Here is a 71,591-nt window from a genome sequence, read left to right on the forward strand (position 1 = left end):
GTCTAGGAGCCCGATTCCTGCAGCACTGTCTGCTGCCTTTGAGCACCTTTCTCTCCTCTTTTTCTGGGTACCTTCCGCAAACTTTTGACATGGGCTTCCTGTGGCTCAGCACTTCAGTCCCATGGAGTCCGGGTGAAACTGGGGAAGAGGCAGTCCTGGATGTCTGTGCTCCTGGGGAAGATACAGGCTTGGATTGCCTTCACTAATGACCTGTCTGCCTGAGAAGCTCTCAGCCAACTAAACCTTAGTGAAAGTAAGGTAAACAGGGATGGAGGGAGGCTGTCCCTGTAGCTGGGACATTCACTGTCTCACTGTCCTTTGCTACACTGATGCTGGGAGTCAGCAGGGAAGGAGAAAGGGAAGGGAGAGATTCTCTGATGCCTGGAAATATTTCTCATCAATAGGACAACATACTCCCACCAACATTTCCATGGGGTACTTCCCAATCCTCATCAAATGCTCCCTGAGTGTACTCACTTTGCTTTTTCTGCTAAGCACTCTTGTGTTTCCCAGGGCTGGATCAACAAGGACACCTCGTGACTAGTTGTCTGTCAGACTGGGATTTCTTTTACCTCCTAAAGACTTTCTTGTTAAATATCGGACGAAGTCTGTAGCAAAGAAAATAACAGCGTACTTTTAATTTTAACATCTCCATCCAAATAAATAAGCCTGATCCAACTTCAGCTCAACGTAACGGGGCCCCTTTCCGCTCACCAAATTGGTTGCAGATGCTGGGGTCTCAGAGCAGCTCAGCTGCTAATGCACAGCCTAACATTGCTGAACTCCACTCTGATGGCTTTTCACGAATTGATTACCAAGCACCCAGCAAGGAAAGCAGCAACAGGGCTGTGAAGGTCTGTGCTAGTAGTGCATCCCAGCACGGTCAGCCACATGCTGAGTTTGAGGACAGAAGGCATCCTGCTGCCATCAGTAAGACAATCCCCAGGGTTTAGCCCTCAGCAAGACAATTCCCAGGGTTTAGCCCCAGTCTGAAGGGGAATTTTGGACAGCAAGCATGTAATTGTAGCACTATACATCTGTGCAGTCTGAATATGCCCTCTGTACCCACACACTTCAGCGAGTAGCTCCACCAGTGTGAATCTCTCATCCACCAGTATAAATGTATTTAATTCTGGTACACAAGCACCTCCGCGAAGAGTGGGTCAGGCTCCACCAGAGGTTCTGTGCAAGGTGGCACCACCGTTGAGCTCCGGCTGTGTAGGAGCATCACCGACACAGCCCAGCTCTGCGTGCCTTATGGAAATGGGTCCAGCTCCTCGGCAATGGGGGGTTAAACTGGGCTTAAAGCACTTGTCCCCCTCTTACAGTCTCCTCTTTCCATCAGTATAATTTGGAGAAACCTGAATTTAGGTGCTTAATTTAAGCACCTTAACTCTGAGCTGAAGCCCAGCCTGGGAGTCAAAGGGCCAGTTTCATCCTGGCTGACTCTTTGGCCATAAGCTGGAAAGGGGCCAAGAAGCATTTTAATGTAAAGAGGGAAAGGAAGTTTCTGGTACTCTGGAAGTTTTTTTCGCTTTACTACAAATTCATGAATTCTTCAAGCTGACAGAAAAGGAGAAAATTACGACAACTAATTGTAAAGCCAGCAAAAACTTTAGAAAATTTTTAAGTCTTCTTACTCCAGAAAAAAAAAAAAAAGCAAGTTTTACATTCTGGTAAGTAGGAGGTGCATTTCTTCCCCTTAGAAGGAGTCAACCCTATCCTAAACCAAAATGTTTCATTATGGAGTGAAAGTAAAATATATTCAAAGGTTTGTTTAGATTTGTGTTTGTTTTCCAGGAAAAGAGATTGAAAAATATTTCTTTTTTTTTTTTTTTTTAAGTTTACCTGGAACAAACCCTTGGTTTGACAGCAGATGAGATACTGCCACATATTCATTCAGATCTACTTTAAATAAAGGGCTCTTGAGGTTTTCTAAGTGCTTAATTTAAAATGGGTGAATGAATAAGAGGTATAAGTGCTTTTGATGGAAATAACAGCAGCATGTTTCTTAGGGTGCAACAGCGAGAAAGGGTGATGAATGTGTCCAAGCCTGTTGCGTTCCCAAGAGTAGTGGTCAGGAATGAAAGAGGGAGTAAAACAAGAACTCTGCCTTCCAAGTAAAGTAAATATATAGGGAAAACTTGGAAATTAACTGGAGCAGAGACAGGGGCAGAGAGGATAACTCAATGCCAGGGCTCAGGGCTGAGCACAGGCTCCATTTGGTGCGTTCTACATCAAGCCCCAGTTCTTGTTCTTTGCTTTAGCTGGAGCGATTCAAGCACGCACTGCATAAACGACAGCTCTGGATGGGCTTCTTCTCTGGCTTTGGCACTGAGGTGGAGTTTTATTTCATGTCTTGCCCAGCAGATTTACAGGGTGGTGGTTTGAAGGAAGTAGAAGCATCATGAAAGGGACGTTAAAACAGGAATCAGACCAGGAATTGAAATGAGAAAGGAAAAGTGAGAGCTCTCCTGCCCAAAAAGTCTCCACAAAGCTGAATAAAGACAAGGATAAACATATGCTGGCTGGAAGCACAGTAGCTGTAAACATTCATTCCTTGGCAGCAAAGTACCTGGCTCTGCACATCAGCTGGCTCTTCTGGGGAAAGCTGGGAACCAAGAAGACGGCACGTGGACTCCAGACCTTCCAGACATCTACCCAGTTCTATATACCTCATGCAGGAAAAACAAAGGCAAGGTTGCGTGAAGGACACTCCGCCAGCAAAGCCAGTGGAGGGAAAGCAAGAAGGAGAAGAAAAAAGTTGGATCGTTGTGAAGAGGTACTCTGTACCAAGCCCTGAAGACACAAAGTGTATCAGTGTGGTACCAGCAGGAAGAGCTTCTTGAAGAAGAGAAATCCCATAGCCCACCGGAGGAAGGTCGAAAGTGGTCTGCAGGTTTGGAAGGAGAAGCACCAGGACCAAGCAGCATCCTTCATAAGGAGCAAGACAAGCAAGGCCAAGGAGATGCCATCCCCAGGGTAGACAGATCCATGCTGAAGACAAGCCTTATGAGACCTTCATTGTGAGCTACTAGGTGGTGCAGGTCCCCAGATAAAAGTGGGGATATAGCAGGCTAAAATACCCACTATGAAAGGTGGCCCAGTTGGCTCAGCCCTGTAAGAAGCTGTGCTTTCTCCTCTCCGTGGTCACAGTCTCTGAATGACTAAAGGGGGTTGGGGATAGCCAGAGCAAATGCAAATGTAAAGGTCATACACGATCCCTGCTTGCAGCTACTGTCCTGGGATGGTGAAAATCGTTGATGCTGATGGGACTCTGCTCCACTTCAGACCTTGAACCATGCATGCATGCAGCTTTCTTCATGTCTCACACCCCCACCACCTGTCAGAGAGAAAAGCTCTTTGAGTGGTGATGCAGGATATCTGACTAAGGTTTTTGCCCCTAAAACATAGAATCATAGAATGGTTTGGGTTGGAAGGGACCTTAAAGATCATCTAGTTCCAACTCCCCTGCCTTCCACTAGATCAGGTTGTTCAAAGCCTCATCCAACCCCTGTGCAGGACCTTGCACTTGGCCTTGTTGAACTTCATGAGGTTCACACGGGCCCACCTCTCCAGCCTGTCAAGGTGCCCCTGGATGGCATCCCTTCCCTCCAGTGTGTCGACCACACGACACATCTTGATGTCCTCAGCAAACTTGCTGAGAGTGCACTCAATCCCTTCCTAGATTTTACAGTCTCTTGGTCTTTGGTTTTACTAGCTTGACTGGGCTTTTATTTATGTTTTTCTTTTCCACATGACAGCTTACCACATTAAAAGTGGTTGGTTTGTTGTTTTTTCCTGTTGGCTTTGGCAATAACATCTGCCTTGGCTTCTTCTCAGGTTCAGCCTTCATGAAGGAAAACAGGCTTTCATCTAAAGAAGAGTAACTCAAACCAGCCCTGGCACTTTCCCATGGTCGCTGCCTCCCAGCAGCCCTGGAAGGCAGGGAAAGCTGGTGGAAATGGCTAGGAGGATGCTCAGCGATGCCTCTCTTAGTGAACACCTCCCAGGCCTCCACCTCTGAAGAACCGGGTGATGAAACAGCCAGCCGCAATGACGCTGGAGCTCTTGAAGCTAGAGAGTTTTCTCAGCCAGACTCAAGAGTAGCTGTACACTTGTGTAATTTGTGGGGACAGTTTTAAACACAAGAGCATTCTGGAGGCCCACCAGAAATCTCATAAAGAGGAGACAGAGGCTGAAGGCTGTGAGAAGGAGGGTGATGCTGACCGGGCTGGAGAGCTGCATGACCAAGAAGGCATCAGAGCTGGCCAGAGGGGAAGCCAATGGTGAAGGCCAGAGCAAGCACAGCACACAGAGTGATCCTGAGAGAAGGGAGAAGCCTCATGCCTGCATTGAGTGTGGGAAGACCTTCAAGATGAAGGTGGACATCTCCAAGCACCTCCGGACTCACACAGGTGAGCGATCATTTCCCTGCACTGACTTGCAGCAAGAGGTTCATCATCAAATCACAACTCAAGGGGCACCAGAGGGTCCACACAGGTGAGCAGCCATACAAGTGTCTGGACTGTGGGAAGAACTTCACCCAGAAGTTGCAGCTCATCGTGCACCACTGGATCCACACAAGTGAGAAGCCCTACCAGTGCAGCAGCTGCCAGAAGAGCTTCATGGACAAGTCGCAGTTGATGCCCACCACTGGATCCACATGGGTGACCATCCCTTCAAGTGCAGGGTGTGCAGCTGTGGCTTCCGCCAGAAGATCACCCCTGTCAAGCATCAGCTGGTCCACAGTGCCAAGGGGGCCCAGCAGGACATCGCTAGAGCCATCATGGCCGAATCTAGTCCAGTGGGGGAGAAAATCTTCCATTGTGGCACCTGTGGGAAGGACTTTAAGAAGTTAGTGCTGGTGACCCACTGGAGGACCTCCAGTACTACCGGGGGTGGGCAGCCCCCCACCACCCTTAATAGTACCCATGCCTGTGGGCAGTGTGGGAAGACATTCATCAAGAAGGGCAACCTGGCCAACCACCAGCGGGTTGATGCCGAGGACTGGGGTCACCTGCAGGAAGGGCTTCAGCAAGTGAGGGGAGCTGACCAAGCCTGAGCAGACCCACACTGGGGAGGAACCCTATGGGTGTGGGCAGTGCAGCAAGCACTTTGCCCAGTGCACCCAGCTGCTCACCCACCATTGTGGCCACAACAGTGAGCGGCCCTTTCCCTGCCCCACCTGCGGCAAGGGCTTCTGCCAGAAGATCGCCTTGGTCAAACATCACCGAGTCCATGAGCGTGGCAGGGACAAGGGAGGTGGTGAAGATATCAGTGCCAACACCAACGCCAACACTGACACCGATGCCAATGGCAATGCCAATGCCGACACCAATGCCAGTGTCAAGACCAACATCGATGCCAACATCAGCGTCAATGCCAATGCCAAGGTGGCTGGCAAAGATGGGGAGAACTTGGCTGTCCCCTGTCGGCAGCTCCCTATTGCTGAGTGGTCCTTCTCCTGCAGTGAGTGTGGGAAGACTTTCTTTGCCCAGAAGGCCCAGCTGGCAGTCCACCACTGCACCCACAGTGGTGAGCATCCCTTCCTCTGTGCTGCCTGCGGCCAGGCCTTCACCCAGAAGGTTGCCCTCACCACCCAACAGAGAGTCCACACATGGGAGCACCAGCCCCTGCCAGCCCCGGTTCCCCCTGCACCCCATGGTGAGGAGTGGCCCTTCACCCGCACCATCTGTGGGAGTTAGGTTTCCACAAGGAGATTGCCCTCATCACTTATGCTCAGGTCCACACCAAGTATGAGCCCAACTCCTGCGGTGAGTGTGGGCAGGTCTTCCCCGACAGCACCCAGCTCTGGCTCCACCTGCCATCCCATGCTGAGGACTGGCCATTCAAGTGTGCCATGTGTGGGAAAGATTTAAAGAGGAAGGAGATCTCAATTACCCACCAGCATGTCCACACAGGAGAGACACCCTCCCAGTGCAGCAAAAGCTTCTTACAGAAGGCAAACCTCATGAAGCATCAGGTCACTCACACCCGCCAGGGCTCGTTGATCTCCAACTGCGGGCAAAGCTACACCACCACTGGACATATCAAGAGGCACCAGAGGAACCATCACAAGAAGCAAAGCCCTCCTGGTGAGGGAGAGGAGCCCCCATAGGACCTGGCGACAGGCCATGTGCCACCAGAGCCAGTGGGTGGCCAGAGCAGCCCCATCATTGTGGTGAAGACAGAGGCTGATGCTGACGACTCTGAGGTCCTACAGGTTCCATGATGGCAAGGATCAAGCACTCAGGGAGGGAAGAGATGATGCCTGCTCGCTTGGGGATGGACATGCTGCGTCTGCCATCAAGGTCCACAGTCCTATGGGAGCTGCTCTCCTGGGACATCTTGCAGTATTTGATGGGAGCCAGGAGTGGAAAAGCTGGGAGGATCTGAACTTCACCACACAGCGATCTCTGAATCAAACCTCAGTCAAAACTGGCTGACATAATGTGAAATTTGGGGGCGAGGAAGGGATATAAATACATATTTTGGCTTCTTTTTTATATCTTATATAAAAGTCCTGATTTCAAGAGGGTTTTGTTTGGGTTTTTTTTGCTAACAGGAGGGCTGAGAAGCTCATTTTTTTAAAGTACGTATATGAAATCTGTGATTTCAGATATATTCACATGACTCCAACAGCTGGAGCTTTAAAAAAAAAAAAAGACCAAAAATCTCACTAAACGTGTGAGACTTGTCATCACCGACCTGGCAGGAGTCGGAGCAGACCATGGTTGGTCCCTAGCCTTCCAGCAGCTGACCCCAGCACTGGCCGTCCTGCAGACAGGTGGAGCTGTGCGGGGTCTGCTATTATGGAAAAACTGAGCCAGAAATAAGGGAGGGTGTCACGGCCAAAGGACTCGGGGATGGGGACCCTGCTGGCACCTGGGAAGGGCCACTGAGATCTGTAACACTCCTCATGGACAGCAAACACCCACCACACAGCCCAGTTTGCAGACCCTGAGTAAGAGCCCCGACTGGGAGCTACCGCAGGGTTCATATGAAGACACCGTTTTAACTAGTTCAGAATAACCTCACGCATGGGTTGATTGTGCAGGATAATCCCTGAGAGTATTTATTATGGAGTTGAGGGCATTTGTTGCACGGCCGTGGTTTCAGAGCAGCACTTGGGAGGTTGCCAGACCTGTTTCTCGCCCCACATGCTCGGTTTCAAGGCCAAGATGTGGCTCCTAAATCTGAAGACCCCTGGTCCATGCCGTGTACAGCTGCACTGAGGTAAGGAGAAACCCTCTACAACTGTCCTCTACATCACACATTTGCAGTCATGGCCATAGTGTGGCACAAGGAAAAGATGTGTTGAATTGCTCTGCCAAGAAAAGGAGGTGTTAGGTTGCTCCCAGCGCTCCCCCAACCCGGATGGAGTTGGGGGTCAGCAGAGGCTGTTCCCACCACGGGTGCGGATAAGTCTCCCCACATCTGATGTGCACACTCTGGCCCTACGGGCTGTGCTGTCCTATAGGACCCCTCTGACCCAGCTTAGTGACATGGAGGCCACCTCCGAGGTGCAGCTCCAAGGCCACCTAGCCAAGCCAACTTGCTGGTCAGAGTAGTTTTAGGGAAAGAGAAGGAAGGGCTTTGCTGAACCACCACTGAAAGTGCCACTTCAGGCTCACCTGGGGCATCCAGTTGCTTTTGCATCCTGGACATTACTGCCAGAGCTCACTTCAGCGACAGCAAGAAGGGGATTCACAACCCCCTCCCCAGAGCTGGCGGCTCCCTGTGCCCAGAGCAGCACCCTCCACCCTCCCGCTCCCTCCTCAGCAGCCAGGTTTTGCCTTCCAGGGTGCGGGAAGGCGGCGAGGCACAGCACCGTGTCCATACAATGACAGCTTTCAATAGCTGCATGAGCCTTTGGAGCTCCAGCAACTCCACCCCATTCAGACGACCAGGTGTGAAATGACCCCCATCCCTCTGCTCACTGCCGCTGGACTCGGCGTGCGCCCTGCACTCCATCCATGAAATTAATATCCCACCATTAACCACGGCAAAGAGCTCTGGTGCCACGAAGCAACAGCAGGAGCCGAAGGAAGGGTTGGTGCACCACTGTTAGCTTGCAAAAACTGGGCCAGCTTGTCTTCAAGCCCCACGTGGTCACTGGACAAGCCAAATGGATAGGCTCGATATCCAAATGGATACACAAAATTAAGGACCGTTTTCATTTTATTCTTTTTTTTTTTCCCCCCCAGTAGATCTGTTTGATTTTGAAGATTTCCTTCAGCATTTCTGTTGGTTTAATCAGCTTTTTTTTTTTTCCTGCATTTGTTTCATTGGTGGTAAATTCGTCAGCCCTAAATAGGTAGACTGATAACAGACCCTGATAATAGTACACGAAGCTATTACATGAAAATCAGGGAATTAAATCATTCACTGGAAAACAGGTCCGCTGCTTCCTGAAAGCTTCATATCCTTTTAAGCTTGCTTTTTTTTTTGGTGCAAGATGTTCTTGCCCCAGTGATCTTTGCACAGCTCTGCCCTGTTTCTGCGAGCTGAAGAGACCGCGAGCTGGCGCGTAGGCTCAGCCCTCGCTGACCACTTGCCCCCATCTTTTCCCTTGTTTGGGCATTTTCTCTCAGGAATTCAATGACAGCGAGGAATAAATTACCCAGCTCCCCTTTTCTAACTGATCCCCATTTCTTTAACTCACGTTATGTCTAATAATCCCACTGCACATAAGAACTCAAGCTGGGAATAGATGGGAAAGCTGCAACGTACAGTGCATGGCAAAACTTCTGACCTGATTAGGTGACTGCTTTTCCGACCAGAGGGATTATGAGTGATGAATAACAGACCATGTTACTGGAGCACGGACACAAGAAGAAAAGGCTTTGCCTAATCACAGAATCATAGAACGGTTTGGGTTGGAAGGGACCTCAATGATCATCTAGTTCCAACCCCCCTGCCACGGGAAGGGACACCCTCCACTACACCAGGTTGCTCAACGCCTCATCCAACCTGGCCTTGAACACTTCCAGGATGGGGCAGCCACAACTTCTCCGGGTAACCTGTTCCAGTACCTCACCACTCTCAGAGTCAGGAATTTCTTCCGTAGGTCTAATTGAAATCTCCCCTCTTTCAGTTTAATTTCCCCTATCTCAGGGGTTGTGGGCCCACCAAGCTCTTGGGCTGGCTTTATCTCACCTGAATTTGTGTCTCTACAGCACAGATGTAAAAATCCAAGCAGGTCATCCCCCATTTAAAACCAAAAGAGAGAAAGAGGGAGATGGAGAAAGTGATTTTTCTGCCCTATTTAGATGTCCACTTTGGGATGAGACTCCAGGACTTCATTGATGCTACTGGCCTCATCTCCACGGGCTGCAAAGGAGAGACAAGCTCAGAGGGAGACATCCCCATCGGATCATGGTACACTCAGCCCACGGCAGCCAGTCTGTTCGGGAAGAGAGCAAGGGCTGTAGGGACACGGGCTGCAATGGCCAGCAGTTATTAGACATAATTGGCACACGGAGTCAGCGCTGCAGATGCCTCGGACACAAAACCATCCCAGCCCTGAACAACGTGTTCGCTGCGCCGCACGGATGAAGCTCTGCCTGCAAACAGTCCTGGCTGCGCGGGGCTTCCCGAGGGAGTAGCCGGTGCAGACAGAGGCATGGAAAAGCCAATATAATCCACACAGAGGGAGATGATTATTTCCCAGGTACATTTTTTATGTCTTTGTTTTTATTTATTGGTAGGCAGAAGGGAGCTGTGCAGGGGACGGAGGAACTAGCAGGAGTTGCGGACACCCACTGAAATATTAATGTATGATCCAATGTTATTTGCTGTTCTCTACATTTCTTTTTACAAAGCAAAATAAACTACATTTTGCAGTTGTCCTTCTTTTTAACATCATGTATCAACACACTTTTGCTGCATAGGATGCTCCAGCTATGCGATTTACCTCTTTCCTCTAGATTTTTTCTGCATTTCCTCTGATTTGCAGATGGTTAGTCTCTATTTTTATAATAAAAAGCTGTACTGAACAAAGCTGTGCTTCAGTGCTGTTGGATTCCAGTCATCCCGAATGGGATGGAGGTGAGAGCTTGGGACAGAAGCCTCCACCTGGGACCAGGATACCAGCAGCTTAATCTCGGTTCAATCCTTCATCCCATTGCAGGTCTGAAAGGAGGATTGTGTGAGACTGAGATTTCACTATAGGAATCACTGAGAAAGGATTTAACTTTCCAGGTTTCTCCATAAACATTTGGAAAAGCACATGCAAAGTCCTTGCTCATCTTGATGTAAAGTCTGCAAAAATCAGTCATTAACAGAGGCAAAACATAGCTGAAAACTGTGACTGATGAGAAATCTTGTCTCCAAGCGTCTGGTGCATCCTGGTTGTCTCCTCCTGAGATCATTACAGTTTGCTGGTGATCACAGCTTTACAAACAGGAGCTCATCAAAGAGGAACGAGCAGTAGGACGGGAAACAAGAGCGAGGTCTGTCTTGTTCGCGTTCACACTTTGCATCGTGAGCATCCTAAAGCCACGCTTCCACGTGCCAGCCCAGTGCCGTGCTTCCTGGGAGACGAGAAGACCCTTTTATAAGAAGCGGGAAGTAGATGTGGTGCAAAAGACACAAACCACTTTTATTTAACAAAGAAAAGTGAAGATGCTGGTCCCCAAGCACTCCTGTTCCCTTCCCATGCTTTCCCCCAGACCTTAATTTTGCTTTGTGGTTTGTGATGGCACCTGGGCTACACATTTGAGGACCTCTCTGAGCCAGACGTGCGTCACAGGCCGTTCAGTGACACAACAGGATATTTCTTTCCAGTGTCCCTTAGCTGTTTTCCAAGCGATTCTCACCAACCAGGTGAATTGCCGGATCCTCCAGCCTCCATCAATCTTCATTTCTGTCTGCACCAAACAGGCCGCCGAGAGAGCAGACTTGCTCCTTCCCTCCTACACAGGATATTTGTTATTCAGAACAAAATATTATGTTGCCACGTTATTTAATCAAGTCAAAATTCATAGGCAGCATCTGTGCAGAAGATAAGAAAAGGACTAAACTGTCCCGAAACATTTTATCTGAGTGATTACAGTTATGTAAAGACTTTTCTTTCAAACATGGAGATGGAGTTTCATAAGCGAGGGACCAAAATAGTGCCAAGTAGCCAACCAGCTCCCCTTGATCACACTGGATTAGTACAATTAATCTGCAGGTATTAGTGACCAGCAGGGCTTTGCCTGGAGGATATAATATATATTTATTATTTCATATCTGATTTCCCCCACGAGGCAGAAAATTCAATCGTTGAGCTTTTCTCTCCATCGTTGTTTTTTTGCAAATGGGGTTGCGGGATTTGGAGAATTATGGAGGGGCTCCTGATCAGAAGGGGGGCAATTAGCAAAGGGAGGAATGAGACCTCTGCTCATTTTTTTATGCCTTCTGAGAACGATACCATTGGGAATTGGCTGCTGGGTGAGCGTGAACTGGCGTGGGACCTCAGCCTGGACCTGCTGGAGTTAGTGGGAGGCTAGCAAATACCCACCAGTATAACCAGCCCTAAAGGCGCTTTTCCAGACATTACTGCTATTCCTGCCTAATACTGGAGGAGACTAAAGCTCAGAAATATGGAATTATTTACCTGAGGAAGGATCAGGAATCCTTATTCTTGGGCTCCTGTTTAGCTGCTGTAACAACACGTCTCATGCAAACATCCCTTTCACCAACGTGAAGCCCTTGAAGAAAGAGCAGAGCTTTGCTCTCTTCCCCAACTGAAAACCAAAAAGGAAAGTTTACTTTGCTTTGGGTTTTGGGGAACAGATGCTGAGGGTTTCTGGCTGTCCTGGCTGCAGAGCAGCTGCATTTCTCATCAATTTATAAAGGAAGAGGCGGAGGCCTGGTCTGAAGCAGCACTGGTTTAACCCCATTACAGACCAATTGGCTTAACCGCTGCTCTTAGCACTGTGTCAGTTAAAGGTTGGCACAGATGGATTTATCCTGCGTGGGTTGATTTGTGTGCTGATCGCTGGGAAAACAACTGATTACGGCTCTGGTGCTTCCTATACCTCCCACTCTTCACGGACCAGACCACCGGAATACGCAAAGGAAAGAGAGGAAGAGCAGCACAAATACGCAATCATCTTCTCTCCAAGTGCCTATTTCAAAACCATCACCCACTGATTTTCTTGATTATCCACTCCTCCTTGTAGTAAAAGAGAAAACGAACCTTTCTTTTCTACTTCCCTCCTTCACAAGCTTCCTAAAAGTGGGGATAACCCTAAATACTGTCTAAATCCAGAGCTAGCATCCCGGCATTGCGAGCCGAGATATTACTTAGAAGAGACTGATGGGCTTTGCCAGTGCTTTTCATTTTTCCTAGCTTTATGAAATGAATGAGCAATGTTCTCCCATCCCTTTGCAGGGGAGATAGCTGCCGATTACGGCGGAGAGCGGAGCGTTACATGATCGGCTCAGATAGGAACATGGAAATGAGTGTGGGAGAGCGATGTGGAGTTAGATGGAGGTTCAGCAGCCCCCGCTTATAAATACTAAACTCTGCCTATCTGGAGCAGAAGGTGAATTGCAGGTCACGGCAACGATAGGAATCAAAAAGGTTTAAGCTGAATTTCCAAAGTACATCAGTCGGATGTGTCTTCGTTAGGGCAAGCCCGTCACCTTCAGCTTTTTATTTATCAGGGGGATTTTTGCAACAGGCAGGGGAGGCAAGGGGCACGCCGCTGCCTGGTGTTGGCTCTGCTCCCCTCCCCGGCGTCCCCCTCCATCAGCAAAGCAAAACTGGTGGGTTTGTGGTCCAGCTTAAGACTGAGGCTTAAGTACCCTGGACTCTGCTGATCACAGAGGCTGCCCAGGAGGCTACGACCATCCCTGCTGTAAATAATTAATTGTGTTTAATCAGATGGATCCCCCCAACTCCATAAGCTCATGGGAGGGGGATCCAAACTTCACTCTTACACCCCAGCCGTGTGCTCCCCTGAAGCTGAACTATCGATTACGTTTCTAAGACTTTCTTAGGATTGTCATCTCACTTGCGCTAAAATCCAGGCAGCATTTCCAGCCATCGAATTGACAAAGAGCATGAGAGCAACGCAGTGCTGGAGGCCCAGGGCTGCAGCACAAATGGAACACCCAGAAGAGTTAAAACAGACGGTTTCTGTGTCTGAATCTCGTCCTTGCTCTTGCTATTTTCTGCCTGACAGCACCCTCTTCTGGGAAGGGTGCACTCTGCTCAGCTCCATCAGCTCCTTAGTGCCCGAGCACCAGCCAGCAAAGGGCAGAGCCCTCCCGGGGTGAATTCAAGCAGAGTGGCATCAGACAGTCTCTCCTCAGCTATTTTTTGCAGTTCCCTTTGAAGGAGTTTGAAGATCGCTGCATGATCGAGCGCTGGTCAGAGCCGCAGCACCCGGTTATTCGGTACTCACTAGCTGACGGGTGCAGCTCCCAGCAGCCAGGAATCAGCAGAGACACCAGCAAAGCCTGGCAGATTGCTGCTTTGCATTGCTGGAGCAGCAGGTAGAATCTGCACCGTCCTAATTTTTAATTAAATATGTCCTCAGACACATCCTAGCTTTCTTATTTGTTTGCTTGAAACACAGGTGAGCAAGCACCTTTGTGCGTGTGAGTCAGGACAAGAACATGCGTGTTCCGCTGGCTACATCGCATCCAACACGGGCTGTGGGCTAAGGGGGAGATGAGCAGCTCTGCTGCCCAGGGGCGCTGGGCAGGGCTGGGACAGCCACTGTCAGCACTTGTCTGCCAAGGGCTCCAGGTTCCACCTCCTCCAAAATGGCCCTCATCCCTCGCCCTCTGCAATGGCAGGAGGGCCTCGCTTGTGGCTGGCACTGGTCAGGTCTCCATCTGAAGGGATTTCACATAGACTGGTGTGCGTTGGAAGGGACCTTAAAGATCACCTAATTCCAACCCCCCTGCCGTGGGCAGGGACACCTTCCACTACATCAGGTTGCTCAACGCCTCATCCAATCTGGCCTGGAACACTTCCAGGGATGGGGCATCCACAACTTCTCTAGGCAACCTGTTCCAGTGCCTCACCACTCTCATTGTAAAAAATTTCTTCCTTATATCTAATGCCCTCTTTCAGTTTAAAGCCATTGCCCTTTGTCCTATGACTACAAGGCTTCCTCTGGACCCACTCCAACAGCTCCATATCCTAATGCAGCTGGTTCCAGGGCTTGTCTGTATTTTGAATAACAAGGTTTTTAACCACAAACCACATGCAGGGCTTACCTGCGTCCTGGGCTAACACTGCCCTTTGAAGGTCGAGCAGTGAAGTTGAGACATAACTTGTTAATTAGTTCCCTGGTAACAGTTTCCCACTTGTGGCTGCAAACTTTTACCTGTTTTTACATTAAGGAAATAGTACTGCTGTGCTTGCTGGCAGTGTGGAGGTGTTTAATCACATTTTTCAAGCATGGAGAGCAGCAGGGAGATGGACAAAGAGGAGCTGACCTGAGTTTCCAGCTGCTGCACAAAAGGCAATGGCGAGCAGGAGGAGAAACCAGGTCTGACACCTGCTTGGAGGCAGGCAGGTCCCTCGATGCAGCCCAAACCCCAAGCCATTTCAGGGTTCTGCTCAGATCCTCCGAAACAGGGAGAGCCCACAGCTGGCTGGGTTTGTACAGCGCCTGGCACACGGGCACCTTGGCTCGTCTAGTCCATGTTTCACTCAAGTTAAGGACCAGGCTTCATTTATCACGAGCTCTGTGCACCTTGGAGCATTTACTGAAGATTATGACCCTCACTCACCTCAGCACAGGGGAAACAGAGATCAAGAAAGCCTCCTAGCAGGGATCCACAGGCACACATCTCCACGGCTTACATGTTGCAGGTACTTGGAGCAGCGCCAGGTCTAAGAAATACCCCCAATGTGTTTGCCCTGCTACAGGTCAGGCGCCTCTTTCCATTAGCCCCGTTCAGGCACAAACAAGGCAGACCCATAAAACTGCCAGTTTAACTCCAGGATGCAGTTTGGGAAGGGAAGGAGAAAAAGGACGATTGGAAGCGGTGCTGCTGTCACCAGCAGGATGAATTCATGCAACCAAGCCCAGCAAAAGTAAGCAGAATCAGCAGCCCAGCGGTTTATGGGCATGGTGAAACCATCACCCTGCCCGTCTGTGCCTGCCCCTCCCTCTCCAATGCCCCCAAGTCCATCTGCTTCTGCTGAAGTTTAGCTAAAAGTAAAGAAAAATCACGCAGAAACATTCACTAATTACTGTTTACCTGCCAATCCGGAAAAGGCATCAGCCGCTGGCGCAGAGAAAGTAGCTTCCCATCACAGGAATCAATCGGTGTTTTCAAGCATCCTCTCCTGCTTTCATTTTTTTTAAAGCTTTTCCTTGCTCCTGTCATCAGACCTGTTGACACAAGGCTCCAACGCAGCTAAAGCTTCTCTTGGAAAAGGTTTATGCACCTGCAGCTGACGATGCCAGCAGCAGATGCCTTATTTACACCGGGGCTGAAGAAAGGTGGGGATCAGTCCTCTGATGGAGTGAGTTATCAGGGCCGGATGGGTAAGGGCAGGCAGGTAAACTGCAGCCTCCAGCTGCACCGCTCCGGGTCTTCCCACCGAAACACCAACTTTGCTTCTCCTCACTGGGAATTTGGGCAATTTTTTAGGGCATCAGATCAGAGCCTCTCAAGAGCATTTGATTTATTTAATATCTAATACTCCCTGACTCAGAGGAATTTATTATTAGTTATTATTTCAGCTAAAACTCTCAGGTCATCATTTGATTTCACAGAGCAGCGTTCTCTGCAGTCAGGTTTTAAAGAGAGCTCTTGCAAACGTACAAAAAACTCGGCCAGCATGATTTCCAGCTTCCCCTGCAGCCACATGGTGGTGGCAGAAACAGAAAATGAGCCTTGTAGGAGCCACTCTCCTGGGAGGCAGCCACGGGAACACGGCAGCAAGAGGTCACAGCTGGAAGCTGTGCCTGCTGCCAGGGCTCCTCGAAGCTGCACGGTGCCTGGTCTGCCAGGACGTCACCTACCTCAGATCTCCAGTCAGCCACGTCCAGCCCAGTGCTGGAGTTCATGTTTTCTAATCTGTCTTTAAATGAGTGTTTTAAACCCAAGCAAAAGCTTGGAGGAGGATGCTTCCCTACGCTCGAAAGGAGAGGTTTCTAGCCCAGGGATAGAAATCTCTGTGATGGTCGTACCAGAGCCTTCTCCAAGAGCTGGAAGACATCTGAGCAGGCTGAGAAGAAAGGACAGAAAAGGAGACAAGACTTTGCCTCTCTGCTTCTCAGTGGGACAAGAGTCTGAAGCACAAGCAGGTGTGGGGCCTCTCTTAACTGGTCTGGGTCAGGCAGGGTTTAGCACTCCCCAAGCACAAAGGTGCCATTCCCACCTCCAGCTGTTTCAAGACACTGTCAGTACACAGGTTTGAACTTCTCTGGTGCCCAAGGAAGTCAAAGGGCACTTGGCTCTTTTCCCACTTGTTTAAGGCAATCTCTGGTTTCAGTCCTTGCTGCCAGAAGGACTTCATGAAAAAGCAACCCTGCCAGCGCTCCTACTCTCCGTGCTCCTAGCTGCTTGCTTCCTCAGCTAAGCAAACCAACCGTGCCACGCAAGAGCAAGAATTTGAATAAGATTTTCCACTCCTTCTCTGTTCTGCTGCGTGCAAATGCTCCTAATTCTGCAGACACAGGTATTAAACACCTGCAGCCAAAAGAAAGCACTGAACCATCTCTTAAGGTAGCTGCTTGAAGTACCGCGCAACGGTGGAAAGAAGACCGACAGCTTGATTGTCCCTTCATGAACACGAGGACAAGCAACTAGTATCGTCTTGCACAAGAATCCGAAGTGATCTGAACCAAGATGAAAGGGTGTATTGGTCCCTAACTTCTCGAGGGGCCAAAATAAACCTGTAAGACACACAGCCATAATCAGGGGGGTGGGAGGGAGGTGAAGAAAAAAAAAAAAAAAAAAACAACAAAAAACCATTTCTGAAGAAAGTACAAGGCTGCACAAACACAGAGAAGCAGGCATATATAATGGCGTTTTTATTCATAACACCTTTAACTTGAACTGCAATTATTTCAGTTTTTAAAGTTAAATTCAGGCAGCAATTGAGGAAAAAAAATAGTCCCTGTGTGCACAAACAATGCAGCTTTGAATAATACACGATAAGTTTATTTCCTATTAACATGAACAGTAAAAAGTGGACATTTGACAGGATTTTACTTCAGGCCCTTTTCTTTATTCCTCTATTGTGTCCTTTTTGCCAGTCTCTTGTCCCTCAAATTGTGGATACTTTGCCTCAACGTCAGCCCAAGTTAGATAACCGTTCGCCAGGTCACGAATGATGGCAGGAAGTTCAGAGATCTGCAGGTAAAGTCACAAAGACATGTGAAACAGAGAACATCAGAATCAAGTCACTCTGCTGGATACTTGGGGAACACGGGTAATTTTTATATCAGCAACAGAACAGGTGCAAGCTATCTTCCTGCAAGATCATTTTTGGGGAGAAAAACCATTAACTAGAAGGGCATCTAGACAGATGGGTGCCCTGAGGAGCTGGCACTGCCTGTTATGCTCAACCAAACCCACACCAGCTCAGCAGCCCCAAGCAGGACAGGTGCTTTTGTAGAGAGCAGAGCTAGAACAACTCACGCCTCGCAGATCAGCACTAAATCCTTCTGCTACAGGAGCCAAACTGTGCTCCTGGTGCGGGCCAGGGAGAGAAGGGCTCAACAGAGGTGTTGGGACTGCATGTCCACGGCTCTGAGTAGGTTTTGCTCACAGGTCAACGAGACCACCATGGGGAGGGGTTTGCTATTCCAGCCTCTGTATTAAGGTTGTTCTGGCAGATCGTGCTTAGGGCAAGTTGGCTTTTGGGCAGTGGTTCACCAGCTTCACTGGTGCTGCACAGGCAACATCAGCAAGAAGCAAGCTTTGAAGAGTTATGTCTGTGCTGTGCTCTGCCAACCAGCCTGTAGCAGGCAAAGATGATCTGCCTTTTGGTGCCTGTGGATTCAGAGGAGCCCTGCCTTTGAAAGCCAGTCACAACCCAGCAAACGCGTTTACTCAGCAGCCTTCACTCAGAAAGAGGCACTCTGAAGAGCAGTGCGATCAGCACAAGGCATGGCTCTGAAGGAAGATCAACACCTCTGCATCCCAGGAAAACAACAGCCTCTCCTCACTTTAGCAGCAGGGCTGGCATCTTCTGTTTGACCAGTTATCTCTTCCCTGGGGATTTCTCAGAATAGCTAAATTGCCTACAAGAGCTGGAGGCAGCTCCTGTCTAGACCAATCATTGTTGGATCAGAAAGAGCAGCTCATGCTCTCCCCCAGCCCCTCACAACAGAGCCCGACCCGTCTGCCTGCCCTTTACCTCGGCTCGGATCTGGCGCATCGAGTCGCGGTCCCGCAGGGTGGCCGTGTGAGGTGTCCGGTTAACGGTGTCAAAGTCGATCGTGATTCCGAAGGCCACGCCAATCTCATCAGTCCTGGCATAGCGCCGGCCAATGGATCCAGAGGAATCATCCACCTTGTGGGAGATGCCGTTCCTGGTGAGTGCTTCAGCTGCAAGAAGCAGAGATGAGGGAATTATGTGGACTTGTTACAACATGATCCTAGCAGTGGCCTCCCACACCCTCACAGCACTACCTGAAGTGAAGCACCACGCATCCTCGTTTCAAGCAGCATCAGACTTTCATTTTTATTTTGACAGAAGATCCAGGGTTCTATTCCCTGCCAAGACTACAAGCTCAAACCCACTCCACAGGTACACAGCTACTCTCACAGCTCTTCACATTCCATCACTTGACTCTCGCCCAAAGAGCAAAGCCACCGACTTCTTCAACCTGTCATTACAGTCCCACAACTCTGCTTTAGCTCAGAAACACACCAGGCTTACATGTGTGCAGGGCATGTTCAGCACGGGGAGGTGAGGTCCTGAGCAGAACTGATGTCGACAGCAAAAGGCACTGTCTGACATGCAGCCTGTGTTCCTATCCTTTATCTATTCACTTTTGGATGGTACCAGTGAGCATTTTGACAGAATGCTTGGAGGCCCAGCAGATCTGGGACCGATTCGACAAATGAGCTGGCCAACAAGAGTGGAAAAAAAAAAAAAAAGAACTTTACTTAAAAAAAAAAAATTAAAATAAAAGCAAAACCAAAAACTCACTGCTCCTCACGACTTCTCCTAAGCAGTGGGAAAGATTTCTTTTTGACACAGAAGGAAAAAAAGAAGCTTCTTTTACAGTGCAAACCAACACAGGGAAGGGTAGAGAGCTGGGTTTTTTGAGGCTAGACTGAAGAGTTTGATAGATACCCAAAGCTGGCTGATACCAACCAAATCAGCTGTCTTAGTTCCATGTCTCTCCCTCTGCACATGTGACAGCCACGTGATCCCAACGCTATTTTCACCCTACAGAACCGAGGCAGCAACCTCTCTTCCCAGTGCACGTCCCCACTGGAGCCACAGTGCTTAATACACTTACATAATTCCTTGACGAAAGGCATAAATTCCTGATTCTGGCTTAGAGGAAGAACGGAGCACTTGAACGGTGCTACTACAGCTGGGAAGCTGAAGAACTAAGGGAAAAAGAAAAAGCACAAGTAAATACAGGTTTAATGGTTAGGCCAGATTAGGAGGTGAGGATAAGCTCTGACTGGGGCTGGAGGCAGGGTGACTGTTCCAGGGGAGAGGCCGGCCTTCTGTAAGACATTAGCACCGAGGGCTCCAGCAGTAACACCTCACACCACTGAAGCAAGACTGATTTTCTCCAGCTGTTCTCCACTACCCCTTCCCTCCCGACAGCTAAACGTTACCTCCCACCAAAAGAAGTCTACCAAGGCCCTCCTTAAAGAAAGTGAAACTCATTTGAATTACAGAAAAATGAAGGGTAGAGGGGTCTTTCGAGGAGATTAGTCTTATGCACAGTCTAAACCAAACTCTCTGTTTGGTACCCACAGAGATTCCACACACGGAGCATATGCAGCTTAAAGGTTTTCAGAAACCTCCACAGACACTCTCAGAAAATAAAAACATGGCAAAACAAGGGAAAAAAAAATGTTTCCTGGCAATCAGCAAGGCCTGTAAGGGTACGAAGTAATGCAATTGAGATGTACCACAATACAGAGCAGCCCAGGCTACGTGGAAAGTAAATGGGTACTAGAAGGAAGGTAAGTTAAATATTTTAGACTTCATGAGCCGTTCGTGATTGAAAGTCAACTGTGTCCGAACTCTGGGCTCCCGAATCCCGTTTCACCCTCTCCTCATAACTGTATCACATCGTGTGGCAACCAGAGACACTAAGGAGCACTGTTAATTTTTCTTTTCTATAAACACAGTCTAGCAGCCAGAAACAATGAACAGGAACCCACATCAAGTTTACAGCCAGCTTCCCGTGGGCCACAAGCAATGGTCCAAAGCATCACGGTTTGGGCACCAGCTGGAACAGGCTAGTGCTCCGTATGTACACACACTTCCTTCTGGCCCCTGCTACAGCAAAGTTTCAGGCCAAGATTTTAGGGGTGCTCAGAATCAGAGAAGATTTAATGTCATGGGGGACTGAGGAAACAGTTAGTCTATTGTCCATCTTGCTGCACAGAACTATGATTCCAGGAAAATCAGCAGAGAGAGAGGAAATAAAAGACTGAAGAGATGTCTTTCTCTGAGCAATGGGACACTGCCAAGTGCGAATCCAGAAGGAGGAATTTCTCACCCCCTTGCCAGTAATACAGTGAGAGCCTCATGCACACACAGCCCCAGAATGCTCTCAGTGCACATGAAGCAGCAACACGTCCGCTGGCAAAAACAGCAATTCCACAGCCCGCCTGGGTTTTCCCATCTCTGCAGTGTATTGTGCAGCCTTGTTTTAGTCCTTCCCCTGGACGTTAAGGAAAGGCAGAAGCTCGCAGCTGGTTTTGAGCTGAGGCCCAGCCACAGGAAAGCTCACCGTTCTCTGCTCATCTCCTTCCCGGATCTGGAACGTGTGTTCGAACACTGTGTACATGATCCTCCCGATACCAAATGACGGTTCAATTACATTTGGGACGATTTCTTCCACTGGAACACAAAAGAACCAACGTCATTGTTCAAAAAGAATTTATACACAAAAAAAGATGCTTTTACTGAAGCTGCTTTTCTACTCACAAGTTCTGATTACATGTAGCTGAGCACATGGAAATAAAGGGTTAAACACTTCTGCTCTAAATACAAATAGCGGAAGCAGAGATTTGGATTTAGTCCACGTACAGAACGTACTTAGACCATAAATACCAATCTACCTATCTCATCACAGAATCTGTGATTCTGAATAATGAGTCAGAGCCCTTTCTCTGGCCCTGAGATCAAAGAGCACAGCACAACTTGTGTCCAGGCAGATAAAGCCTCTTCCACTTCACAACAGCAAAGCCTCACCCAAACTGTGCGCTGGGAACAGTCCCTGCTCCTCACCAAGCCACAAACTACATCCAGGCACTGTCTGGGAGAGCGCTACTTGGCACAGACCACAATTGTGCAAGGGAATACGCTAACAATTAAGCAGCCTGGACGATGGCAGGGTAACGCTCAATCCCTGGCCCACTTCGGTTTAATGCACAGACACAACCTCAGGATCCAGCAGTCCGAGCAGAGAAGCCTGGAGCTTCAGATCCAACTCAAATTCCAGCAAAGACTCCCTCCGTATTCTTGAGTTGTTCAGCTGCCTCCTTCAATGCTGCTACCCTCCCTATTGTCCATCCCCCTGCAATGTACCACAACAGTGGGAAAGAATGAGGATCAACCATTTAGGGTTTGCCAAAATTCTCAGAAGATGTGATGTGCTACGCTATTATGTACCCATCATTCTCTCCAGTTCTTGCCATGTGTCTGTCAAAGAGCCTTTTTCTTCCTCCTCCCCTCTGTGTATGAAAGGAGCTCAAGAGACAGCTGTCCTGTTCTGACAGTGCAGCTTTCTAGAAAAAGCTCAGACAGCTACTGGAGAAGAAACAACAGTTATAGGTATCAGCTGCTTTTGAAAATCAAGGGTAGAATCCAGCTGGCCAGCACTGCACCCTGACTTGCCTCCCACTCTACGTGCCTAGAGAGCCAATCCTCCTCAATTAAGCACCTAACTCGGGGTGAGACTTTACCTTCCAAAAGGATGGTCTTGTTTTATTTGTGCATTGACCAACCAGTCTTCAAGACAAGACAAGGGAAACCATAACAAGACAAGGGAAACCATAACAAGACAAGGGAAACCGTAAGCTTTGCCTCCTGCTTGCAGACAGCAGCCAAACTGTCAAATGTACAAATTTAAAGGAAAATCAGCAACTGGGGTGCTACTTGCTGGCCCCCAGCGAACACTACAGTCACTAACAGTTACAACTCTGATCCCTTCTGCAAAGTTGTGATGAAGCAAAGCCTGGTGCAGCAGCAGCACGTGCTGGCTGAAAGACACCTGGACATCTCAACAGCTCAGCAGCTGCAAGAACAAATATATTCTGCACGTCACAGGTTGCTCTACTCCTTCCTAGGAGCATTTATCATGTCCCCAACCTAGGGCAGGATGATCCTCTAGCGACAGTATGAAGTGGGGAAAAATCTACCTCAGTCTCCAGCTCTGTGAAAGACTTTCCAAATTACCTTGGGTGAGGCGCTTACACAGCTGGCTGGAAAGACAAGACTTCTTTGAGAAACTAAATCCATCCATTTTGGAAAGTTACTTTCTAGGCCCATTTCCCACATCAGGACAAAAGCTCTGTGGAGATGCAGCTACTGACCAAAGCTGATGTGATCCATTACCAGAGAACTGACTGGACTTGTCAGTTTAAAAAGCCTGGTAAGGATGGCAGCCTGGTGAGTTGGCAGATGCCGAAAGACTTGACTCCAGGCAGTGAAGTGACAACAAGAGCTCTGAGCAGAGAGATCTGCCCCATAGCCCTACCAACAGATTGCCACAACCCATCTGCTGCTCTGCAACGGACTTGAAGATGAAAGCTCTCAAAGCTGGTGCACGTTCCCCAGCTCCTCCATCAGAGAAGGAGGCAGACAGACCTGCATCCACGGTCACTGAAATCCCACTCTGTGTGAAAGCTTTCCAACTCTCTTAAATTGTTGAATTTCAAGGAAATAACATTTGGCGTCTTTCCTGTGCCACTGTACAATACTAACAGGTCAACAAAACTAATAAAGGTCACATTCAAAGTGTATCCTGATCTGCCTCTTATTTTTGATGATCAAATAACAAATTTACCATGTAATGTTTTCTGAAATCTCTTCACAGTAACCATGTCCTTTGTTAATTTAAAAGTTTTCCCTTCAGTTTCAACAGTGAATTCCCTGTAAAGGAAAAAAAAGTCACTTAAAAGCTACAGCAATAAATAAACAAGTTCTATTTCCTCAATTCTGTTAGTTGGTTGACTTTCAGAGTGAGACAATAGAAGTCAGGACACATCCCAGAGATCAAAGAAACATGTGGCATAGTCTTTAAAAGAAATTTTGGTTAACAGTAAAATGACCATATCTACATTAAAAGCAACCATTTTCATAACCACAGTGAACTCGGTTGTGGTTAACAGCCTGAAGCAAACTCAACCGGGAAATGAAAGAATCTCAGGATGAAGCAGATACACCACAAGTAAAAGAAGAGAGGCAGACAAAACAGGCACTTGCTGGAGACTGTATGTCTTGCTGAGTGCATGGACTTCTCACGAAAACTGAGCTGTGTCAGAAGGCACCGTCCATTTTCACAGACACCAAACAATGGGGAGGACACAGCACCGTTATTTTATTACTGATTTCTAAAGCTTTTGATATTATGGTCTTCTAACTACCTTCTCCTGCTCCTTGCTAACTTGCAGCCAGCACACACTCCTCGCTGAGGAGATTTTAGTCTGTACTGACCTATCCCACTCACAGGAAGAAAATGTTTTTATTATTTTGTGTTCTAACAGAAAATGGCTGCTGTGAACCTGAAGGCTTCGCATCATGGATTTATACAAACAAGGTCATATGAGAGGCTGGTCTCACACACTGACACTGCCAACACGTACTCAGCAGGGGTACCCCTCTTGCTGAAGCATTCAGAGCAGTGTAATACAAAAAAAAACATGCTTAAGAAAAGTGTGTGCTGATCACCTGCGTTTCGACCCAATACCAAATGGGCTGAAGTTTACAAAGGCTTCGGTGTGAATGCAGCTATGATCGAATGCTGAATTTAAACAGCAGGCATGATTTGCAGTCCACTATCAATTCAAACCCAGGATACTCCTTATAATCCAACTATTGAATCATTTCAGTGGCATTCTGGGTGAACTAAGTTCACTTTCTTCTGGTTTTGATGTGTCTACACATATCCTCCAATAGTTTCTCTCCCCATCTTGAGTGTTACTGTTTTTTCTACACTGTCACATTCATAGAAATGTAAAAGAAATTAATCTTAGCTCAGCCAAAAGAAAAGCAAAAAAAAGTAAATGTTACAATTCTAGAATGTATTCATTGATCCTACACCTTGAAACATTTTAAGCAGGAAACAAAGTTTATTTTTTATTATTGCACAATTAACCTTCTCATAACATGTACAGCTGTTGGTCTGCTTCACCCAAATTTGACAACTGTAAAGATCTCCTACATTTTCAATTCCTGCATGTGTTAGGAATACAAGCAGACAGGTTGAGGAAAAATATACAAATCGGTGTCCCAATAGCCAAAGGCTGTAACAAGTCCTAAAGGACATTACTAAACACTGGAGGACACTCACACAAGTTCTGGTTCTCATTTGACTAATTATTTTGTTCCACCACTCAGAACTATTTGATTAATTTTAAAGTTAAGTTCAAAACCATCTGCCAGTCCTGGTCGACTCTCAAACCAGAGTAGGGAAGCTGCTAAATGCTTCCCATTTCACGGAGGTGTCTCTTTATGGGATGATTCTACTAAAGCCAGAAGCTCATTCCCACACAAACAAAGAAATATTTGAATACCACGGTTACACAGTTAAGAGTGTATGTGAAGAGGTATGCTGATGGATGACTGGGAATGACTTGGTGGAAGGGACAGCACTCAAACATTTCAGATGATCCACTCAGCCTACAAGGAAGCTGGTTTCAGGTGGTTCAAACTAATCAAGCAGCACTTTGGGAATTCTAAAGAGAAGTGTCAGAGAAGGGTACCCCGCACACACAGCCAGCTCACCCTTTCTCATTGAGCAGCTGCTCCATCTCGGTGATGTAACACTCATCACACACAGAAAGGTATTCCATCACCACCTTTGCATCCTTCTTATAAGCTTTGCCAATGGCTCCCTTATTTGCCTCAAACTGAACAACGTTGACTGTTCTGTACAAGGCAGTTAAGGAGTCTGAGATGAGAGAAAACAGCCTGGTTCTTCTGCTGTGTCAAAGCTGATTGCTACACAACACAAAGAAATCTCCTTCACTACTGGATTAAGGAACTTCCCTCCAAGAAAGGAAAGGAGCAACAAAATATACCGAAGGGCAGAAGGTCACAAATTTTGAAAGAACGCAACTTTTTTTTCTTTACAAGTACAGCTGGCAGCAGAACCATGGAATGTCATGGAGTAACCTGGGACAGCAACCCCACAATCTTATTTAAACCATGCTTCGACAGTCAAAACAGAGCCCAGCATTAAGCTAGGAAAAAAACAACCACAAGAGTAAATCTCCTTTGCCCACCTGAGTAAAGTCACTCATATGCTCAATTCTTTCCAGGTTACTTCCCAAAGTCACGCTGGTCTGTAGCTCCAGGTTTCCCTGTTAAGTTTACAGATGTAACTTAAAACAGAGCTGCACAGCTCTCCAGGACATCTCCCTGTCAAACCACTTTTCATTTCAAGAGAATCTGGTTTATTCTGAAAGGATATAGGTTCTTTGAGAGGCTTCTCAGCTATAAGAGGAACTTTGGTGGCGCGGGCATGGCAGGAGAGGTCATAGCAGGAACGATCAGCACAGCCAACAATCTCAATCCAACCCTGAAAAAACAAAAGTGGAAGCTTTCATCAACTGACTTTTTTGTCCAATTAACCATCAAATATGTTTATTCGCCCTTAAGCCCTCCCTGCTCCCATAACTGTTTTTTCTACATAATTAGCTCTGTTACAATAAGCATCCCTCACCCACTAGTTGCTCCTTCATTTGGATGATTCCATTTGTTTCCAGAGGAAACGATCAGTTATCTAACCAGTGCCTGTGTTCAGGGCCAGGTTTTCCACATGGTTTGGCAGAACACAGCACTGTGCCAACAGCTTGGGGTTGGGGCCAGAGCACACAGCCCCATCGCTCACATGCTACAGGCACACAAAGACACCATGCCTTCAGGGCTCCACAACTGCTCCACAAGTATGGAACAGACAGCAGGCAACCAGCCGCATTAGAACGGCCAAAAGCCTGGCTTACAAGCTACTGAGACACAGATCATATGCAAGGAAGCATTTCTTCAACATTTCAGCATGTACAGCAAGGAGGAATCTCTAAACACCATTCACACACAGAGAACTGATTAAGCCTTCCAACACTTGCAGCAAATACAACCACCACCTGGATTTTCTAAAAGACAATCCCCTGTAAGAAAAGGCACATCGGCTGCTTTCCATTCACTCTGTCACATCAGCATGGATATACAGGCAGCCAGATGTTGTGTGGTTTTCCAGTCTGCAGTGATATAGCAGGGTGTCAGGAAAGGAATGTGAACAGAAGAAATCCCTGTGCTGGAAAAACCATTATGTTCCAGAACATGCTGGGGAATTTTTACACAAACCACCAGGGTAATATAGCTACTTCTCTGAAGTTTTATGTAATAACTTTATAGAAAAGTTTTCAAACCATACAGTGCAGTTAACTTCTTACTACTGAGCGCTGCAAGTTGGTGTAAACATTTTTGGTCACAGTTAAGTGACAAACCAAACCGTAAGTCTAGCTCACAAGGTGGTTTTGTCACACCCTTTGGATTGCTGCCTTCATCTCTGGGTTAGACTGTTGGACATGCTGCTCTGTGAGTGTTGTCCTGATCCAAGACAAGGCTTGCAAAGTTTATCAATCTTATTTACATGGTGTGACCCACACATGTCCAGCCTTGTTTGGACTAGCTGGGAAGAGAGGCTGTGAACTTATGGAAGTCAGCTATCTACATTCGGAGGAAGTCATTTCTTCAATCATTTCTACAGGTCTTTTCTACATGAAGACAAATCACTCATCTGAGTGGCAGGAATTTTTTTCTCACCTTAAGTATGGTGGAATTTTACTGGCTGCTATTGCTCTAACTAGCTGTAATGACATATCACTAGTGATAAGCCTGTTTCAGCTCCTTAAAAGAAAAGAAAAAAGATAGAAAAAAACAAAAAGCACTCTCATCCCCCCCAAACCCCCCCCCAAAAAAAAAAACACCCAAAACAAAACAAAAAAGAAGGAAAAAAACCCACCAAAAAACCCCACATGAATAAAACCACCAACCACACACAACCTCCTCAGCCCTAGGTGCAGGAGTCTCTCCCTGCCCATAAATAAGGCTGTCTGAACCATCTGAAGCCTTGACCCCATTCCTTGTGTGGAGACCTTTAGGCTGAGCATGCTACCAGTGTGGCTATCAAACTGGCCAGGATGATGGATAGGGTCTCCTCATATAAGGGTCATTGCAATGTCACAGACTAACCCCATAGACCTCAACAAAATCCCTTCAAACTTTCCATCCTTTATTGGAACTGGACCACACAGAGGTGTCTAGACATTTCCAGGAATCTGCACATGCCCTAGACTCCTTGGTAAGGCTAACCAGGCAGAAGAACATGTGCTTCACTACACACAGGGAAAAATAACAAAATAACTGTTCCTTTTTTTTTTTTTCAACTCAGATGCCACCTAAAAAGTAGATTCTATACCCTTAAAACCGGGAATGACTTCGTAATCGATCTATTTACTATGCCTTCTAATATATTTCTTTTGAAACTATCATTCCAACTTATATACTTGGCTGAGTCTTACTGAAGAGGCTGAAAGCTCTCCAAGAGAATCTAAAATGCGTCTACGAGCTTTTCCCCTACCTACTTACAGCTGGTTTTACCTGAAAGAAAAAAGAGTTTTAAAAATCCAGCCAGTAATGTAAGATAAAAATGAAGCACCCAAACAAGGCCTGAACTGAAAAGCTTTTAGTGACTCAGCAGGAAGGTAAAAAATCCTTGGGAATCTTTTCTCTCAGCACCAGCTGTCTAAACTGGCAGGAGTGAACTCTCATTTCTCACAGCTTGGAAGCGGGAAAGGAAGAGTAAGCATTCTAGCGGGAAGGAAACTGCCCTGGAACAATGCCTCCAGCAAAACAAATCCTTCCCCACTGCTGCTACAGGGGTTATAGACTTTGGAAAGCACTGGGACCTTTCCTTTAATTCCAGATGAAATTTGCTCAGCACAATGTCCACAGGCAATCTCAGGCTCCACCAAAGAGGTCTGAAACACGGACCTACAAACAAGCATGAACAATTCATAAACTATGTGTGAGCCCACAGCAGGGAGCTGACCCTTGGTCCTGGATTCAGAATACTTCCAGTGCAGTAAGTGTGCTCACACCAACGTGGGGCTGATCGGAGACTTCAGACTTATAGCCCTAGTTTTAAAAACTAAGAAATAAAACGCACTGTCAACGGATCTGACAGGGAGTGCCACTTGCTGTTTCACTTCGCCACTTACATATGATGTTTTGGACTCTGCATCCCAGCAGTCACAGGCATAATGAGCCATCTCATTCTCCATATGCTGTCGGAAGCGCAGCTTCTCTGGGGATACACCGACCTTTGTAAGGAAGAGGTAGATTCTGCCAATGAAGTAACCGAGAACGGAGTTATTGATCACACCCTGGAAAGGGAAAAAGCAGGAAGAAAAAAAATAAACCACGGACATTAATTCCTCAGGAAGTAAAGTAATGATTTGTTGTATTTCTGCAGACAACCTGACACGTTACAGACAGAACTTTTTGCAGCTGCCAGTGATAAAGTACTATGTCTCCCCTGAAACTATTACACCTTTTCAAATTCACCTAGTGCCACTGGCAGTATCTCCATCTGAACAAAACAGTAAGTTATTATTACTCAAGGACTCAGCACTGTCTGCCTCTGAAGATCACCTACTTGAAAATACCCTGCTGTATCCAACAGTGCAGCCACTGGTACTACAACAGCGCACAGGAATAGCAGTTATGGCTCAGGATCCCACAACAGCTATACCCTACAGCTCACAGTTGCAACACAACACGGGGGTGGTGTTCTTTTTTTTGTTTGATTTGTTTGGGGGATTTTTTGTTTGGGTTCTGGGGGGCGAGGGGGGATGTTTTGGTGTTTTATTTGGGGTTTTGGAGGGGTGGGGTGGAGGGGGTTGGTAAACCTACTGATTCATAACCTGCATGCATGGAGAAGTGAAATCCCAATGTATAAGCCAGGTACTGATGGGGGACAGCAGCTAAGTATTAGATTCCCAGTCACTGCTGAGGTTTTGGCAGATATTAGTATTCCTTACTGTTCCTCTCCCATTAGCCAAGTGTGGAGCTTACCCTCTAACCACTATCCCAGCATCGCCTGCAGCCTTTCATTACTGATAGCAAGGGCCAGGCTTGGATATCAGTCACGCTGGTTCACTGAAGAGAACCAACTCTTAAATCTGGGACCAAACCTCAGCTGGCACCAACACAACAGTTTGTAATTTAGGCTTGAGAACAATACACAAAAAAGCAACTTCCATGTACTTGGAAGAGGAACGTTACCTGTTGGACAGCATCTCCCAGCCGCATTACATGGGCGGATTGCCCGCTGACCTGGGCCTTGGAAGAGTACAGGAGGATGTTGAGATCTGCCACATTCTGAAACTTGGGGTGATTCTTCTCACTGGGATCCACAAAGTGCTCAATTTCTGCCATGGTGAATTCCCTAACGAAAACACAACCATGTGTATTAAATATTTTGTATATTAGCCATAGCCCCTCTAATAAGTTATTATGTTTTATCCTCTCACAAGCAAGTCGGTAGCTCAAAAAGTATGGAAACACAGAGCCAAGACAATGTACAGACCGAAACATAAACCAGTCTTACACTGGATTTACTTTCATCTTCAAATTCCTAATAAAATTTTCTACAAATTCATCTAGAGATCTCTAAATCACGGTCATCAACACTGTAATTCAGAGCAGAGAATACCACCTTTGGAATACTTCCAAAAGTTCTCTGGAGTTTTTCCAGACTGTTGTGATGCTCGTATTAGAAGGACACATTTCCTACAGCATCAACGAAGACTAATCCATTGATTAACTCAGCAGTCTTAATTCGTAAGAAAGGTGTTCAAAATAGCCAGGTGATAATTTCTTGAAGGTAACGATACTGCTACATTCCGCAGTGGTGCACGTTCTGTTTTAAGAACGTGTCTTTAAAACATCTACACTCATACATTGACTCTTACCTTTCTTCTTTGAAATCACTTCACATCGCATTAGCTTATTACGAAGAACCTTTAAAAAGCTCTAGGTAATCATTAACTTAAATCACGGGCATCAGGATGTAATTTGCCATGATAGCAGAATAACACAGCCTCCAATAAATGTGCCACAGCGTATAATTTATATTTCACTGAAAACGCTTTTCAATGAGAAAAGTTCTCATTTCCAGATGCACAAGAAAGAACAGGAGGACTGAGAAAATTCCAAAGTTCCCTTAGTGCTGTTGATGTCAACGCCTCTCAGTGACATTTATGGCACCACCATAACCAATTACCAAGTTTACAACACAAACTGCCTGTGTGTACGACGGAAACACACTGACTGTGCACGGGAGCTCTTGTTCCAAACTAGACGGACGAGACTTCTGTTCAGAATAGTTCAGCTAAAACGTAGAATCATAGAATAGAATCACAGAATGGTTCGGGTTGGAAGGGACCTCAAAGATCATCTAGTTCCAACCCCCCCGCAACGGGCAGGGACACCCTCTACTACACCAGGTTGCCCAAAGCCTCATCCAACTTGGCCTTGAACACTTCCAGGAATGGGGCAGCCACAACTTCTCTGGGCAACCTGTTCCAGTGCCTCACCACCCTCAGAGTGAAGAATTTTTTCCTTATATCTAATCTAAATCTGTCCTCTTTCAGTATAAAGCCATTGCCCCTTGTTCTATCACTACACACTCTTGTAAAAAGTCCCTCTCCAGCTTTCCTGCAGGCCCCCTTTAGGTACTGGAAGGCTGCTATAAGATCACCCCAGAGCCTTCTCTTCTCCAGGCTGAACAGCCCCAACTCTCTCAGCCTATAGATATTATCATGTATGAAATGCAATAATCACTTTTATCCTGAGACAGAAAGCTTTGAAAGTAATTCTCGATAACCCTAAGCTTTCCTGCTTGACTGACCTTGGGACACAAACACATATCCTGAGTCAGGTTATCTCCCAACTTCCTCTCTGTAGTAAGTTGCAGAACTGCAGACTGCAGAACTGGGACACGGAAATACTGCTGCAAGGTCAATCACATTTTGATTCCAGATTGTAAAGTAAATTGCATGAACATAGTTAAACAAGCAAAGCTGCATGTGCTGTAGAGAACGCAGCTACCTTTAATATGATTCATTTAGATTATGATGAAAGCCAAACTGTGTCAGTAAAACAGAGTTTAATCTAGGTGTTCCTAATGCAACAGCTATTTGAGATTCTACTTCTTGCCAGCCAGTCTTAGATAGAATTCTGTAGTTAAAACAGTAAGTTCTTTGCCAGTGAACCCTGAGATTCACTAGGCTCATTACTAGGAGTACTATGAAAGAAAGCACTAATGTGAAACAATCATGTACAAACACTGGAACAAAAGGGAGGTGCTACCCACCCGCAGGTACCCTTCTGTTGAAAGAGGAAATTTGCAGTACCTCACTCTGATAAGGCCGGAGCGGGGTGAGATTTCATTTCGGAAGGAATTTCCAATCTGGGCAGCAGCAAAAGGTAGTTTGCCTTGGTTAAACTCCAGAAGACGTTTGAAGTTGAGGAATATTCCCTGTGCAGTTTCTGGCCTCAGATAGCTGGAAGAAGACGAGGGAGAGGAAAAATCAGGAAGACAAAAGGGTGGGGAAAGCACTGAGAAAAGAAAAGCACAGTTACTACAAAATGTAAAGATGATACTTTTTCTCTTGAGTCTTTTAACTCCACACACAAAACAAGGAAGCAATAAATTGAGGGGGAAAAACAAACAAACATACATACATAAACTGAACCCAAAAGTAACACTCCATAGTTACTCTCAGAAGTGGATGACTTGGCTGCTTCTGAATGCAAGCGTGGAATGGAAAAAGGTGTTTGAATGAAATACAGTGGCCAGTGATGTCAAGGTCACAGGGAATGCATCTTCCTTGCCTTTCCTATGGGGGCCTGAGCTGAACCAGGCTTCTTACAAAGACGGATTTTGCAAGCAAACCACGACTGCGCCTCTGCTGTTACATGGACTGTGAAGTGGTTCAGTCTAAGGCCCCTACAACCCCTACAGTGACTTGAGACTTCCACAGAGAATACCACCTACACAGACTATTTCGTGTACTACGCTGGAGAACACATATGACATGTATCTTTGATTCCGTCCCAGAGCATGTGCTAGAATGGAGGTTTCAGTTTTAGTTTCGGAGATCCCAACTCAAGACAATAGCCTCTACATTATCAAACACCAACTACAAACACCTAGTAAACGAGGCTACCACTGGATCACCCTGCTAAGTAACTTCATCCTGAAACAGGTACACAAGAGGAAGGCCTCTATAGCCATGAAGTCACTGACAACTGGGGACCCAACGTTAACTGGTTTTACAGAAAAAACACCAACCAGCAAGGGCGTTGCTGCGATCCACACAGTCTGCCTGCTTCAAGTATTTTTGTGATTCTGCAATAGCTCTGTGTTTCTCCTAGCTTTCACACAGAATTCAAGGAATGCTAAGCTGCCAGAGAAGACTGGGACATAAAAGGCAGAGGAAGGCTACTCAAGAAGAAATTGCATATTTCAATCCTTTTGAGACTTCATTTTTATTCCAAGTGATGCAGAATGTGAACAAGAGAGAGTGTAAACAGAATGAGATTAGTACCTACCCAGGCATGTTTCCTCCAGGCCCAATGGAGGTCTTGAACATCAGATTGAAAGAAACAGGAGGGGACAGGTCATTCCCAGTGATAGGAGATTTCACATTGTAGTTCACAAAGAGATCTGCAAGTTCTTGTTGGCCATAATTGTCCAACTAATATGAAAACAGAAGAGAATTATTTTAATTACTAGTCAAGATAACAGGAATGAATTATGTACTCCTCATTTTTTACTGAGCACGATCCACATCTCAATCACCTGCCCAAAATATTCCCTTTTAACCTAAATTTTCAAGCAAGCTAAAGTTTGAACTGATGACAGAATAATAAACTGCACATCTGCAAACCTGTTTTAGTAATACAGGTCCACGGCTCAGTCATACCACAGAAAGTCTGAAGTCTAGATAGAAATGCAAGCAAGCACTGAGCCTAAGAGTGGGTGTAAAGCAGAAGAAAAGTCAGTGGGACAGTATCACCACCCACCAGTAGCTTCTTCTGAACAGTTTCAGCTAAAACATGGGGAGCAGTGTGTTAGGAAGGAAAAAAGAAATACAGCAATGAGAGAAAGAAAGGTAACATTTCTGCAGGGATTTGTCTGCGTTCATTTCTCTTCTGCTGCATGAAACGCAATATTGAAGCTATGCACTAGATGCTTTCTTTTAGAACTCTTCTGCATTTTAGTTAAATAAAGCAAATCTGCAGCACAAGGCTTCTGGGTGAAAAATTCTCCATTTGCTCTGAAAACAATTTGGTAATGACTGGACATTTTCACAAGTGGGATAATGCCGGTCCCTTCCAGGACTCCACCTTCCCTTCCTCTGGAAGATGGGAATCAAGCAGTAGTAGAGTCACAGATCTAACTGCAACCTAATCACACGAGAGCCACAATTTCTGGCATTGTTTTGTGCATTTATGCACAAGCCTTTTGCATATGTACATTTAAATGTAGTTTCTAGACTTAAGTACCATGAAGGATCTATACTGAACAGTACAGCAATGATTTAACACTCAAGTTCAAAATCTAATGAGCTGCTTCTAGCATTGCCATGATCCTTCATATATCAGAGAAAACTCAGGACAGGAGATAAAAAGAGTTTATTAAAAGAGAGATTCCCCTAGCATGGTTGAAGTTCAGTGTTGCTGTGTGGAAAACCTAATGACAGCTGCTCAGTGATGCAATACACTGAAAAAAAAAAAAGTTGTTCTTTCTGGAAGGAAACATTCATTCTACACATGGCTCTGGAAGCATTTACCCTAGAGGTCATGAGAACAAACATTAAAAACAAAGTAAGAAAAATAAATGAAAAAATAAAGGCAAATATCTGTACAGCTGCTCAGGAATGTCAGCCTGGAGCATCAACTATTCTCACGGTAAACAGGAAAAATCTGTGTGGGGTGCCAGAGGCAGAGGAACAAATCTGAAGTGCTCCAAAGCCAGGAGAACTTTAAAACATACCAATTCAGTGCTAAGGCGATTCAGAAAAACCCTTACAAGGCTTCTCATCCATCTCTGTTCCTTTGTATCGTAATTCCGCAGTGAGGGATTTACAAAGGTAAAGGGGGATTCAGAAGAAATAACACTTTGTGCCAGGGTGTGAAGTGGAACAGAGCAGACCAGCTCCAAGGACAGGGCTTCAGCCCTACCAATCCAGCATTCAAGAGACTAATAAAACAGCAGAAACACTCCAAAATAGCAGAAGGAGGGAGATGTACTTAACCAGCAAGTTTACAGTATTTGTTAACCAGGAAGTTTTCAGTATTTAGAAGCATGTACAGCCCAACATGTATCTCTGAGGTAAAGACTTCTGAGCATCTTCAGAGACACAGAAGGGACACTGTCTCTGGACTCGGTGCATCGCACATCCTCCATTACACACACATCCCTGAAGCACTCACCTCCCCATGCAGGCACCTACCTGCGTTAGAACATTTTCCATTTCTGCCTTTTTCTCCGCTGTGCACTTCTTGTCAGACATAAGCTTTTGCAGGTGAGCTGTAAGCAAGAAAAGTATGTTGTGAGTTTATACTGCAACCCCATCACTGACCCCAGTCTAAAACTAGACAAATCAGGCAGATCCTCCAGCATGAGTGTAAGTGTAGTCCAACAGTTGTCTTGCTAGTGTCTACCAGGGTAATTCCACTCATCTCATCAGGGCAACACTGATCTAAAGCTGAGGAGCTGCACCAGTTTGCTGTACCAGTGTGCCACAGGAAAAACAACAGGTTCTTATCTAGTTTCTTTCCATTACTCATTCTTCTAAACTCAAGCAATGGCTTTGTAGTCCCTTCCTCATTTTCTTTCTACACAGGCTGGAAATTAAAAGCAACGTCTGATCTCAAGCCAGCAAGGCTAATTTTATCCAAATGCACTCAGAGGCACGTACTGCCTCGGTACGGTAGAGTTAGACTGCATTCCACTTGGAAGCACAACTTCCTCTCTGAGATAAAGGCAGACAGCAATGCCAAGACTTCCCACCTTCATTTGCAAAAAAGCAGTCTGACTTTTTATTGGCAGTAGCAGCAGGTGGCTGTTCACCAGTGATGGGCTGCAGAAGAGACAAGGACACTCTTGTTTATGATGCTCTTCAGTGTGCAAAGTGGGTAAAGGTTAGACAGGCTTCTTTTGGGTGTTCTTAATAAACCAAAAATTGTACCTGAATACTATGAAAACAGCCTTAATGCTAATATAGATTGTTCTACATACTTAACTTCCAAGGAAAAGGCTAGAAAACTAGGGAGCGCAACCCACTTAAACCTAGAGCAGAACAATCCTTCCTTTCACAATGGAGCTGTACATTAAAAAGTTCTCAAATATGTTTCATATTTTTCTAAGATTCGTTCATGTGATTTTTTTTTTTAAAAAAAACACATTTTAGTCAATAATCAGAAAGAAGCATGAGGACTTTGCAAACCTAAGAAATGCCTGAAGTCTATTTAGCATTCCCAAAAGCCAGCTGTGTTCCAAGGTAAACGATAGTCAGCAGCTGCCATGTAATTGACCTTTGCATAGGGAAAGCATGCTCTGTCCCTCTGTATTGTCATAAAATCATTTCTCAGTTCTGAACAAAAAGCAACTGAAACTCAAGAAAACTAAGACCAGAACACAGTAGAGAACAGGAATCTTGTTATATAGGGAGTCCTCAGCTTGGACAACACGGTAATCTTTTATGGCCTGGTAACACAGGATTTCACAAAAAGAGACTCAACTGTGTTTTTACTGGAGATCCTGTACCTCATTTAAGACACTAACACAACATTTGGGTGGAACTGAGAACTTACAGGATCTTTGGTATGGTATGATTAAAGAACTACAAACACAGGTACGAAAGAGTGGCTACAGTAAGTGGCCTTCCTTGAGAAAGATACTCTTCTCCCATGTTTGTACCACTGCAAGAAATTCCCAAGCCCATCCAGCCTTGCAACAAAACCAAACCTTTTAACAGATGATCAGCACGAAAACATTCCCCATTTTTCACATCTTTCACCATGAAGTCAGCAAACTTGTCTACATGGCCGGAAGTTCTAGAAAAGATGACACAAAAAAGGAACATGAAAGCTGTCACCAGAGAGCCCCAGGCACTGTGTGATCCCAGTGCACAGATCATTATCAAAGAGAAGTCCTTCAAACTATGCACCCAAAACTGCAGTCTCGCTCTTCAGACTACAGATTTACATTAAGCAACACCATCGCACAGAAAATCTGATCTGTGAGAAAGTATCAACACACCTAAATCTTAAAATTTTTCACCAAGATGATATTTAGTGCCTTTAGGAACTGCATCGTGATCCAAGCAAGACATAGATGTAGTTGTGAGGGGTAACCAGTAGTTCCAGAGGACAGCTTCCCACTATTTTACACCAGTGATCCATGGAAGTTTCTGCCCGTTATGCCATGACCCATACAAAGTAACGCAGTGGACTCAGCGCAGGCTCTCATTCCAAAAGCTCCTGACATACTTAGCAAACCTGTCGGTAGTCTTAGCGGAGATACTTGGAGGTGAAAGTGTCCAGAGTCTGAACTATGCTCTCACCGCGGAAGATGGTCCCTCTACTTGGTCTATGGATAAAAAGAGGGCTTCAATCCTCAGAGCTACAGAAGCATCATTTGCATTCAGAGCTCAATTAACACATTGCATATTGCCATCCCTCCACGGAGAAGGGAACCTAGACACTGTCTTGAACTATGACCCAGCTGTCTCAGATTTAGACAAGTCACCTAATCCTTCTTCCTGTCTTCTTGATATTTTATAAAAAGGGATAATGGCTATTTCTTACCTAATGGGACTGCTAGGAGACATTAAGACATTAGACTCTCAGACACGAATCTCTCTGCTCTCCCTGATTTATGGAACAGCTTCTCACACTGACCTATGCACTAATATCTAATTATTTTGCACTACAACAACGTATGAAATTGGGTGACCCAATCTCAAGATCCCTGTGGGTAATTTTACAGAAGACTGTAAAAAGCAACTATGACCAGAAATGGCATGCTGCAGAAAAAAAGACCCATATTTACTTCAGAACTGGCTCTGGCGTGAGCATAGTACAATCAATCTCCAGGATTTGCTCTTCCTGAATAAAGTGCTGTCTCCATGCCTGGATGATGTTGTTCTTCAAAGCACACCCAACAGGCCCAAAGTCATACAGACCACTGACACCTGCAAAGAGAAAAAGGTAAAAAGTGTGGTCGGTAAGAGATTGTATGAACCTGCGCTGTTTGGAAGAAATGTCCTCCCTTCTCACTGTTTCCATCAGCTGGTTGAAGTCTGAGCTCATTTTCTGAGTATGAAGCATCACCTTCTCTGTGCTAAACGGAATATGGAACGTGGCTCACTGTAAAGAGCTTTTTACATAAAGACCCATAACATAAAGGCTGAGAGTAAACTCTTGGAAGCGTCTAAACAGACACTGCCCTACACTAACCAGCACAGTTCAGTTGCAGAGTGCACTGGGGCAACAGGTAGTGGCAGAAACTGAAACTGATAAATACCTGCAGTCAACAACTCTAAAAGCCACACTTCCTCCACCAATGGACTGCATTTCGTGGGAAGTTTTGTGGGAGCAATCTATCTGAAGGAGGAATCTGAATACAGAAGAAGTGATAATGCATGTGCCAAAGCAATATGTTACTGCCAGCAATACAGCATACCTCCTAATCACTAGTTTAGGCACAAAGACGAAAAAAGAAAAAGCCAATTAAACAACCCAGAGTATTTATTTTAGTATCTTGGCTGAAATAGCACACTCCCTTGCCCCGAGCTGCCTCAAATCAGCCATCTGAAGAGGTTGAACAGCCGCATTTGTTCACGTGATCAATAAAGTTCACTGACAAGGTTCAGTAAGGTAACAGGTTCCAAAGTTCACAGTAGTTTTGAGCATTATCTTGCCAAGAAAAGCTCAGAGAGATATCAATGATTATGAGGAAATAAGCTGATCACTCCCTTAAACACTGAAACACCCTACCCCTCTGCAAAGAAACCATCTTCTACATGTAACGGTCAGAACTCGCATCCTAAAGTCCACTCATTTGCATTCAGAAAGAAAAAGACTAATTTTGAGCTCCCTCCCCACCCAAAGACTTTAGGAAGTGGGAAACTTTTGAAAGGCCTACAGACTGAAGCAGGGCAGTGTAAAGCCAACTTTAAAAAAAATTATTTTATGTTGCATTAATAGAACATCACCAAGAGTACAGCATTCCACACAGCTAGAAAGACCAGAACATTAGGGATTAAAATGTAATTTTCTTCAAATCCACACCTCCATAAATAGAAAAGGCTTGATCGTAGAAAAACCTCCTTTTCAGGGTGTCTTCCATTTTAACTCTGTCCACAATGTCATCTTTGGGCTGTAAGGCCAGCTCCTGCAACCCAAGCAAACCGAAAACAGTTAATAGCTCCAGTTTCTGGCAGGAGGACAAACCCTCTCCATTCAGCGCTATGAGTCAAAAGTCTGTAAAGACCATTTTGAAACAAAGGTATCCTGCCAACATGCTCATTTTCCAAAGGGGAATGGTCACACTGAGATTCAAGCACTCAATTATGAACGTGATTGTCTGAATGCATCATTTTAGACTCTCGAGGTAGACTCATCTGCCCTAACTTTCAGACGACTAAGTCTGAGCTGGTTATCCTCAGCTTTCTTTACACTCAGTGGAGAATAGCAATTTCTAAAGTAATTCTTCTGACCTTTTTCCCTCTCCTGACTGTAAAAAGAGCTTAAAGCAACTATCTCGGACTACAAATATCTAACTCTCAGTGTACACGAAGCTTTCAACGAAGTGTTCCTCACTTGATGTTTGCAGTTTTCATACTCAAATTCTGATGGCTGAAATTCACGAAAATTCATCATTTTTGTGCTGTGCCAAAGGTGTGTATTTGGCTACTTGTACAAAGAATATCTATTTGCAAAATGAAGGCTTTCACAAATATGGCCTCGTGCACTCAGAAAATTTAGTTACAGTGGTGTCTAAATGGCCTGACTAGGTTCTGTGAAAATGTTTTACAGCAGACTCACCATTTTATCTAAAAACCTGTGATTTTTGCAACCAACTCCACTAGCAAAGTCAACAGGCTTGAAACTTTTCCCTCAACAAAAAGACATTCTGATGATTAGAGTTAAGACAAGAAGTTCAATAAATGAATTCAGATCCTCCAAAGTGGCTAACATTATCATTTTGAACAGCCTTTCGGTAACAAAATGTATCGTATGCCAAATAATTTCAAACTTTTCTTTTTTTAGCATCTATAAAGACAAATAAACGTGGTCTAGTTTTAAAAGCACTGTACCTCCGTTGCTCCCACGAATTAGCATAAGCCAAGGAGTAACTTTGCTCAAGAGACAAAGAGAGTCAAAAGACAGACAGAGAGCACCAGATCAGTACTTTTAAAGCATAGAAACTGAATTCATTTGGCATTCTCTGCCTAAAAATACAGGATCACATTTCATAATGACCAGTTTCTTAAGATAAAGGATGGCTTCTGCCCAGAGATGGACAGAAGGAGAGCAACAGTGACACAGCCCAATTCTGAACTGGCAAGGAGAAACAGCCAACAGCACAGGAGGAACTGGAGTAGGTACAGAATTCTGTAGAGCCCCTCTCCTACCACCTAAGGAGAACAGTTAATGCACTGCTGCAGATGTCAGAGAAAGAGTCTCTTCTACCCAGCACACATTCGTAAACACAAATGTATTCATAAACAGAAGGGAGGAAAGTGTCTGTGTTAGTCTTCAAGAGGAAGAAAGACCCTGTATAGGAGCGGAATCATCTACTGACTTAAGATATGATTTGAGGACCTAAAGCCAAGCAATTTTGAAACTCTCAACTGCTCTGCCCTGTTCAAAGCTTCAAATTCAGAGCCACTCTGCTATCTTTAAGTAGGAATCACAGGGCTTGAAAACGGTACCAGCAGCTGCTAAAGCTAACAAGCATTCACACGGCTGCTTTCTGCAAAAGCTGCAAGCGACGTGTCAAGAGAGAAAGCCGGGATCGGAGTGTGGCACTCACACGGGTAGATGCTGCATTTTCAAGGTCACTCTTGCACTGACAGGGATACAGCCCACGCAAATCGTGTGACTGGCAAGCACGCCTCTACACTGCATCCTACAGGCACTCCTTCAACAGAAAGGTGGAGCTCACAGGGATACCAAGACTCCTAACCTGCCTTTCTACACCTCTCTAAGTCAAGGTTCCATCGGCTGGGAAACAGAACTGGGCAAACATTTAGAAACTATTTACTCCAGGATGACTTAGCTATCAACCCAGGTCCCACCCAATGCTTTCAAAGCACGGTTCTATGCTGAATGTCAGCGACATGGACAGTGGGATCGAGTGCACCCTCAGCACGTTTGCTGATGACTCCAAGCTGTGTGGTGTTGTGGACGCGCTGGAGGGAAGGGATGCCATCCAGAGGGACCTTGACAGGCTGGAGAGGTGGGCCTGTGAGAACCTCATGAAGTTTAACAAGGCCAAGTGCAAGGTCCTGCACGTGGGTCAGGGCAATCCCAAGCACAAGTACAGGCTGGGCAGAGAATGGACTGAGAGCAGCCCTGAGGAAAAGGACTTGGGGGTGTTGGTTGATGAGAAGCTCAACATGAGCCGGCAATGTGCACTTGCAGCCCAGAAAGCCAACAGTATCCTGGGCTGCATCCAAAGAAGCGTGGCCAGCAGGTCGAGGGAAGTGATTCTGCCCCTCTACTCAGCTCTCGTGAGACCCCACCTGGAATACTGTGTTCAGCTCTGGAGCCCCCAAAACAAGAAGGACATGGAGCTGCTGGAGCGGGTCCAGAGAAGGGCCACAAAAACAATCCAAGGGCTGGAGCACCTCTCCTATGAAGACAGGCTGAGGGAGTTGAGATTGTTCAGCCTGGAGAAGAGAAGGCTCTGGTAAGACCTCAGAGCAGCCTTCCAGAATGTAAAGGGGGCCTACAGGAAAGCTGGAGAGGGACTTTTTGCAAGGGCGTGTAGTGATAGGACAAGGGGTAATGGATTTAAACTGAAAGAGGGGAGATTTTGGTTAGATTTAAGGAAGAAATTCTTTACAATGATGATAGTAAAGCACTGGAATAGGTTGCCCAGGGGAGTTGTGGATGCCCCATCCCTGGAAGTGTTCAAGGCCAGGTTGGATGAGGCTTTGAGCAACCTGGTGTAGTGGAAGGTGTCCCTGCCCATGGCAGGGGGGTTGGAACTAGATGATCTTTGAGGTCCCTTCCAACCCAAACACTTCTATGATTCTAATACTAAATAAAAGTGAAATATTTTTACTCAGTTTAAATGCATGCAAACAGGTAGCCGTAACACCTGACCTGACAGAAAGCACTAACTGTTCACCTCCCATGACTCTGTAGGACAAACAGGGTCAACTGGTTTCGATTCAGGTATACTCACATTCTCCCAGTAACATAGTTGCAATCAGGGGCTTGTTTATTTATTTACTTATTTATTTATTCATTTATTTTTACAAGTATCACCAAAGCACAACTACAATCGTTTTTATATGAAATACAAATTAGAAATAATCCCATAGTTTCCCGGGTGAATCTGCACACCTGACTGTTTTCGTGCTTCAGGAGTTTCTTTTTGGTCGTTTCAGTCTGAGGGTGGGGAGAAGGGGAGGGAAGCTTGCAGGATAAGGAACTGTATTTTTACTTGTTTATTTATCTAGAGACAAAACAAAGTACCATCATTTCATTTGCAGAGGGACTTTTCAGAGCACAATCGTATTCAAAAAAAGGGGCACAATTTCCATACGTCCCTCTCTTTAAGGCTGAGGAAAACCATAGGCTATTTGAAACGTCTCCAAAAGCTCTGTGTAAACCGTGGCAAAGAAAATGGTTTCTAAAGAAACATGTTCTATGCCAGCCTGTGAATTCAAACGCTGTACAAAGAATCTGAAGATGAAACTTACTACACTGAACAGCGTGTCCTCTCGCTGTGCGCAAAAAAAGATCTATACAGTAAACAAGGAATAGCGACATATACATTGAATTTCAGATTTGACTGAAATTATTCCCTCACGTGCTCTGATTTAATGCCAACAGATACTAGCATAACAGATAAAGAATGCCATTGCCACTAGTTGGAAACTTGCAAACTATTTCAGAAGTGATTCAAACAGCCTGCCCTGCTATGACTGTTTAGCCCAAATCAGTATCATAAAACAAAAAAACATTAAGTAGAGATTTCAAGGCTTTTCAGACAAAACTGTGGAACTCAAATTTAATTTCCAGACCTACCTTCGCCTCTAGGACCCTCTTCCGAGCTTTGAGCTCTGCTACAGCTTTGTCTATATCCACCTGGGGAGCTTTCTCTTCCTTCAACTTCCTTACCAGTTCTCCCTAGAAGAAGGAGATAAAATACAAGACAGATTATTTCTTTGAATGCCACAGGTGACAACTCTCCTTCTTTCAGCTCCCCTGGCAATCCAAAAAGAAGGTTTTGTCCTGCCTCCTCGCAGGTCTCAGGAGGCTGCTTCAATTGGTAGAAGGGAGAAACACACATTTGCAAGTTAGCAGAACTAGACATCATTAAGAAACTCAGCCCCTCCATATGCTGTTGTTAAATCCCAGAGCTGTTATTAAATCTCAGTGTGCAAATATACCCCTGTATGTATCGCTTCAAAGCGGATTTCTAAAAATCCTAGTTCTCTGTGTTCGAGGATGCACTAAGTGGATTCTCAGATGATTAATATAGGCTTGGTGCTCTCTTGCTTGGTAATAAGGCTTCTCTTTCTTCTACTCCTTCCCTTTTCTTTAAACTTTATGACCATTTTAGACTTCTCTTCCTCTGTCATATCTGTTCAAAACTGGCCAGTAAGTACACAATTTTTAGAAGAAAGTCCCACAGAAGACACACATTTTACCTTAATGTGTAAACAAAGAAGGCATTGCGTTAGCTGTAAAAACTGTTATTGTTTTTAAAACTCATCCAGTAACTTTAGGAAACAATGGAGTAAAAAAATAGAATAATAAAAAAAACCCAAAGCCTAAATATTTCAGACCAGCAAAACCCTGCCATGGGCTTACACTGAGGTCTTGATCTGAGTCAAGCCACCATCACCTTGTTGCAGTTCCACAAGGTCTCTTTTGCCCTGTAGGGACGATTTCTCCCCTTTCATCCCAAGGGAAGCGCTCAACCCCTAAACACCTAACAGCATGCTTTTCTGAATATGATCCTCAGAAGTCACACCCAGCTTGCTCGTGGAGATAAATCAATTTAAAAGTCTTCCTTTCAGTCCACTCTTTTTCAGGCAAAACCAAGTTCTACCTTGAATTACTGAGCACGAGAAAGGAGCTAACCCAGGAGGAAAAAGCGCAGAGATATGAATGGCTTCTCAGGTGGGATGTTCTAAGAATGAGATGCTCCAAGTTCAGCATTTTTCTTGCATCTTGCACTTCTCCATTAAACAAAAAGAAAAAAAAAACAATCCAAAGATATTACAGCTGTTCCCCAATACCAGCTTTTTAATAAATTCTGAGCTTTTCTGATGTTAATATTACAGGCAACTGAGAAATCAAAGAGAAGAGAATACATAGATTGCCATTCAGTAATCAGATTAGAAAAGCTAAAAGTGTTTCAGAGACTAAGGGGTTCAAGGGCTAATTTTATTAATAAAAGGAGGAAGACTCAAAGCCTGTATTAAAATAAACACACACAAAGAAAAGAAAGAAAAATAAGAATCCTGTCAGACTCCCTAACCCCATCGGCTACAGGAACAGAACAAATCTGCTGTTTCCTTCCTGTTAACTAGTTACACCAAAACATGAAAGTTTCACTCTAGGGCTGAGGACTTCAACTGCCATTCCTGGGTAACGTGGCAGAGGGAGGGATCGGATTTTTTTTTTTTTCTTTTAAAGTAGTAAGTCCAAATTGCCTTTGTCGACCGAGGGGGTCAGCAGTGGAAAAACATCAAGGCAGCAGCAAAGCAGCGACTGCTGACTCAACAGAGCTATCACCCTGCTCGCTGCTGAGCATCTAAAAGCAGCATACAGCAACTCTTTGTCCTGATCTGTAAGTAAAAGAGCACTTAGACATATGCAAGGAGAAAAAAAAACAACACAACCGACGCAACTAATTATGTTTGCTGACAGGACTCAATCTAATTAAAGCTACGATCTTGAGCCCAACCCAGAGGAGGAGTGCACAGCAGCACTCGATGTGGCAAATTTTGCTGCAGCTTCGTCCCACAGACCAGTAAAGCAGAGAGGGATCCACCCCTAGATCACAGCAGCTTATTGCATCAGGCACTGCTGCAGGAAAATACGCTGCTCGCTTTCCTCTCCATAAGCTGACAGTCCCTTAGGTTTAATTAAATCGCTTCTCCACGAGCTGATACACAGGGTCCCTGGCATCATAAGGTATCAACTACCCCAATAATCTTTGCTGCTGCCTCCCTGTCCCCTTGTGCAAACATCTCAGGGAATTACTACCGTCAGCTGCATGACACAATATCCATGGTCCTTAGCTCCACAAATTTACTCACAAACCTTTCCTTGGCACCCTACGCTCCTGTTTCAATCCCATGGGCAGTCAGAAAGAAGGGGTGTTGATACTTCAAAGGTAAACAACAATACCCAAGCTACAGGATTTTAAAATCAATAAATTGGCTAGTTCTAGAGATCATAATTTTATTTACAAGGAGCTCTCTTGCCAAGGCATTATGCTGTACAGTGATTCATAATAAAAACTCACTGAAGTGCTGGTATAATTAGAGGGCCATAAATCCACTCATTTATTGGGAAAACACATGCACAAATCTACAAATACATGGGACACACACACAGCTATGCGTGCAGCTAAGCAGAAGACTATGGATTCAGCCACTTAAAGGAGGCTTGTGGGGAACTTGCACACCTTGGTCTTGCTGCTAAGGGAGGGAGGAAGGAGAAGTTCCATGTGGCTGTGAACAGGCTCCACTGCAATTAACACACACGACAAGGGTACCAAGATTCACTCAGGAAATAAAAAGACGACCAAATCCTTCTCAGGTAAGAACAAAGCTAAAGATAATAGCTCCACCTGTGAGGGAGACGGAAAAAGAATGCGACGCACTCCCAGCTAACAGGAGACAGCTATGCACCTAGACAAATAAGAATGATGAAATGGAAAACGTGCAAAGAAATTAACATCCCTTACTGCATCAGCCCAATACTCAGCTCTAAAGGCAAGTCATCGTGTGATCCTACGGGATGAGGAAACCAAGGCAGGCTGCTTCATAAAGAAAATGGGAAGAGTCAGCTGCAGGGCCCTAGAAGCATGGCAAAAGTCAGCCTTATCTTGGGCACAGAAGACACATCCAGCCCAGGAGAGCAGAGCCAGGCAGCCTGACACACGGACCCGGTTCTTCCAGACAGCCCTGACACACGCGATCGCCACGGGCAGGGAAGGGGCAGCCTGCGGGAAACCGGCACGGGCGGCCAGCCACGCACCGCCCGCAGCCCCTCCTCGGGGGGCACGGCGAGACCGCCGGGGGACACCCGCACCCCCGGGAACCGGCGCTGCCCAGAAGCGCCGCGCAAACCCGCAGGGACCCTCCGCCGCGGGCTCACCGCTGGAGCCCGCCGGTACCGCAGAGCCCCACAGCGCGGAACCGGCGGGTCGCCAGCCGGGCCCGGTGGGGCTGAGGGGAAGGGCTGCATCCGCTCCGCGGGGCAGCGGGGGCAAACCCCGCCGGAGCACAGCAGCTCTCCCCGCACACCCGAGCCGAGGCACCGTCCGGCCGCCGCGGGCCCTGAGCGGGCGGGTCTGTCACACACCCGACCCCCGCACCCCAGCGGGGACCCCTCCTCAGGCGGGTCCGCCCCGGCGGGCGTCCCCTCTCAGGTGCCACCCGCTGAAAACCCCCTCAGCCGGGGGGTCCCCCTCCCTCCGCCGGGCCGAGGCGCGTTACCTGGTGCCGCACCGCCTGCCGGAGGGGCGCGAGCAGCGCCTCGGCTTGCGGACCGTCCATGGGGGTGGCGGCCGGGGCGGGCCGGGAGCGGAGCGGGCGCGGCGGGCGGGCAGGCGAGGCGGCGCAGCAGCACGGGCAGGGCGCTACGGAGAGACCAGCGGCATGGAGAGGCGCGGCGCACCGCCCTACCCCCCCACCCCGCATGATGAAATCCGCCCGGCGTAAAGCCGGCCCGCGCCCGCCGCCGCACTTTCCGCACGGGCAGCGGCCGCCGCGGGCCCCGCCCCGCCGCAGATTCGGCACGGCGCGGGGCGGGGCGGGGGCGGCGGCGGGCCGGCAGGGGGCGCGCGGGAGCGCCCGCGCCGCACGCGCGCACACACGCGCAGCACGCCACCACCTCGCCGCGCTCCCGGGCCGGGCTGCGCATGCGCAGGCGGCAAGACACACCCCCCCCCCCGGAAGTGCGCATGCGCCGGCGAGGCTCTGCCCCCCCCCCCCCCCCCCCCCCCCCCCCCCCAGCGGGTGTGCGTGGGGCAGGAGCGGGATGTTCCCCCCGCCCCCCGCGGGACACCCCCCTCCCTGTGTCACCTCAGAATTGTAAATGTCCTCCGGCGGGGCACACCCATTGTCCCTGAGCACCCCATCGCAGCCTGGGACACAGCCACAGTAACAGAATCCCAGAATGTCAGTGATTGGAAGGGACCTCAAAGGATCATCTAGTCCAATCCCCCTGCCAGAGCAGGACCACCTAGGTCAGATCCACAAGAACGCGTCCAGGCGGGTTTGGAACATCTCCAGAGAAGGAGACTCCACAACCTCTCTGGGCAGCCTGTTCCAGTGTTCTGTCACCCTTACTGGGAAGAAGTTCTTCCTCAGGTTTAAGCGGAACATCCTATGTTCCAGCTTATATCCATTTCCCCTTGTCCTACCATTGGATGCCACTGAGAAGAGCCTGGCTCCATCCTCATGGCAGTCACCCTTTACATATTTATAAACATTAATGAGGTCCCCCCTCAGTCTCCTCTTCTCCAAGCTAAAGAGACCCAGCTCCCTCAGCCTTTCCTCAGAAGGGAGATGCTGCTCCCCCCACCCGGCTCTGCCCCACCGGTACCCACCGCGGCGGTGTCCCCGCGTCCCGGAGCCGCGTCCCCCGCACGCACCCCCCGCCACGGCGCCGGGAAGCGCTGGGGCTGAGGGGGATCTCTGTGTGTTTTTCTTTCAATCAGCTGCAGCGTTTGAGCTGCAAAAGCTTTGTAGCCTTTGGGCCCGGCGATGGTTTGCTTTTCGCTGATCCGTGGTCGTCCCTCCGCTGTCGGGGGGCTGCGCCGGGCCCCCCGGGCTGGGCTTAGGGCAGCAGGCAGGGGGCCAAATCCTGCTTTCCCCTGCAGATGCGAGTGTGGTGGGTCTTGCCTGGAAGGAAGAACAAGCCCATGTTCCAAAGAGGAGCCATGACGAGCACCGGTGGCACGGGTGAACTTCCCATCCCTGGGAATTAAAACCCTCCATGAAGGAGGATCCAAACACCAGCTACGTAAAAACAAATTTAAGACCAACTGAAAAAAAAATAGTCTTCCCACGCGCACTTTCCCCATTGCCCCCAAAGAATCATAGAATAATAGAATGGTTTGGGTTGGAAAGGACCTTAAAGATCATCTAGTTCCAACCCCCTGCCACGGGCAGGGACACCAGCCACTAGACTGGGTTACTTAAAGCCTCATCCAACCTGGCCTTGAACACCTCCAGGGATGGGGCATCCACAACTCCCCTGGGCAACCTATTCCAGTGCTTTACCATCCTCATTGTAAAGAATTTCTTCCTTAAATCTAACCAAAATCTCCCCTCTTTCAGTTTAAATCCATTACCCCTTGTCCTATCACTACACGCCCTTGCAAAAAGTCCCTCTCCAGCTTTCCTGTAGGCCCCCTTTACATTCTGGAAGGCTGCTCTGAGGTCTTCCCAGAGCCTTCTCTTCTCCAGGCTGAACAATCTCAACTCCCTCAGCCTGTCTTCATAGGAGAGGTGCTCCAGCCCTTGGATTGTTTTTGTGGCCCTTCTCTGGACTTGCTCCAACAGCTCCATGTCCTTCTTATGTTGGGGGCTCCAGAGCTGAACACAGGGTTGTAGGTGGGGTCTCATGTCCCATCTCCCCTTCGCCCCCTCCTGCCACCTGGGACCGGGAGCATCGGCGCTGATGCCGTGTTGGTGTAATCACAGTATCCAGACAGCTATTTTGTACCTGTCTGTTTATTTGAAAGACAGCTTCAACCTCGTTATGAACGCATCTGAATATTTATCTGCTTGTTCGGAATGGTATATTTGTATTTCAAATGCTTAATTGTTATTTTTATTTAGCTGCAAATTGCTGTTTTTATTTCGCTGGCATACCTACTTGGAAACCGCTCTGGCACGAGGTTAATGCTGAGCTTTTCTCTATTCCCAAGTATTTTTTTTTTTAATTAATTGAATGCTGATAAAAGCATAAGGATGCTCCAGCCCCCTTCTAGCTTGTCACAGCAATCTAAGATGTGAAGATGGTGGAATCAGCCCCAGAAGAAACTGGCTCATGTGGAGGAATCAGGAGAGAGCAAACTGGCCAGGACTACAGAAGAAACATGGGCAGGACCTGGAGAGATGAGAAACACCAGGGACCGGGAGCAGCTCCGTTCTCCTGTGCTGAACCTGGAGGACCAGGTAGAAGTGCTTCTCCAAAATGCCTTTTTTTTCCACCTCTTAGAAGATTTCCTTCCTTTCTCCGCAGCAGAGCGCGCTTGGTCCCCAGGGCAGCACCGTGCAGCTGCAGCTGAGGATGGAGACAGGCCAGGCTGGTGCCTCCAGCCTTTTTCCTTCGATAAAATCCTGCCTTGCACATGCTGCTGCCCCAGCAACATCTCTCCTTGCAGATGAAACAAGCCTGGGACTGGTTTGTAGCGCCAGGGCCAGCTGGTACAGGACAACCTCAGTACAAGGGCCAAACAGACCTTCTCTCTGCCCCTTCCCATCTAGCTGGGGGTGCAGCTCTTCTCCCAAAGGACTTTAAAAAGCATCTGGCTGAGAGCACCCATGGAGCAAGAAGAAGCTGTAAGACCTGGCCTGGTGAACAAATCCTTCGTGACACATTTGATTGCCCATGCTCTGGGCTCACCTGAGGGGTTGACTGTAGTCAACTTGAACTTTTAGAGTTGTGTTGAGTTTTTAGATAAAGGAACAAAGCAATAAAAGAAGAAAAAAAGGAAAGAAAAAGGAGGGTGGACGTGTTTCCTGAGCAAGGTTAGAGGAGGGTGGGTAGAGAGCACACAAGGAAACCCTTGATCATCCCTTTTGCAATGGTACTGCTGAAGACTGACTGTGATTTAGGGTCCTGGGCTCCAAGGGACAATACTGGATTCCTGCTAGGTTGTGCAGGAAGGGAGCAAAACTGGGCAGCGTTTTGCACCAAACCATAGCCACAAAGAAGAGACTGTGAGCAAGCTGGACCCCAGCTTGAAGCCAATTTCACTGAAAAGGCAGACATATTACTGGAAATTATCAAGAAGCTAATATCCGAGCTAAAAAAGCTTTGTATCAATACAGAGCTGCATGGAAGGGCTTCATGCATCCACTGCCAACAGAAGGTCTGTGGACCAGGGCACAGCCCCAGTATGTGCCTGTACCATCTGCCCCATCCCCTTGGGTCTCGAGGTGCTGCCAAACCCCTCAGACCCTCTCCAGCGCAGAGGATCTCCATTGATCCAACGCTGCAGAGGGCCCTGTGCCTTGTTACAGTTTGCAAGCAGGACTCTGCGCTGGCTTCATTTTCAGCATCCCTGTGGGTGGGTGAACCACCAGCGCTGCTGGGCACACCGTTGCCACCGGTTAACATCTCACGATTGTCCAGAGTCCAGCTTTTCCCCTCCTTTTAAATCTGATTCCAGCTCTGTGCCTCTTTGCATTCAATAAGCACCTCGGGGGGGCAGTTTGAGGATGCCCATGTTGGGTCTCTGCTCTGCATCCCCCACAAAAGGACCCTTCGAGGCTGTGGGGCAGGATGGGATCGTAGGGAGCACGTTACTCCATCCTCTTCTGGGCTGGCCTTTGAAAAGCCATCTCCATTTCTTTCCCTGGGTATGAAGCTATGCTGTGAGGATAAGATGGGACATGTCACCCCCCAGCACAACGCGGAGGGGGGGATTTATTGCATGAGGGAATTTGCAGGAAAAGGCAAAGGAAAAGAGGGTTCAGGCATCCTCCCTCCGCCTTCAGCTTGCAAACTTTTGCCTGCAGAAGCAGAGAGGTATCAGCACCCTTTGAAAGGTCGGGGGATGTTAGGGAGATATGGGATCACCGAAGGGAGAACAGAAACGTGCCTCCATCCCCCCTTGCTCCTCCCCTCTGGGTCAGCAGCAGGGCCAGCAGCAGGATGGGGGCAACCAGGCCACAAAATGGGAGGCAGGAGGACAGCTGCGGGAGACAGAAAGGGATGGAGAGAAGGGGAGAGCCCTGCTCCAACCGCGGGGGATTTCTTTTGCGGGAGGGAAAAGAGAAAAAATCCTCCGCAGAGGCAAAAGGAGGGGAAAGGAGCTGTGCAAGAGGGGAGAAAAAAACCCACCAACCACACATGCAGGAGTACATGGCTTCTTGGTTCGGCCTGGCTCCTCACTTTGCAAATACATTTACGCTCCACTGCACTTACGTCTGGGTGCGTTTTCCTGGCGGACGCACAAGACCCCGCTGGCAGAAACCCCCCCGAAACCCCCCAAAACAGAAACCGATCCCGTGCCTGCGGAGGGATGGGGGGAGAAGAAGAGTGTCGGAGGGGATCGAGCTTTGCTTTGGGGTGTTTTTCTCCGCCGCGGCGGCGGGGGTGGGCTCCCCGGGCCCGGTGCCGCTAGATGGCAGCCGGCCCCGCGCCCGCCGCTCCGCGCCCCGCAGCCCCGAACGCTCATGCCGGCCCCGCTACGGGGCCTCCCGGTTTTCCAGCATTCCCGCTGGGTTGGGTTTGTTGGGTTTTTTTTTGGTTGTGTGGTTTGTTTTTTTTTTTTTGGGAGGCGCAGCGTGGGCCAGAGTTTCCGTGCCGGGATGGTTTGCAAAACCGAGGGGCACCCCAGCCCGAGCAAAAGGGGCTTTCGCAATGCGGGGTGATGGCGAGGACGGGCCTCCGAGGCTCCGACGCCTCCGAGCTGCTTTTCCTCGAGACAAAATCCTCCCTTTTCCTGCCCTCCCGCCTCCGCTTTTGGTTTCTTTCTTTTCTGTTTGGTTTTTTTTTTTCCTCTCCCCTACTCTCCCTCCCCAAAAGCCTGCCTGCTTTTCCCTAGCCCATTTCCAGCATCAAGGTAGCAAAATCAGACAGATTCATCCCTCCGAACGCAAGCTGAGCCGCAGCAATGTGCGTACAAGGTTCAAGATGATTTCCCAGCACGATGAATTTTTAGACTTCATTTTTAGTTCACTAAGCAAGGCCTGAAGCACGCACATAAATGGCTTACCCTGGCTTTCGTCTGTAGGGCTACAGGGTTTTTTTAGCCTCCAAAACAGGAGGGCTTCATCCAGCCTGCTTCTAGGGTACAGTCCCCAGCTCCTGGTTTCCCCTAAGCCAGGTTTGGGGGCTGTCTGGGGAGACAAATAGCCGGCCCCATCCAAACCTATGGCACAGAGCATGCAAATAACTATCGGATAAATCTGTCCCCAGGCCATGTTTGGGAGCTGTCTGGGGAGACAAATAGCTGGTCCCATCCAAACCCATGGTTCAGAGCATGCAAAATAACCATGGAATAAATCTGTCCCCAGGCCCTGTTTTCATCTCTGGATGTAAAGTCAGCTGCAACAACCACCTCTGCTCCTTTTTGTGCATCCCTCCTCCTATGAATTGTTCGAAGCGTGATGCTGCACTGGCCCTGGGCCCTGGGATGCTGAATGCAGGGAAGGATGCTCTGAGGGTGAATCTGCATTGTGGGGCTTCCATGTGCTTTATTTTCGTCACCCCCATTCTGGATACAAAGAACTGGGCTATCTGCAGGGGAGAGGGGGGCGGACACTTTGGATGTTACTGAAACTCACTCCCTCCTGGGACAGGGCTTTTTTTATACTGAAATAGGAAGCACAAACCTCACCCTAAGCTTCCTCTAGGGTTTGGTTCTTCCTAGAGGTTTCTCCATGCCGGAAATTTGTTTTCTGCACCCTTGGCCCTGATCCAGCCAAAAGCTTAAGTACACGCTTAGCTTCAAACTCCCTATCCCCCTGCACTTCCACAAGTGCCTTCTCAGATGGATCCCCTTGTCCCATCTTACCTTGGGAAAGCTCATGCCTCTCCATGCTTCTGCTGTGAGACAATGAGTCTGCTCCTTTTGCTGACAGCAGTGGGAGGAAGGAGTATTAGCTTCCTTTGCTGTGCACTGGCCGCAAAACTAGCTCCATACCTACATAGGGAGAGAGTTATCAAACCTATGGCATGTGCTCTGAGGGCATGTGAATGCTGCACGTGAAGATCTGAGGTCCCCAAGCATGAGCATCTGCAGCCCTGAGAGCCAACATCTACGGCTCAGCCCATCCTCATCCTCACCACTCGTCTCACTGGAGGATGGTCAAGTAATGCTTAAATTGCCAAAAGTGCCTGTGAATATTTGACACTGGCTGAGCTGGCCAAGCAAAATGCTGGTTGCCGTCACTGACAGGCACTCCAAGACCTGCCCCCATGTCAGTGATGTGTCCCAACACCCATTCTCTGGGGACCGAGATCATTAGTTCTTTTTGGCGCAGGCCACCAAAAAAGTCTGGTCCATTTGGTCCCACCCGCTCGACAGCTTGGACCCAGGCAATCTCCCAGGTTTGGAGGTGCAAGAGCTCTGACAGAAATTCGGATTGGTTTCCTGACCCTAGCACTACTGTGAATTTAAATTCTGCAAACCCTAATGTGGGGAATTGAAATGCCTATTGATTAAAGGCTTTTTATGGGTGCCTTGCAGAGCATCGTAAAAATAATTTAAATCTTACATTTCTTCCATTCCATTAAAATGGTGGCACCTCAGTGCTGGTGATGCTCTTACATCCCACTTCTGACAGCACCGGTGCATATATATGAGCTGAGCAAACCTGAGCTGTTGCCAGGTTGAACACCTCATGCCTCCTTAGTCATGCTTTCTTCTGCCTCTACATCTGATCACAGGTGGCTTGTTCCTAGCCTTGAAGTTCAAGTCTGAAAGGGCACCTTGGGCTTGAAAACATCACCCAGAGAGATTGTGGCCTTTTGTAGAAGGAGCAGCAAGAGATAGCACCTTGGGGCTGCCAGGATGAGTATGGCCCAGCTTGGTGGTGATAGCAGCTTATTTAATATTTGCTGGCTCCATGGTGGCTGACACAGGAGATAGGGGTCTGTGTTGTGGTTTAGCATAGAAGAACAAGGTCTTTCATGTTATGGAGACTTATTTCAGTGCTATCCTCCTGCTCCATGACTGGACCCTTCAGCACAGCATGGGTTTATCTTTGTATTCCCTTTGCTTCCAAGGAGAGATCAGCCCACAGTAAGTTCAAGGACCCAGATGGGTATGTTGGATCCGGTGCTCAGCCCACCAGGGTCAATGCCTACATGGGAGGCTTGAGCCCTGACAGTCCTTGTTCTCACTGTTTTGTGAACAGAGACAACTGCATCTGTGAATCCGCTTCTGCTCCTGAGCTCTTAAAGGAAATCAATATTTTCCATCCAGTCTCTGGTGGGACAGGCTATTGAATGTCAATCAGTGCCTCCACCCCCGTGCATGGGCCCGGAGCTGGGGGTGCTTTGAGACCACGGGGATTTCCAGGCTGTCTCCCGCCATGTGGCGTCAGTGCAGGATAGAAGAGCCCTACCGTGCATCGGAGAGGACCCCTGACCACAAGAGCTAAAGATTAGTGACTAGCCGTGACCTGTTATGGTTCTGGTTTAAAAAAACCTTACTCCATCTGCTGGTTACCTGCTAAATGATCATTTGATTTTTTACAACTACACATAAAACGTGAACCAGCTGGAATACGAAGTGCTTCTCTACACCACAAGTGGCTTTCCTGTAGGTTTCATCAAAGCCACCAGTCACCGGACACTTCCTCAGGGACAGTTGTCCGTCCAGAACATCACACATACAGTACAGCAGCACTATGTACATCCTGAGAGGAGTCACGGCCACCAACGTAATTCGGGTGGTGAATAATCATTACCTCATAGAAGGAAATAAAGAAAAAATATTTTGCTATGTGCTGCAATTATTTTTCTTTTCAGAGCCATAAATATTGTTTTGATCCTTCTCTGTTTTTAGCTTTCTGGTGACTTCTTGTCCCATCTATCACAAAGAAAGCTCCTCATATCAACCCAAAATTTCTTGACAACAGCTGGGATGAGCCCCCACCTTCCCTGTCCTGCTCCTCACAGGGACTCTCCTGAGGTGATGCAAACCCTTTGCTCCCTAAATGGACCCAACTTCAAGCTCCTTATGGGGCAGCAGGGAACCCCTAAATTTGAAGATTAGCTCCAAATCTATTTAGGCTGAATCTGCTAGAAATAAGCACAGATTTAATTTCATATCCAAAGAGGGTCCATTGCTCCTTTCCTCCCAAGTGGTAAAAGTACTGCTCCATATCCATATGTGCCATTGTGGCGTTTTACAGGGCAATTGAGTCAGGCTGTGTTTCCAAGGCTTTTTTTTGTTGTTGTTTTTACTTGTGAGTCACACAGTAATGGGCTTGACTCTCTGAGTCAAAAGCTTGACTTGAAACCACGGGGTTCATCAGACAGCGAAGCAAGTGTTTACCCCTGTGATGTCAAGGAGTTAAAAATCATGAGCTAGAGCTCCAAAACCTAAGCTAAGGTAGCCTCCAGACCCAGTGTCTACATATTGGCCTAATTCTGTCAGATTTTCAACCAACAGTAAGAGCTATAAACTCCGAGGATAGGCAAGAGTGCATTCACATATGTCTTGACTATCTTAAGGAGCGGATGTGGTGCTGTAGTTGGGGTGCACAAAGAGGACCTTGCCAAAGACTGTCCAGGCTTTCCAAATCATGGTGCTTTGTGCACATGGGTAGATCTGAATGTAGCCCTCACGAAAGAGCCCATCAGATGACGAAACACATCCTACCCTCTTCTCCTTCCCAGACTCCAGCACTTAGAGATGACAAAAGCATTACTGTGGGGCTTTCCGCGGGCAGTACGTTATGATTAAAGATGGTGGTTATTCATAATAAACAGAGCACTCAGATGGAGAAGTCCAAGTCACTCCTCTAATCATGCCCAAGGGTGGCTGTATGCTGGAGGACATCCTCCCCTTCGCTGTTGTACCACAGCACTACACATCATCTTCCTAAGTGATTTCGAAATACAGTGACTTCAATTTGCTTTTGCTTGGAGTCAAGGAGTTTTGTTGTTCAAGGAGAAAGCAAGACTGGCTTCTTTTTTCCTTTTTTCTTTTTTCTTTTTTTTTCTTATTTTAAAGGTGACATTTGGAGTTGCTTTTCTACACACAAAATGAGGGTGCTGGTGGTAACCTTTGCAGAGATGGTACATGTTATGTCACGGTGGTCAGTGTCCTCATGCATCTCCCATCTCAGAAACATACACCACAGGCCAGGATGCTGCTTTCCTTCTCCTTCAGATGCTTGGCAGCAGAGGTGGTAGGTGGGATGGAAATGCTCTGCAGGTGAAGGACCAATTGGAAGATGCCATGCCTAAAGCTGAAGAACAGCCACGCACCAACATGTGATTTTTTCATCCTAGTGATTCTGAGATTATTTTTTCTAAAGTCTGATGAAAGTTGAGTGGAGATAGAGCCATGTTGCTATAACACTAGGCTTCTTCAAAACAGACCCACATGCAGATCCATGTTTTGCTGAAGGATCTCACCTTCCTAATGACCCACGTGAAAGTACTCAGCCCAGACAATCCTCACCACTTAGGGAAATTCGAAAGCCAGAAGTGAAGGGTTGTAGCTTGAACTCATCTTTAATTATCTGGAGTTTGTTCACACTAAAATCAAACAATCAGAGAGAAATGTCCTACCAGCATAGCCCATAATTCATGACTGTTGATTTCTCTCCTAGGCTACAGTGACATCAGTAAATAACAAAAGACTGGATCCTGTCAAGGAAATCAAGGAGGAGACATCAGAGGTATCGAGCAAATGCTCTCCAAGGGGCATGAAAACTACAGCAGCCTGCCATCACCCTGCAAGAAAAATAGAGTGAAAGCACACGAGATTTAGTTAATCAAAAATGTGAGTTTAATGCAGATTTGTGTTTACATATTGTAGCATCTGGAGTTTCCAGTGTGCGTGACCACATCCTCCTTGAATTCAGCAAGCCTTTAAAAGTGAACCACAAAGGAAACACAGAACTGATTTATTTAGGGAGAAAGAAAAGCTTTTGTTTTCTGTTATTTTACAGCATACCATTCTGACACAACCCTGCTTCTTCTGGGACCGGTGCTACATAAGCAAATCCTTGTTGTCCCAAAGGACATACCCCAGTCTCTCATCTTTAAGACACATTCCACTCTCCTGCCTTTAAGACAAGGTAATAATATATTTCCTGACCCACCAGAATAGAGAAAAAAAATTAATAAATGTTTGTGTTACAGTACTGCTAGAGCATCTGAATAGCCTGGCAGAATAAGGAAATCAAATCTCACCTGGTCTTCTCTCTTCAAGCTAGTGACAGAACACGTCAGGGCATCTTCTTTGATTTTCCATCTCTCAGGCTCCAGCAGCACCTGCCAGCAGCCCATCTGTTGGAGAGAAAACCCATTTGGCTCTGCTCTGTAATTGTTTAAGGAAAGGGACCACAAATGCTTACATCATTCATGAGTCTGATCCCATGGGAAACCATCAGGTTTTGACTCTTAATTCATGCGATAGAAAGGTAAGTCACCGAGACCAAACTTGAGCATTACCTGGTGGTACAAAGCTGGTGGGATATGTGTTCCTGTGGTCCCTTGGCCATGCTTTTTTGCCAAATCCGGAGTGCGTTCATGGTGACTGGCAGCCTGTCTGTCCCACCAGCCATCGCAGCCAGCACTGCCATGTTCCCTGGCACACCAGGACACATGGGTGCTCTTGCACGGGGGAGAGGTTTGTGGAGGGCATTGACGTTTCTGAGCCACTGCCTTAGCAAAGCGACAGAAAAAGCAATGAACCAGGATGCCATTGCATTGCCAGGGCATGGCACAGCACTATTTCCACGGCTGCACTTCCCAGATGCCATCTTCGGCGGTGCCATATAGGAATGGTGACCCTAGAAGTGGCCTTTACCCAGGAGACAGGGTGGCAGAGATAAACACCGAGTCTCTATGCTGGGGCTGGCTATCATCAACAGCAGATGGTGCAAGAGGAAGCAGAGCCAGCAGGATCAGCCAGCATTTTTCCTAGATGATGACGAATCAAAGCCAGCAAGCTGCTGGCTCCTGCCTTGCGTGATGTCCAGTCCGGGAGACCAGAGAGTACTGGTGGTAGAGGGTTGGGCTGCAAACGTGGGAAGTTCTCCGGAAGAGGAAGAGCCTTGAAAGCAGGAGAGTGAAGCTCAGGGAGACGTGCTGAATTCGCTCTAGACTGGGTGAGGCAGAAGATCAAAACATGAATCAGCTGCTGAGCACTGAAATGAGGCTGGTCTTGGTCACTTGGAGTTGGCTGCCACTGACTCGCCTCATTGCCAGTCAGTTCAACACAAGCTGGACTGGATGGAATACGCCTGGCAAAGAGCCTGCTGAAGTTGATTAAATCACCATGCTGTTGCTGCCTGAAACCCTGTACTTTATGCAGCGGTCCACTAGCACCCTTAAGCATCTCCCAGATGTCTTCTCATTCCTCCTGGGTAGCTGTAGGACAGCAATGGAGTGTGTGCTCAGTTAGCATAAAGGAAGATGCACCATTATATTGTTACTTCTTTACAGTGATCTTTTCTGTATTGCCCTCTAGGATGGAAGAGCAAGAAGGACTGGAAGAATGAAGCACAGCTGAGGAGAACCAAAACCACCAACGGCTTCTGTGGCTCTCTCACTGTTCTATGGGAACCAAGAAGGATGAATCATAAGGCGTGACAATCTGCTTGCTCATGGGACTGTGGGATACCTGAATAAAGAAATGTTGTGGGGCCATACTCTGGAGCAATACATCTAGAATCATAGAATCATAGAATCATAGAATCATAGAATCACAGAATCATGGAATCATAAAATGGTTTGGGTTGGAAGGGACCTCAAAGATCATCTAGTTCCAACCCCCCTGCCACAGGCAGGGACACCCTCCACTACACCAGGTTGCCCAAAGCCTCATCCAACCTGGCCTTGAACACTGCCAGGGATGGGGAATCCACAAGTTCTCTGGGCAACCTGTTCTGGTGCCTCACTACCCTCAGAGTGAAAAATTTCTTCCTTATATCTAATTGAAATCTTCTCTCTTTCAGTTTAAAGCCATTGCCCCTTGTCCTATCACTACACATAGTGTCAAGAGACCTCTCAGTGTTATGGACAGGGCACCCCACTGGTGCCAACATATCTCCCAGTGTCCTTGGCCTGCATACAGATCAGCCATGACTATATGCTCCTCCAGGTCTCTAGGTCTCCCCTGGAGGACATGGGTAGAGGTAGTCCCATGTTCCTAGCGTGCACCAGTGACCAGTGGAGAAGTGGCCAGTAGGGGCGGCTAGCTGAATCCACGCAAGCCAGGTAGCTCTGCCTGGCTCCTGTTGGGAACCTGGAGAACATTAAGGAACAAGGTCTCCTTGCAAGTCCTGCCCTATTGCTCCACAGGGGCTGGCCTGGGCCTCTTGCTCAGACTTACCAGCTCTACTTCATTTTTCTTCGTGTAGGTGAGTTGAGTTGCTCAAGAGTCCAAGTGTGTGGGATGCTCTTCCAGCAAGTTTCATAGCAAGGAGCACAGGCAAGGGCAGTCCTGTCCTGAATATGAGCAGAGAGCTTTGTCATGGCTGGTGGTTACAAAAATTAGGGGAAATATGGCAGTAGGTCAGGAAAGGTTGAATATCCAGCAGAAAAGGCCAAACCCAAGCCAGTTAGCAGGGAACAACAGAGTTATCTGGAGGTTTAAAGTACAGAGAGCAGAAAGATGGGTGGAGAGCTTAGGGGAGATGAGTCTGGGCTAGCTGCAGGGTCGTTAGCAGAGCAGCGGAGAGATCTTGTGGTCGCAGGTCTTTCAAACCATAGAAAATCCTTCCAAACAATACAACAGGGTCACTTTATATTGGGTTAAAGATCTGGTTCTCGTGGCCCTAGTGTGTAGATCTAGCCCTAAAACTCAAAGTACTGCACTGCCTGATGATGATGATGGCTATAGGAGCCTTGAAAATCTCACATGTATTCTACAGCATAATTGGTCTAAAATATGTTTTCCTCATTCTTCTGGTGCCAGCGTCAGAGTCAGACCTCCTAGTATTTGTAACCTGCTCGTTGACGCTGCTTCAAGCCAGATCAGAGTCAGGCCCCTGGCTGTGGTGGTGCCTTTCACCGCGTTCTTCCTTTAGTCTTTTTTTCTGTCTTTTCCGCCCCATCCCTGACAGGGGAAGCTCTGTTCTTTCCGTGCTCCTTGTATCTGTTTGAAGCAGTCATAGAAAAAGTGACAATTAGGAAATAAAGAACTTACAGTATCTGCTTTGGCAGGCACAGCACATCCCACTGCTGAGCAGCCCCCAGTCAAACCAGTGACTGCGTGCCTGGGCCAGATGGAGAAATTACTGCCTTATGTTCTTGGATGTGCCCGAGATTGCACAGTACACTGCCACACTGCAGAACAGGTAACAGTCCAATGTTAAAATCAAGCAATAAACACTTTATAGTAGTCCTGCGAGGAGCAGGGAGTTGGTCTCAATGATCCTGATGGGTCCCTTCCAACTTGAGATCTGTGATTCTATGATTTCGGGACACTCAATTGAAAGTCGGAAAATAATGCTGATTAGAAGTAAACGGCAAGGCCAGATAACTTATTATTTGGGAGATCAAGTAACCATTTGGGGTGGGGTAAAACAGATAGAAACTTTGGCCTTCCCAGATTATTATTCTCTGCCAAAATGATTAAAGGTTGCTAAGCAGTGTCGGTGTGTTTCCCCCAAATTGAAGGAGCGTTGCAAAAGCCAATGAGGTCACTGCAGTTGAACTGGACTTATATCAAGCCTAAATGTATATAATCATTGCTAATGATGATTTCTGTTGCACAAAGCATGCCGGGCACCTGAAAGACTTAATGAAAGCCAAGATCCTTTCTTCATGTCATTTATAGTGCAGAAGTCTTCTGGATCAGCCAAGGTAGACCTGCAACCCTCTCTCCAGGTCTTGTCTGGCCCTGGCTCAGTGTCTAAAGTGCTAAATGCTGTCTTGAGCCCCCTTTTTCTTCCCTTCCAAATCCAGGGAAAATGAAATCCAATCTCAGATCATCCTATGACTTCTCCTCCCTCCACCCTAAATGATAAAACAGAAAATCTTACCACAACTTTATGAAAGGGAAGGCAGACAAAGAGAGCGGGAAGAAAGAGAAGATAACATCCTAAACCATGAAACAAGCCTCATTTTCCCAAGATTCCACGCAATAGCCTCTCCTTCCTTGTTTTTACAAGGCAACAATCAGTCCCTTCCTGTCAACACATCACCTTCATGTGTTGTGGGACCTCTACCCTCTTGCTGAAGGGAGGGTGGTGAGTCTGAATGTTCTCCTGGAACTCCTGCTCTCTGCTAGTCCCTCCTGTCCCTGCTGGTCACCTCTTTCATCTCCACAGGACACTGTCTGGTTCCTCCATAAGTCCATGAGCAGAGAGAGGACCCGAAAACCAGGACTTACCATGAAAGGAAGAATTTCCCAGAAAGGCTCTTGGGACTATGGTAGAGTGACAAAAGGGGTCTGGGACTGCATATGGAGGTGATACGGCAAGACAGTGTCAACCTCATGAAGTTCAACCAGGCCAAATGCAAGGTCCTACATCTGGGTTGTGGCAATCCCAGGCACAAATACAGGCTGGGTGGTGAATGGATCGAGAGCAGCCCTGAGGAGAAGGACTTGGGAGTACTGGTGGATGAGAAGCTCAATATGAGCCGGCAATGTGCTCTTGCGGCCCAGAAGGCCAACCGCATCCTGGGCTGCATCAAGAGGAGCGTGGCCAGCAGGTTGAGAGAGGTGATTCTTCCCCTCTACTCTGCCCTCGTGAGACCTCACCTGGAGTACTGCGTCCAGTTCTGGAGCCCCCAACATAAGGACATGGACCAGTTGGAGAGGGTCCAGAGGAGGGCCATGAAGATGATAAGAGGGCTGGAGCACCTTTCCTATGAGGACAGGCTGAAAGTTGAGGACAGGCTGAAAAACTGGGGCTGTTCAGTCTGGAGAAGAGGAGGCTCTGGGGTGACCTTATAGCGGTCTTCCAGTACCTCAAGGGGGCCTACAAGAAAGATGGGGAGAGGCTGTTCACGAGGGCCTGTTGTGATAGAACAAGGGGTAATGGTTTTAAAATAGAGGGAAGTAGATTTTGATTGGATATTAGGAAAAAATTTTTTACCATGAGAGTTGTAGAACACTGGAACAGGTTGCCCAGAGAGGTGGTGGATGCTCCATCCCTGGAGACATTCAAGGCCAGGTTGGACGAGGCCCTGAGCAACCTGATCTAGTTGGAGATATCCCTGTTCCTTGCAGGGGGGTTGGACTAGATGACCTTTGAAGGTCCCTTCCAGCCCTAACCATTCTATGATTCTATGATTCTATGACAGGGTTGTAGTAGATGATGGAAGGTCCAAGATAATAGACAAGGAGCTGGAACTGTCCCCTGTCACCTTTCTCAGGGACACAAAAGGAGTCTGAGGTGCAGAGCAGAAAGCTATCGGTGGCCCAGGGACCATCAACGCTTGCTGGAGGTTCACCTGCCCCCTCCTGTGAGGACCAGCCGGCAGTGGAGACGTTGAGTAACGCGGGGTTGGTGTGTGCTCCGCTGCTGCAGCCAGCTCCGTGCAGTTCATCTCTCCAGATTTCCTAGTATTTGTTCTCTTGTTCTGGGAAGAGGAGAGAGCTGCAAGAGGCCCATCTCACAGGGATGTTTAGAGAAAGGAAAGTCCATTGTGTGAAAGAATTTGGTATTTCAGGATTTGTTTTCCTTCTGACGCAGAACAAAACACCACCATGTCAAAACCCTCTGTAAGGCAAAACAGAACAAAAAAAATCAAACCCCGAAAAACAACAAACACTGGCGTTCGGTTTGGACATGGTCTGTGGAAGCATTTCTCTTTCTCTGCATTTTGGCTTTTCGACCTCAGGATACCTACTACTGCAGCTATTTCAGGAAAAGGCAAAAAAAAAAAAAAAAAAAAAAAGGGAAACCAAAATCCATGTCAGAGCAGAGAAGGGCAACCTTTCCCTGCGCCAGGCTCCGACCCCTCTGGTGGGTTTTCAGTGTGGTGGCACTGGGATTGAAGTGGCTCCCCTCTTTCTGCCTGAGGTGGGAAGCAGAGGAGCCTCTGAGCCTTAAGGGGGAAAAAACAGGGAACGGGCAGTGCAGAGACCCTGCAGGACATCAGCAGAGTTGTTTTGCACCAGCTTTCCTTGAGCAGAAGGACTCCTGCAAAGCAGTCAAGAAACTTTAGAAAGGTTGGATATAAGGGTTGGCTCCCAACAACAAAACTGAGGGAGAGTCACTGGTCTGAGCAGTGCTTTGGGTCCAACCCTGCAAACATCTTTCACGGCAAGAGCTCCCAGCCCAGCTTTCCCAGCCTCCCTGATGGCCCCAGATGGGCTCATGTCTTTCCTCATGCTTTCAGCCCCTGGGATGGTTGGGGGTACTGGTGCTTGGATGAGTTTCCTGCCATGGGGCGATCCAGGGTGCCGATGCCTTCGGTGGCGGCCGGGAGCCGCTCGCCGCCGCCTCTCTCCGCCAGCGTTTTCCGAGCGCTTGGCGTGGCGCCCGGCCGCCTTTCACTGCTGCCTTTTCATTCGCCTTAATTCACTGCCTTTCCTTTCTCGCTCCTTGCGAGGAACAGAGGGAGAGCTTGTTCCAGCAGACGGGCCCCATCCGCTCCACCCCGGCTCTTGCTGGAAAGCGAAGGCTGGAAAAGAGGGATGAAGGCGAAGGGGTATCTCCCACCCCTCCGGGGCCCCGCGTGCCGCCTGCGTGCTGCTTCCTAGCAAATACGGTAAAGCATTTCGAGCCTAAAAATGTAAGTCTGATCTCATGACACAGGGTGGCCCTGCATTCCTCACCTCTGACATAACCCGCTGGGAGTGCGCTCCGCGGAAAAACACAAACAAGATGTACTGGCGGGCTGGCGGCGGGGGCTGGCAGATGTGCTCCGGAGCCCCCGCGCAGCCCCCCGCATGCCGTAGCCCTGCTCCCGGCACAGCTCGTCCCCTCCCCGGGGAGGGCGAAACCACAGCCCTGGCTGCAGGGACGGAGCCGGCCGGGCGATGTGTGGGTGCGTGCCCCAGCCACCCCCAGCCCAGCGCCCTGGGAAGGGGGGCGGTGGGAGGGCAGCTCGCTGTGGTTCCGTATCATCCAGGAAGACAGCTGAGCTCCCCTGGGATTTTGCTTGGCAAGTGCCCGAGGGCGTTTTTAAGGACCTGCGGTGCTTTTGCGGTTGGTTGGGTGTTGTTATTTTTTTGCCGTGTTTTTGTTTCTTTCTGCTTCTGAGTCTCTCTGGGATGGGCTCTGCTCCGGGTCTGCCATGGCCATGGCTGGTGCGACCGCTCCGGCACTGGCCTCCCATCCCCGTTGGCCTCCCGTCCTTAGCGGCAGCTCGGCGGCAATGCCAAAACCCCGTTTGCTCTGGGTGCACCATTCCCTGGTGCAAACTGTGCCCCACAGAGCTTGGCACCCAAAGCCTTGCGTGTCACAGGGCGGTAATTCCTCCCTGTACCCCGACGGGGCACAAGGATGAAATGATTTGTCGGGGATCGCGGAGAATCGGGGCAGGGCAGCGATCTGAGTCCCTCTGCCATAAACACGAGGCTGATGCTCCTCCCAGCCAAACCCTCCTGCGAGTACAGCCTTGTCTTGAGCAGGGGACAGATCCTGCTGGGCACGGAGCTGCTGACCTCCCATCTCACCCGGCCGTGCCGCACCACTTGTTTACTTTCTTTTGCAAATGCCCTAAACCTTGACAACGACCTATTTTCCCTTCTCTTGCGCAAAGCTTCTTTCCTAGAAAGAGCCTTTGTAAGGCTGAGTCCAACCAGCCCAGCTCTCCTCCGTGTCTGTAAAAGCAAACGTTAAATGGCTGGCAGGCTTGGCTTAGTTCGAACACACCCAAAACCCACCCGCAGGTGGGTTGGGAGACTCGGTCAGATGGTACCTGAAGCCATCCTGCAAGACTGCTGGCCGGCTTTGCAGAGCCATGGGATAAGCAGTAAGTCAGCCCTCAAGTCCACTCCTCAAACTTACTTTTTCTTCTTAGCGCTTTTGCTTCTCCAGCCTTCAACAAAGCTAGGAGATATTACTCCTCTGTTTCTGTCCTTACTTTTCCCCAGCAGTGAAAGCATCTGATTTTTTTTTTTTTAATTTCACATTTTAAAAAAGGGAATTTAAAAAAAAAAAAATTCTCCTCCTTCCTCTGCAATACTTCCAAGTTTTCAGGATTACTACTTCTCTGGCAGAGGATGGTTTGCAACTGAAAACAAGCGAAACAATAGCAACAAGAAACAATGGTAACAAGAAACAATGGTAATAAGAGAAACAATGGTTCACATTTGCTTCTTCAGAGCACACATTTGATCCCAGAGCAGAAGGAGAGTGCCTTCGCTCAGGAGTTCAAGCCTCTTTTCAGCCACCCCTCCACCCTGGGGCTCTCCATCCTTTCCTTTTTCTCAGGGAGGTGCCCTGACCGTGCCCCAGCTGTTGGTAGCATAGGGTTGTGTCCTTCTCCCTACACTGTGTACAGCTCCTTCTATGATTTCTTCTCCATCTCTAACCTACAGCACAGCTTTTTAAGTTTACCTAAAGTCACTGCTGATTTATTTTAATGTGCCAGGCTGTAACCTGAAGCTAGAGACATAAATTCAGCCTAACAATTTCCCCCTGGCCAGCTGAGAGCATAGGTTAGAGATTAATCCAACAGCAGCAGATGGTCTGGGTTGAACACTTGCTGCTTGCCTGCAGCTGCTCTTTCCTGTCCCCTCGGTACCTGCACGGTTGGCATCGTGGCAGTCGAGCTGCTCTGCGTGAAAACGAAATGCGCAACTCGAAGCCTGATGTGCCGGGGATGAGATCTGGTTGGGAAGCAGTTTGTGTGCCCACCAACACCAGCTCGTGCACCCACCAACACCTACACATGTGCACACACATGTTTTCCAGCAGTCAAAATCATCAGATTTCAAATCGCTGCCAGTAGCTCCTAACGTCTTGGTTGTCTTGTCCGTGCGGGACAAGGATGCTGGTGAGGACTCAGTTTAAGCCAGAGAGGCTCTTCTCCAGGTCTTATCTCCAGTTCAAACCAGCCTGAGATTATATGGTGAGTGGAGATACTGGGGTAGGTAACAGACCCTCTTGCTCCTTGGGAAGCCACTGACTGGTGTTCAGAGGAATGGGTGATCCCATAAGTGACCTGATTTTCCCTGGATGTAAGACTTCAGGTTGAACCCCTGGGTGGGCTCTTGTGCCCCAGAAATAATAAATCTCCCTTTCCGTCTCCCTCTCCTTCCCCTCCCACCTGGCTGCTGGTTTGCACGAACCTTGTAGGCTTCAGCTCTCCAGGACTGTAAGGGTACCATCAAACGAGGTCGGAAACAATCACCTGGTCCACAAGCAGTAAATAGGAAGCGGACAGAGAAATAGCCTGATCACATCTGCCTGATTTCCTGCCAAATATTCCAGGGGCTGCTGGGATGGATGGTAAAAAGCCAGCACCCTCCCAAGGTGCTGATGAATACTTTGGGTATGTTACCTGTAACAGTCAACAGTCCATGGCAAACTCCCGATTTTCCATGCTTCTACACCAACATGGGCACTGTGGAGGCAGCTAGAAAGTCAGCGTGAGTAAAAGACATCATTTTAATTTACCTGGAGAGGTATAAATCAGGTGAGGAGATGGTGGATATTTCTTCCTGCTGTGGACCTGATAGGTCAAACTATGGGCCATACGGGAGCTATGAGGAAAGCTTTCCCTGGTGTAAAGGTCACGTGAGACTGACATAAGCCCTGGAAGGAGAACTGGGAATAAAATAGGGACATGACAAGAGGGATGCTGAGCTACAAGAGCAACACTGATCAGGGAAGGTCCCAAACACTCTTCTAGGTCTTCCTGTCCCAGCTTCTGGATACACGTAAAAGAGATGCAAAGCTGGGCTACAGCACCTTCCCGCAACATCAGCTGGAGACACTCCAGAGGAGCAGCCTGGAGGGTAGCCAGATGCCTGCCACAGAGGAAAAGGCCACTAAAAAGGCCACGTGCAAGAGAGCTGCCAGTATTGCACTTAAAGGTATAGTGGATATACATGCACTGTACAGATAGCATCATAGAGATCCCCTCTGCCATCTCTGCTGGAATGAAAGGAACCAAAAATTTCACTAGTCATGCTGAAAAGCATCACGTCAGAGGTTTCCCTTACTAAGGGCAAAGTTTGGAGAGGGTCAGTTAGGCACGGTGACTTCCCTGGTGCCTCCTGCCTGGCGGAGCAGAGCTGCCCTGCTCCTTTGCTTTGATCCTCATCCTCCAGCCTCTGACCAAGGCAGGGGTCTCACATGCAACTGGAGAAGAATTAATGTGCTCAGAGGAGGGAGCCGCCTACAAGATGAGTTTGTAGGAATTTTTTGCCCTATTCCAACTGACTTCTTTGAGGTGAGATGATCTGTGCCCTAAAAATGCCATCCCTGGCTGTAAGGGGAGCACAGGGAGACTAATCCAGGGACTGCAGGTGTGACCTGATGGAGCATCGGACAGGCCATGGCAGCACCAGGCCACTTCTGCAGGCTCCTGAGAGCTGAGTCAGCTCTTGACTGTCCCTGTGATCAAGAAGATGCAGTAGGCTCCTGGTATTTTTGCATAGGGATGACCCAGGTGTGCTGCCTAGGTCCTAGTGGTAGGACACAAAACTGCTTTTGGTATGCACCAGTTTTCCTCCCTGAAACTCTTTCCTGAAAAATAACATGATTCTTATGTCAACGGCATAAGTCTTGCTTGGAAAACCCAAGGAATAAAGCACTCTCGACCGGAGCTATTCTTTGAGCTTCGTTAGCCCTGAAAATAATTTTCCTAGGTTTGCAGGCAAGTTTTGAATGTGGCATTAGACTTAAGTGATATGAAATACAAGTGGTCTTCAAGAGAGTGTTATCCAGTCACGATATTTTCTATTTTGCCAGCTTCTAAATGCACATTGAATGCAAACAAGTAAGGAACTGGCTGGTGGGCTGATGTCTGTACTTGCTTATACAGGGATTATTGGGATTTTCAGTGGCATGACACTGACAGGGATAACAGACAGTGAGTGTCTTTGGGGATCTTGGCTGTGAGCAGAATGAAGCCCCTGAGCCCCTGGCAGTGGACTGCTTCAGTGTCCCCATTGCATACTGAAATAAAGCCTCTCTACAGCCAGCCAGCTGTACTGCAGCAGTGTCTATTTTTGTAGTTGATGGGTTGTATACAGTGCTTTTGCCCATAATGATGAACGGTCAGTCCCAGCAGTCCATCTGCAGAGACAGAAGCTAAAATTTGGGTGCTGTGAACAGACGAGGGCTGGGGTGTTGGCAGGTACCTTTACCACTGAGACAGCATTAATGTATTTCCAGTTTCATTAGGTTTTTTCATTTTAAAACTGAAACCCTTGGAGTCAGCAAGTAGGGGAACACTGATGTTAGAATGATTTCGTTTTGTTTTGTTTTTTTAAAAAAGCCTTCTTTTGAGTACCCAAAAGGCACAGCAACCAGAGGGAAATAAACTATGTCTCAGAGTTATTATCTTGCTGTAATTCTGTGCACAGCTACAGGATAAATAGCCTATTCCTGGAAGTGCTCCTTCCACGGTTGCGTCTATGGGCTTAGATTTAAGGTCAGATCACCTGATTTAACAAATTGAGGAGTATCAGCTGATTCACAGTAACTAACCAAGTTCATGTGAGAGTAATGCCCTGCCTCCTAACCTTCCACCTCGGTTTCCGAAATCATCTCCCTGAACCCAGTAGTTCTCAAACCCCAGTGCCTGGGTCATGATTCAGCAGTATAATAAGGAGCATCCTAAAAAAAACCAGCCTCTAAAATATTCAGGCATAAGCTAAAAACCTCTGCTTGGTCTCCATACCAAGCTTGACATTTCCTTTCACATTCGCTTCTAACTAAAGGGTGCAAAAGAAAAAACACAGCCCTGTCTGTAGTTGCTACTGGACAGAAAAGGACCCAGCCCCTCTGGGCTCACTTAGGAGATGTCACGGACTGGCTGCATCCGCAGGTTTCTCTGATGAGGAGAAGTCAGCTGGCAAGCTGCTGGTCCTGGTACCACTTGTGCCTTGGGAAATCTGTTCAGCTTTACTAGAGGGCAGGAAACCAGCACAGCAGCATGAGTTCAGGATGAAAATAGTGGTACTGCAAAGGTCTGGCGTTTTTTATTTTCACTCTGATTTCCTCTTTCTAAACCCACAAGTGACCATGATTAGGTTTTTTCCTCCCTAATTTTTTTCCAGAGCCGAAGGCACGCAGCAGTGTGTACAGGAATCAATGAGGTTTGTGCTGTTAGTTGATCCCAGGAAGGACTGATGCGGACAGCAGGGCAATTTTCAAGATCTGCAAGGAGAATTGCATGGCCAGTATCTTGTGTTCAGAGAGTAATTTGGTTTCTAAGCCTCCTGTAGAATGCTAAAATACTACCCCAGCCATCAGAGGACCTAGGATGCATGACACGAGGAGGAGACCTGGAGCCAGCACTCCTGACATCCTCGGCTTGGTTGTGCCAGATGTGATGCCGGAGGTTGGAAAACCTCAGGTGATCACTTGGACCACATTCGAGCCACTTCACATGGAGTCTGATAAAGCCTTAAAAAGCAACGGAGCTGGGGGGATCGGGTGTGAGCTATATCACGCAGAACGGCGCTGGATCTGGCATGCTCTGCGGCCGGGGTGGACCTACAAGACCCTGCTCAAACGACCCTTAGATGGTACTTTTATTTTTTCCCACTGATGATGTATCGAACTAGGAGTCTGGCAGCCCTGGAAATGCAAAGCCCTGAAGTAACCATGGGTTTCATGATAACCAAGTCTGGAACGAGCTCCACAGCTGGCAGTTTGAGGAGAGACCCTGCTTTTACAGTGTCTGGTGGGCAAATTTCTCCCAGCCCTAGACGATGACGAGTTCTTCCTGATGTTTGCAGCTGGAAAACTGCAAAGAGAAAAGCCTCGTAGTGGGATATCTTAAGCCATTTGCTACAAAATCAAGCAATTGAGGACCAGAAACACTTCTGAACAAAGTGCAACAGAGATGTGACAATGTTGTTTGTTTTGCCTGGACCTGAGCCCAGGGCCTGTGACTAGACCTGTCCTGTACCCACAACTTCAGATCCAGAGCCTGGACTGTGCTCATGTTCTCCTATCGCAGGGCGAGAGCTTTCCTGGAGCCGCCAAAAGAGCCCAAATACCTTCTTCTGTAATCTGTCATGACTGTCAGAATGCCAAGAGACATGCCAGACCTAGACCCTGGGCCAGAATAGCTGTGTGGACATGCCCAGAAAGGAGAGCTGGCACAAGGCATTGTATAAAGTGAGATATGTGAAGCCGCAGGCAAATAGTTTGGTAATCACACGGGTAGGTTAGGCTTGGCAGAGGGCAGAGCACATGTGCTCATCAAGAAAGGAAGAGGCAAGACTTTATCAGCTTGGAAAAGGGTTGGAGTCCTTCTTAGTGAGAGCTCAGGAGAGCTTCAAGTGGTTAAACAAAAATAATTGCCCCAGAAAGGTTGAGGTGAAGGACTCAGTGATGTCCCAGTGAGGCCACAAACACCTTTTCAAAAGAGATTTTCCCAGGGGAAAAAAAAAAATCACATTCCCAATAATGAATCCTATTTCTTGATAAGGTTCAGGAGTGAGTGGAGGAAGGAGCGTGCACCTTGCTCAGCGTTTGTACAGGGAGATCCTCCGGGTGTCTCTTCACCTCCATGGTGACCTCGAAAGTTATACCTCAAAGAGGACAATTCAGTCCTCACAGCTGGGGGTAACTATGGCATGGTGAGGCAGACCATGGACGCACTGCACAAGAGCATGGCACCTAATTAGCTCGGATAGGATGAGGATATATTCCCGAGGAGGTTGTTACCGGTGCTGACGGCCATCCAGTCCCCTGCTGAACATTTTTGATCAAAGTCTTTTCGAGCTGATCTATTTTCAGCCCGACCCACTCAATACCTTGATTGCTACACAGCTCTTTTAGCTGCTCTTAGGTAAACATGCTGTCGCTCCTTGGCGTGTTGCCTCGCTAAGCCCAAAAATACAAGTGGCACAGAAAATAAGAGAAGCTGTTCTCCTTCGCCAGGAAAAATGATGCTATTTCTGAGATAAACTGTTTTTAATACACCTCACCGACCATGCTCGTATACACGTGTGTATAAATATACTTGAACTGGAGGTCCAGCTGTTGGCATCATGTGTGCCTGTATGGAGCCAGAAACAGAGAGGGAATTCTGTACATATAAACCCAAACACACCTTCGGTCCAGTCTGTGTCTGAATGCAGAGTCTTGGTTATGCTGAGATATCAAGGTCTGACTCCCATTAAAACAGGTTCACGTGTACTGGTCCAAGCTCAAACCAGTGGGTTGTGGTCTGTTTTGGAGAGCTGCTTCTGCTGTGTCTGTCCTTCAGGGAGGGTGAACACCATGATGCCCAGGCTGGAATGTGCTTTGCACCCCATCATGGAGCAGGGGGTACAGAACAGGTGCTTTGGAGACGGCTCTGAGCTAAGGAGCCATAACTGCACTGCTGGTAGCTGTGCACACCAGATAGTTTTGAACATTCCTGACTCGCGCCAGTGGTTCTCCATGGGCTGAGGTAGCCCCACTCAAGACGAAGCACTTCACGGGAAGCGTTTCAGGAGTCCTCCCTAAGTCAGCATCCCTGGAGTTGAACCAGAGCAGGCTTGAGCAGATCAAAATCAGAGCTCAATCTGCGACAGACCTTATTTTTGAGGAATAACAGTGACACTGGCCAGATCTTGAAGTCACGTTGTCAGTTTTCCCCTCAGTAAGTAAACACATAGAAGTCAACAACAGATGGAGCATCACATGGAGTCATGCAGGTCAGCACAGAC

The 71,591-nt window shown here is 47.6% G+C and overlaps 1 protein-coding gene across 1 annotated transcript; it reads right to left on the bottom strand.

Annotated features, from left to right (window-relative positions):
• Positions 1-17,069: 17,069 nt before the first annotated feature.
• Positions 17,070-46,489, bottom strand: GARS1 (glycyl-tRNA synthetase 1). Its single transcript, XM_086614465.1, has 17 exons — positions 46,408-46,489; positions 42,755-42,856; positions 38,780-38,882; positions 37,539-37,680; positions 36,453-36,541; positions 34,936-35,012; positions 33,029-33,174; positions 31,828-31,977; positions 29,696-29,858; positions 28,630-28,794; positions 25,818-25,925; positions 25,130-25,275; positions 23,190-23,275; positions 20,910-21,019; positions 19,449-19,542; positions 18,335-18,525; positions 17,070-17,325 (listed from the first exon to the last, which is right to left on the bottom strand). Exons 1-17 carry the CDS (start codon positions 46,465-46,467, stop codon positions 17,200-17,202), a joined length of 2,058 nt encoding a protein of 685 aa, XP_086470591.1. The 5' UTR covers positions 46,468-46,489; the 3' UTR covers positions 17,070-17,199.
• Between the last annotated feature and the right edge of the window lie 25,102 nt (positions 46,490-71,591).

Source organism: Tauraco erythrolophus, chromosome 7, assembly GCF_009769465.1.
Source record: "Tauraco erythrolophus isolate bTauEry1 chromosome 7, bTauEry1.pri, whole genome shotgun sequence".
In the NCBI taxonomy this organism is placed as follows: Eukaryota; Metazoa; Chordata; class Aves; order Musophagiformes; family Musophagidae; genus Tauraco; species Tauraco erythrolophus.

Coding starts and splice junctions, on each gene's coding strand:
- GARS1 (XM_086614465.1), bottom strand. CDS start 46,467: ATGGACGGTCCGCAAGCCGAGGCGCTGCTCGCGCCCCTCCGGCAGGCG. Junction 23,276..25,129: donor CAGCTGCTCAATGAGAAAGG/GTGAGCTGGCTG, acceptor TTTCCTTTACAG/GGAATTCACTGTTGAAACTG. Junction 19,543..20,909: donor AAGGAGATGAGCAGAGAACG/GTGAGCTTTCCT, acceptor TTTTTCCCTTAG/TTCTTCAGCTTCCCAGCTGT.